At 58.7% G+C, this 68,804-nt stretch overlaps 2 protein-coding genes across 2 annotated transcripts; one reads left to right on the plus strand and one right to left on the minus strand.

Moving 5' to 3' along the window:
* Positions 1-9,156: 9,156 nt before the first annotated feature.
* On the minus strand, positions 9,157-25,830 carry CAPNS1 (calpain small subunit 1). Its single transcript, XM_065420703.1, has 11 exons — positions 25,757-25,830; positions 20,090-20,329; positions 15,969-16,002; positions 14,890-14,979; positions 13,893-13,950; positions 13,297-13,361; positions 12,572-12,640; positions 11,805-11,883; positions 11,572-11,688; positions 10,545-10,603; positions 9,157-10,096 (listed from the first exon to the last, which is right to left on the minus strand). Exons 2-11 carry the CDS (start codon positions 20,284-20,286, stop codon positions 10,070-10,072), a joined length of 795 nt encoding a protein of 264 aa, XP_065276775.1. The 5' UTR covers positions 20,287-20,329; positions 25,757-25,830; the 3' UTR covers positions 9,157-10,069.
* Positions 25,831-28,605: 2,775 nt separating this feature from the next.
* Positions 28,606-51,416, plus strand: LOC135893188 (transmembrane protein 87A-like). The gene is made up of 20 exons (XM_065420987.1): positions 28,606-28,737; positions 30,732-30,798; positions 34,246-34,334; positions 35,656-35,775; positions 36,103-36,159; positions 38,394-38,606; positions 39,147-39,252; positions 40,165-40,229; positions 41,152-41,335; positions 42,364-42,463; positions 42,958-43,051; positions 43,519-43,590; positions 45,199-45,307; positions 45,571-45,629; positions 46,167-46,270; positions 47,818-47,897; positions 49,259-49,320; positions 49,875-49,927; positions 50,720-50,750; positions 51,268-51,416. The coding sequence occupies exons 1-20, from the start codon at positions 28,606-28,608 to the stop codon at positions 51,307-51,309; spliced, it is 1,839 nt and encodes a 612-aa protein (XP_065277059.1). The 3' UTR covers positions 51,310-51,416.
* The last annotated feature ends 17,388 nt before the right edge of the window (positions 51,417-68,804 follow it).

Genomic DNA, 68,804 nt, shown 5'->3' on the forward strand with positions numbered 1-68,804 from the left:
GGGGGGGGAAACATATGAAGAGAGACTGAAATGACTGGGAGTGTTACATTAGAGAGGCGTGACTAGGAGGGGACATGAGAAATATTGTGCCCAGGAGAGAGAAGGGAGCTTGGGCAGGGACCTCCCGTCTTATTACTCGGCGACAGGTGATGGAACTAATGTGGAGATTCAAACCCAACACCAGGAAATGCTTTTCCACACGAGGCATCCGCCTGCGGAACTCACTGCCTCCGGATGACGCTGAGGATGGGAACTTAATGCAACCAACACCGCCTCTGGGTGGCGCTCGGTCGCCCTCTAGTGGTGGCCACATGCAGGCGATTGAGCCTGCTAGAGCCTTACTTAAGTGAGCAGGGACTTTTCGCTCAGACAGGAGACGGAGCGGCTCACGCATTAAGATCCAGAAGTCGCAGGTCCCAGCCCCGCTGCCGACAACCCGGGCAAGAGTCAAAAAGGGGTCGGACTTTGATATGGAGAACAAGAATCTGCCGGGGCAGGAGAGTTGAGGCCTCATATAGGGTGACCAGACAGCAAGTGTGAAAAATCGGGACAGGGGGTGGGGGGGGGTAATAGGAGCCTATATAAGAAAAAGACCCAAAATCGGGACTGTCCCTATAAAATGGCGTAGGCGTCTGCTAATTGAAAACGTGCTGAAATGCAAGTACAGAGCAGGCCTTTGGGCTCCATATTATTAAAGCTAAGTGTGAACAAGAGGGATTAATAGAAGCGAGGCAAGACGTGACCTGTGGGGGGGCGTTTCTGGCCGGTGTTGTAGGGGAATTCGGGGGTGTCTCGGAATAGTAGCGACTGCAGCGTTTGCCTCGACACAAACGAGAATTCAAACGATGTTGGACGACAGCCAATAAAGAAGTAGGCAATATTTGGGGGCCCGGCTTAAATACGGCAGCCAAAATACAGACTGGGTCAAAGGCAGGTTTAATTCATTAAGGGGTGTTGTTATAATTGGCTAGGGAAAGGCAGTACCCTGGTTTTCGAGCAGGGCACTCATCTGCATCGGGGTGCTGTTAGCAAGAGGATTTTCGGTCCATTCTTCACGGCCCGGGACTGATGACGGTGAGTATCCACGCAGGGGCTGGTTCGATTGTAAGGGCTGTTTGCTTTCACTCGTGATTTTTATTTTAAATCAACTCTTTAATTCTCTCTCACACGGTGTCCTTCACAGCTCTCCCCGGAATTCAATGGAAGGCTCCAACCATAAAGAGTTGAATTTGAGTTTGGTTCTGTTCCTTATCTGGAAACGATTCATTGGGAAGGGGTAAATCCAGACAGGGAGATAAACCTCCCGCTTCAGGATTTCTGCTGATCTCTGTGAGAGGTCGGGGTGAGGGGCAGACTGTCCCACGTCTGCTACTGCTGGGTTCTGACACTTTCCTCTGTTGCAGCCAGTGCTGGGAGTTGTCGGAGACGGGAGACTAGGCTAGATGGGTTTTGACTCTGTTCAGCTAGCATCTAGATGCCCTGATCAGGGATCAAGACCCATTGTGCCAGGCGCTGCACAGACCCCGACCGAGATCAGGGCCCCTGTTGTGCCAGGCGCTGCACAGACCCCGACCGAGATCACGGCCCCTGTTGTGCCGGGCGCTGCACAGACCCCGACCGAGAACAGGGTCCCATTGAGCCGGGCCCTGCACAGACAGAGCGAGAGACAGTCCCTGCCCCAAAGAGCTAAACAGACAAAGGAAGGGCTGTTTTCCTCATTTTACAGATGAGTAAACCGAGGCACAGAGCACCGCAGTGACTGGTCCGTGGTCACCGAGGGAGTCTGCGGTAGAGCCAGGAATCGCCTCCAGATCTCCCGCGTCCCATCGTTCCTCAGAGCGCCTTTCACACTCCCTCTGTATTTGTCTTTCGTTGTCCCTGATCAGATTTTCGCCCCTGTCTGTTTCATTCAGTTTCAACCCACCCACCCCCCATCTGAAGCAGACCCCGGCACTGCTAGGGCCAAACCCACAACACTGACATGGGTCAGAACCAGGCCAGAACCCCAGCCCCCTGCCTCCTCGCTGCTAGATCTAAATCAGCTCCCCTACGGCCTCATGTTATGACAAGATGCTCAGCTGTTACTTCGCCTCCGCTAATGTATGGAGAGAGATTTGCCACTCACAGCCACAACACGCCCCCTTTCCTGGGTGGCAGGGGGAACCAGTGACAGGCTATTTTTAACATGTCTCGCTGGGGAGGTGGGGGGGCCGACCAGCGCCACAGGAGCTGTTTGCACACCTCGCAGCGCACAACAAGCGAACAGCTGCAATCCGCTGCCTCCTAATGAGGGCTCTGTGGCTGGTGCCGGGAGAGGAGGTGGGGCAGGATGACAGGGGGTGTCAGTCCAGGGGCTGTGCCTCCCAGGCGGGATTACTACAGGCCAGGGAATATGGAGCGGAGGCAGCGCCTGGAGAAAGGCATCCTCAGATCTGCCCGGGAAGCCCCTTGCTGCAAACAGTGACGCGGGTGTATCAAGAGGGGGCGCTCTTCCTTCCCAGTACTGAGCCCAATGGGGCACTAGGGGGCGCTGTGCCGCAGGGAGCAGGGATGGGAGCTCAGTAGGAGGTGCTCTCTCCTCACATGCATCTGACGAAGTGGGTATTCACCCACGAAAGCTTATGCTCCAATACGTCTGTTAGTCTATAAGGTGCCACTGGACTCTCTGTTGCTTTTTACAGATCCAGACTAACACGGCTACCCCTCTGATACGTCTCTCCTCACAGTCAGTGCTGACCACAATGTGACGCTAGGGAGCGCTGTGCTGCGGGAAGCAGGGGGGGGCTCAGTAGGGGGCGCTATCCCCTCTCAGTGCCAGCCCCTGTGCGGTGCTAGGAGGCGCTGTGCCACAGGGAACAGGGTGGGGGAGCTCAGCAGGGACTCCCGGGTTCTGTTCCCCATTTGGACAGGGAGTTTTGCCTAATGGTTCAAGCAGGTGGGAGCAAGACATAGGCCGCAGAGTGGCGCCTAGTGGTTAGAGCTGTGAGGACGGGGTGGACACGGACTCACGGTGACTGCTCTCAGTTCCTGGCTCTGCCACTGACGTGCTGTGTGACCTTTCAGGCAAATCCCAGCCTTTCCTTGTGCCTCGGTTTCCCCATCTGTAAAACAGGGCTCCTACCGCCCTCCTGAGAGGAAGGGCAGGGGAGGCTGAAGTGCTGAGAGAGATCCTTACGGTGACGGGACAAGAGCATCGGTCTTAGTGTTTTATGCCGCTGCTGCCCATCCCCATAGCATCTGGGCGCTTTCCGCCGTCACAGCAATAGCAACAGACTCAGCCGCAGCCCCGAGGTGCGAGGGCCAGGCCTCAGCTTCCGGCCATGACTCAGCCACTTGATGCGCTGTCTGCTCTCTGGGGACCTGAGCCGGAGCACCAGCCAAGCGTCCCTCCACTGGCTGATTCCCAGGAAAATAATAAACACGCCAGGTCTGCATGAGGCGGGGACGGACCGGCCTGCAGCCCGGGGTCGATTAACCCTTGATGAGACCCCGCCTCCATCCCATCCCCGGATCAATCCCCCCTAACAGGCAGACCTCCCTCGCTCCCTACTACGAGCCAGGATCTACCTCTCCGCGGCAGCAGGACCCTCAGATGGGACCCCCCCACCCTGTCACCGGTGATGGGACAGGACCATGTCCCTTCTTCCCCTCCCCCCCCAGCATGTGGGTGTCTCCTGAGTTATAAAGGGAGTCCACGGAATCTCGGGGTGTAAATAGGGGACCCCAAAGGGGCATTTTTAGGGTGGCTTGGAGCTCAATTTCGCTCCTTCCACAATCCAACGGAGCTGCTTCAAATAACACCTAATTAGAGGCAGCGAACCTTATGCAAAAGCTCTCCCAGCAGGGGGCGCTGTGGGGAGCAGGGCAGGAGCTGGCTGTAGGGGGAGCTCCTGGCTACTCTAGTCCCAGCCTCTCCCAGCAGGGGGCGCTGTGGGGAGCAGGGCAGGAGCACTACATGTGGGGAGAGCTCATAATTATAGATGAGCAAGTGTGGGAGGGAGAGGGGCTTAGAGTCAGTACTCCCAGGAGTCCCGGATTCTCCTTCCAGCTCCCACACAGATTCACTGGGTGACCTTGGGCAAGTCCCTGCCATGCTCTGTGCCTCAGTTTCCCCATCTGTAACATGGGGAGTATAGCACTGGGAGGAGCTCAGCGCTCCTTGGATGAGCAGCGCCAGAGAAGGGCACTGACTCGCTGTGGTTCTAAGCTCCCCTGCATTGTAACTTCCGCTGAACACATTATCCGTCGTGCGGCGACTTAGCGACCATCATCCAGGGATCTCAGAACGCTTTAGAGATGTTTCTGAATCTCCTGTGAAGGATCATTATCCCCATTTTACAGGGAGGGAAACTGAGGCACAGAGCAGCGGGGAAGGTCACAGCCAGCCAGTGGCAGTGCTGAGGAATAGAACTGAGGATCATGAGTCCCAGTCCCCCCTGCTCTAACTCACAGACCACCCCTCCCCTCCCAGAGCTGAGGAAAGAACCCAGGAGTCCTGGCTCCCAGTCTCCTGTTCTAACCAGTAGACACCACTCCCCTCCCAGAGTTGGGGGTAGATCCTAGGAGTCCTGACTCCCAGTCCCACCCCCCCTGCTCTAACCACTAGGCCAGACCATTCTTACTCAGATCTGCAAACTAAGGAAACCACCCTTGTAAACCCCAGACCTGAAATTTAGCTGGGCCGCCCTGTGCTTTGGCCAGACCGCACCTATGATCCCCATACAACATTAGGACCCAGGAAGGACCAGGGCAAAGGGCCTGGTTCCAGCTCTGCCACTGATTCATTGCGTAACCTTGGGCAAGTTACTCCCTCTCTCTGGGGTCCATCTCCCAGCCCCACAGACCGGCTCCCAGCCGGCGACACAGGTCCATTTCACGCGTAGCCAGATGGAAAGCCGGCTCCTTTGTAGGCGGCCACATTTAGGGTTTGATCCTGTTGCGTGCCAAGTCCCCCCTGCTCTAACTAGTTCCAACTGCCTCCTGGGTGGCGCTGAGAGCCCCTCCGCTCCTGCTGAAATCAGCGAGCCTCAGGCTGAGTGAGTGGGGGGTGCTGGGCCCACAGCAGGATCAGGAGCTGGGGAAGCCGGAGTTACCATCTCACACAGCACATGGGACTGCCCTGCCCACAGGAAATCCGGGCTGTGTCCCCAAAACCGAACATTCGAAACTGTTCACGGAATAACAATTCCAAACACGTCCATTCGGGAACTTCAAAATGACCCTCTGGGACAGATTTGTCCCGTCCAGACATGACAGTGCAAATGGGAATCGTCAATAGGAAAGCTCTACATGATAGTATTTATGTTGGGATCATCTTTTTGTTCTGGGTCTGTACAGCGTCTGGCATAAGGGGGGCCTGATCCAATACTGGGATGCCAAGGTGCTACCATAATACACCTAATAGCAACACAAATGTACAGGGTCTGAAAAGGAGGAATGATCCAGATGGGAGTGTGAGGCTGGGAGGGGGGTGGAGAGATAGGTTGACCAGCACCCCTCCCTCCTGCCAGCCACAGACTGCCCCACCCTTCAGACCCCCGCCCCCTCTGTCTGGAATCTTCATGGACCCCATCTGCCCAGGCCCCCCGAAGCCTCCCCCAGAGTCCCCTACAGTCCCCCATCTCCCCTTTCTAGACACCCCAATTCTCTCCAGACCACACTCTCCTTTCTCCATCCTCCTATCCAGACCCTCCTCCCGAGACCCTCCACCCCTTGCCCAGATCCCCTCCCACTGCCCCATCCACCCTCCCCTCTACAGAGCCGCCCCCACCCCTAGGGCCGGGGGATCCCCATCCCCCTGCAGCCCCCGCCCCAGAGGAGGGGCTCCCTCCCCTCTTACCTGTTGCTAGTTCAGTTCCTGGATCCCTGTTCTGCGGCTAGTCGCAGCAGCTCAGAGCTTCTGCTCCTCTGGGAGAGGGGTGGGGGGTTTGGCACCACCTCTAGGAGGGCCCCATTGGACAGTTGGCCTGATTGGCAGCTCAGGATGCTTTCCCATTGGCTGCCAGCAAAAGGGGGTCGGGACAGGGTGGGTTAAGAGCCTGAGGCTGGTACCCACCCACCCACCTGAGGATGCTGTTACCAGGGGCAACCTCCAGCCTCTGACGTTAGCTGGGGAGCAGGGAGGCTGGAGATGGCGACTTGGCATGGTAACCCGGGCAACGTGCCCAGCAACTTGCATGGTAACCTGGGCAGCTTGGTACTGCAACCCGGGCAATTTGACATGGTAACCTGAACCACCGGGCCTGGCACCAGGCAACCTGGGCACCTTGGTGACCTAGCCTGGTAACGTGGGCCTCTTTGTAACCCAGGCAACCTGGCCTGCCGGCAATCTAGGCCGCGCTCATGGGAGCCCACTGGGCAGCCTGGCAGGGACGTGGCATCCGGACTCGCTCGTGCCCTTTCAATCCAACGCCCATGAGGAGGAGAAGGGTCGTGGCTTGGCCTGGTCCTTGGCGGGGAGCGGCCTGACTGAGGATAATCCAGCAGGGGGCGATGGAGTCCGCCAGGGGCCAGGGCGGGGCTGAGTTGACGGGCCAGGCTGTTGGGATGGCTGGCAGAGCCCTGTACCTTTTTGCTCTCACCCATGATTCTGCACCAGACACAGCATGACAGGGCCCTTTGTAATAGGGCCTCAGGCCGGGCTATGTACACAGCATGGCTGTCTTAAGCAGGCAGTGAGTCAGGACTCCTGGGTTCGTCTCCCAGCTTTGGGAGGGCAGTGGGGTCGTGTGGCTAGACCAGGGGGCGGGGGCTGGGCATAGACGCAGGAAGTAGGAGTGCGGGGGGTTGCTGCAGCACCCCCAGGTTTTACGCGGGGCTCCTGCTGCCGGCCCCGCACCTGGGGCTCCACCCCTGCCCCCAGCGGTGTCCCCGGTCTCTGCCCCCTTGCCCCTGTCTGTGTTCCCCCCTCCCGGAGCCACTGCTCTGCTCCTGGTCCCAGCTCCAAGGGCTAGGGGGGAGGTAAAAATGGAGCTTTGCAGTTTCATTGGCTTTCAGCACCCCCACTGTAAAAAGTGTTCCAGCACCCCTGGGGCCGGGAGTCAGGCCTCCTGGGTTCTACTCTCAGCTGTGGGCGTGGGGTCTAGTGGTTAGGCAGGTGGGCTGGGAGTCAGGACTCCTGGGTTCCATGCCCAGCTCCTGGAAGGGCGGGTGGGCCTAGTGATTAGAGCAGGGGGGAATTGGGAGCCAGGACTTCTGGGTTCTGCCCTGAGCTGGGGAATGGGGTCTAGTGGTTAGAGTAGGGAGGCTGGGAGCCAGGACTCCATGGTGCTAACAGCTAGGGGCTCTGGGCCGGCATCAGGTGGGGTGAGGGGCTGTGGTAAGCCCACAGGAGAGAAGGTAACAGGCGGTGGATACAATAAGCCAAGCACTTTCCTCCCCCAAGGTCTAACAGTCTCACGGGGACGCCTGCTGAACTGCGAACAACAACTGTTATGCAGCAGGTGTGACCCAGGCAGCCCCACATGTCCCAGCCTGCCCACTGAACTGTGGCCGGGCTGCTCGGGGCCCCGACCGAACCGGTTCCTCTACGCGCTGGGTGTGCCGAGGTCATTCAGTTCACAGATCACCGGAGAGTTGCTTTATGCCTTAAGCCCTGCACCTGCCCCAGAGAATGGGGCAAGAGGAGGGGCGGGGACACGGGCAACTGCTCGGGAGATCCTGGGTTCAGCTGCTATTGAATAACAGTTTGAAGTGGGTTGTAGCTTCACATTTAGGATCATGCGATGTGCAATGCACTGTATACACTAATTCAGTCTCACCCCACCCCTGGGAGAGGAATGCTATTCCGTGCACCATGGTAGCTGGCAGGCTGAGGCGTGGACCAGCGCCCCATGGGGCTAGGCACTGGACTTTCTGTATTGCTATTACATGTACTGCGGTAGCATCAAGGTGCCCCAGTCCAGAGCCAGCCCCCCCCCCCTTGTGCCAGGTGCTGTACAAAAGATGGACACTGCCCCACACAGCTGACAAATAAATGTGATCCCCATTTTACAGATGGGGAAATTGAGGCAGGCAAGCAATCACTGCGTGTCGCAATAGTACCTCAAGCCCAGGTTCCAGTGTGCTAGGCCCAGCACAAACCCCTAGAGAGAGACAGCTCCGGTCCTGAAGGGCTTCCAGCCTCAATCCACAGACGGTGGGAGAGGAAACAGATGCAGAGAGAAGTGATTTGAAGTCAGTCCCCCAGCAGGGGGACAGCAGAGACAGAAACGGACCCCACGTCTCCTGGGCCCTAGTCTGCCACCCTAGCCACTAGGCCATGCTGCATCTGGGGAGAGACAGGACCATCTCCCCCTCCCTAACCCTTACCTGTAGCACTATACCTGCTTGTTACCGAATACCTTCCCTCCACCTCCAATGAGGAATGTGTTTTCCAGACCTCCCTCCCCAGGGCCTCACTCACCAATGAAATGCTGCCATCTCTGGGGTGGAACCTGACGGCCGTTCTGCACCAGATATCCCACACCAAATAGTCCATCCCCCGTTCAGGCCGGGATGCCGACAAGGGCAGAGACATAACGAGTGAGTTGGGAACCAGAGTAAGAGCTCAGGGCAATTCTGATCTCAGTTAACACCAGCTGAAACCTGGTGCAAGCCCTTTGATGTCAAGAGGTGGATTTACAGATGGGGGGTGTTTACATTTGGGCCCATTTATTTTTCCATTGACCCTTCTGCGACTAAACATCCCACTGGTTAAATCCCAGTTTGGATAATTCTGCATCCCTAAAGTTTTCCCCTTTGGACACCAACCTGGGACTCAGCAAAACCCGGGTGGAATTCCCTGCTCCTTCTGAGTAAGCTTGGGCAAGTCACTGCAGTCCCTGCCTCGATTTCCCCATCTGTGCATGGGGAGAGTAGCACTGGCCTACCTCGTGAGGCTAAACACATTAAAGAATGCGAGGTGCTCAGATAAGGGGGCCCACACAAGCACCACAGTAAGGCCGGTTAAGCTGTTGTGTGCTGTTAAAAACAGCCACTGCATTCCACCCCAGAGGCAGCTGCATTGCAGTGACCTAAACTGCCAGTGCTTCAGGGGAGAGGGGGGAAGGCCCGAAGTATGAAAACAGCGACAGCTCCTAGACGGGGGTTGGCAGGGAGCATACGTTTAGCTGGAACGCAGCGCAGGGGCGGAAAAGAGACGCATCCGAGCTCTGGTGACATGTTATTATAGAACTTTATTATCATTTCTATTGAGCTTTAGAAAACACGGTGGGCGTCAATGATAGAGACAGCTGGTATGTTCCATGGCAAACCCCCAACAGCCTGGGCATCCCTCCTGCCTTCGAAAATGCCACGACCGAACGGGGCAGTCCCGGATTTGCATATGCCCCAGCTAGGCAGCGGCCTCACCTGATGCCCTTGGGGGCGGGGGGCACTTGATGCCCATCCGATGCCTCCCTGGCTTGGGTGGTCTGCGGGGATCAAACCCAGCACCTCCGGACCTAAAAAAGCACAAGTCTCTACCGCAGCAGCCTGAAAAAATCGCTATACATGACCTAGTCACTAAAGGAAGACAGAGAGCCAGGTGTGTCTGCCCCCGCCCCGGCCCATGCCCAGCCTCTCTAGGGCCTGGGCGGAGAAACTGCATGCAGGGAAGGAACTGGCCTGGTTGGCTCCCACTCAGCCGAGGAAATTCCAGCCAGGGAGGGAGCCGGAACCCGAGCCGATGAGAAATTAAAATCCGCCGGCGCGTGGGGAAGGGTAAATGGTTCCATTGATTGCTGCGTTTGGCTTCGTTTCTGCCCCCTCCCGCCGGAGCTGGGAGATCCTTGGGGCCCGAAGAGGGATCAATGAAGCGTGGATCATATGCCAGCAAACATACCTCGAAATCAGAAGCCGTTTTATGCCCCCTCCCCTCCCCCCCCCGAGCGACCCGGAGGAGAGCTGGCGAGGGTGGGGGATGGAGAGCAGGGGACATCTGGTCTTCCAGGGAGCGGGGAGGGTTGGAAATCAAAAAGCAAAGAGAAGGGCGGGTCGCAGCTGGCGTGGAGAGGCCCAGGTCGCAGCATGGAGCCCGGAGAGGCCAGGGCGTGCTCCGGGCCGTCGGTCCAGGCTGGCGCGCCGGCTCTTAGGAGTACATGGTGAGCTGCAGCCACTGCGGGGCAGAGCGGAAGAGCGGTCAGGAGAGAGCGAGCTGGGCCGGTCAATACGAAATACAGACTGCCCCGGCGGCAGGCGGGCTCGCAGAACCCAGCGGCGGGACAGGATTGGCCCCTGTTTTTAAGGTGGGGTGGGGAGGGGCCATTCCCCATGGACCTCAATGGGGTGGGGTGCGGGGCTGGGGGAGGGGCCATTCCCCATGGACCCCAATAGGATTCTCCAGCTTTGCTGGGGCTGCGGCTGCTCCTCACACTGCTGGGAAGGTCCCTGGCCCCTGCTCCGCCTCCCCCGCGGAAGCCGGGCTGGACCCGCTAACCCCGGAGTTCCTGGCCAGCCCTGAGGGGTGGGGCGGGGGAAGAGGGAGGCAGGAACCACATCGGGGTCCCTTGCTAGACAGCAGGAAAGAAAAGGCCGTGGGGCAGCCAGCCTCCCGCCTCACTCACCTCCTGGATGTTCACCCGGATCTGCCCGTCCCCGTCCTTATCCAGAGACTTGAAGGCACCTGTAGGAGGAGAGGGGGAAGGGCGGCCTCATGGTTAACACACTGGGCTGGGACTCAGGAGATCTCGGTTATCTGTGAGCGACCTGTGAGCCCTGGGGGGTGGGGTGATAATCCTGCCTCTCTCCCCCTCCCCACTTGTCTATCTAGGCTGTCTAAATCTGGGGCAGGGACCATCTCTCAGCACGTGTCTGCAGCACCCGGCACAACAGGAGCCACCCCAATCTTTATCCTCTGCTCATGGAGATAGAACCCAGGAGTCCTGGCTCCCAGCCACCCTCCCCCACAGTCATTCTAACCAGTACATCCCACTCCCCTCCTAGCGCTGGGGATAGAACCCAGGAGTCCTGGCTCCCAGCCCGCCCCCTCCCCACTCTAACCATTAGCCCCCACTCCCCTCCTAGCGTTGGGGATAGAACCCAGGAGTCCTGACCTCCATCCCTGTGCTCAGATCACTAACGAGCCACCCTCTCTCCAAGGCAAACGCCCCCCCTTCCAGACAAATGCCCGTGACCCACCCCCCTGAAGTCACAGCCCACAGGTCCAGAACCAGGAGGTTCCCCTGAATTGGTTAGGATTAACCCCTCGGTTTCCGGCAGGAGCGCCTAGTCACTGACAGAAAGAGGCCAGGGCAGAGGGGTCGAGATGAGAGAGAAACCAGCTCAGGTAGCATCATCCACCATTGCTGTTATTTTTTTGTATTATTTCTTGTATTAGCAGAATGGGCCAGGCGATGTATATTTTAGTGCTATTAAGTGTATTACGGTAGCACCTAGGAGCCCGCGTCATGGACCAGGCCCCCATTGTGCCAGGCGCTGTACACACATGGAGCAAAACCCAGATGGGAGGGGCCCAGGTCACACTAGAGGCAGGGGTGGGAGGGGCGGATGGAGGGGAGGGGGGGGCAGAGGACCCCAGAACCCGCCCGCCCCCCCCCCCCCATCCCCAGGACCGACCCGCAGGCCACTTACGAAACATGGCGTCCAGGCGAACCAGGCAGCTGATGAAGTTGTCGAAGTCCATGTGGCCGTTCTCGTCTGAGTACCTGCGCACGATCATCTGGTATAGCTGGGCGTTCAGCTGGAAGCCTGGGGGGGGGGAGGGGGAGAGAGAGAGACAGTCACTCCCCATCCACCTGAGACAGCCCTTGTGGGTCCCCGTCCCCCCACCCCCCCGCCAATCCCACCCCTCAGCGGCTCCTTACCCGCCGCCTCGAAGGCGCCTGGCAGCTCGCTGCTCCCGATGGTGCCGGATCGGTCCGTGTCGTACTGTTTGTAGACACACTGGGGGGAAGAGGGGGACAAGTTGGTTATGGGATAAGAGAGTACCCCCCCAGCACAAACACACAGCCGCAGATTGAGGCTGGGCAGGGAGGGGGACCACAGGCAGAGAGATGGCGGACACGGGCGAGGGGGGAAGGGAACAGAAGCCAAGATTCCTCCCCCCGCCCCCGAGAACGGCAGAGCGGGGGAGAGAAATAAGAAACCACCACCCCACTGCTCAAGTGGCACATGGGGGGCAGGAGGGACACGAGAGAGACACCCCCCACACACACACTAAAATGGCAGCCCCTCCCTAGAACGCTGGGTGATGGAGGGATCGGGAGGAACATCACAGGCAACGCAGCCCCTTAACTCTGCCCCAAGGAGGGGACTGTTTGGATCCCAGCTACCCCCCTGCCGGACACCCCCGTTACCTCTGGCAGGTAGGCAGGGGAGCGGCGCTGGGAATTCTGGGTACCCAGAAGGCAATGCAGCAGCAAAGCCCCCATACACACAGGGCTGAACGTGACGCACGTCAATTCCAGCCGGGAAGGCTCCTTGGAGTCCAGCGCTCTTAAAAAGCCCTCCCCCCCCCCAGACCGGGATACCCAAGGTCTCTCGTTCCCTCTCCTGTCCCTACGCCCGGAGGGGGGGTACGGTCGGGTCTCAGCCACACGTGATAGCCGCCCCCCTCCCCCCACCTCTCTACCTGCCACTTCTTGACGTTCCCCCACAAATACTTGAACTCCTCGAAGCCCAGCTTCCCGGTCGTGTCGCTCTGAAGCGCTCGAGGTCAAGGAACAAAGACGTCGGCCAAAGCCACCCAGGGCCCCGCCAAACTGCAGGGAGGGGATCCGGCAGCACGGGGGCCTTCAACATGGGTGGAAACGGCCCCCCGAGACTCTCACCTGTGCAGGGGATCTCCCCAGCCAGCGAGGAGCTGGGCATACGGGGCCCAGCACAGGGGGCGGATCGGGGGTGTGGCCAGAGCGCACTGCCCTGTGGCTATTCCCTGCCCCCCAGAGCCCATAGGGGGCGGATCGGGGGCGTGGCCAGAGCGCACTGCCCTGTGGCTATTCCCTGCCCGGCAGGGCCCATAGGGGGCGGATCGGGGGCGTGGCCAGAGCGCACTGCCCTGTGGCTATTCCCTGCCCGGCAGGGCCCATAGGGGGCGGATCGGGGGCGTGGCCAGAGCGCACTGCCCTGTGGCTATTCCCTGCCCCCCAGAGCCCATAGGGGGTGAAGTGTGAGTTAGGGCAGCCCGGAGACTGATAGCAGGGGCTGGGCTGGGCCTAGAATATAGGGAGAGCAAAGGGGGCTTAAAGCCCCCACCGCCCATCCCTGCCCCAGGCACAGGGGGCGCGGGAGCTGTGAATCAGGCCCTGGTATCTTTAAAGGCTCCTGGGCTCGGACGTCAGTTTAGGAGGAGGATACATCCATGACGGCCACCATGCTGCGACAGGTGTCAATCCCGAACCCGTCCGTCTTCAGGTCGGGATCTGGAAGGCAAGAGAGCAGGTTCGGGCAATGACGCGGGAGGCGTAAATACGACAGGGCTCCAGGCCCCGGAACTCTGCACGGCATCGACGCTACTGCCTCTGGGGTGTGGAGTCCAGCGCTAGGCAGCTCAGTGACATGGAGATACCAGAAGTTCAGCATCGTCCCCCATTGCTCAGAGAGGGCGGCCGGCTACCTCAGCCACCACAGATGGGCTGGAGGCAGGAAGCTCTGGCCCGCGTTATACAGGGCAGGCGAGATGATCACAAAAGTCCCTTAAAACCGATGAATCTAGGAAACCAAAGCATGGACAGCAGCTCGCCTGAGGTCACACCCCGAGCCAGCCAGGAATGGAACCCAGGAGTCCTGGCATTCCCTAGGTCCCCTGTAGCATCAGGACGGACAGTTACCAAGCACCACAGGACAGCAGTGCTCTGGGAGGCAGGGTCCAGCCAGCCCGGACCTTTTAACCATTTCGTAAATGAATCAACCGACGCGGGGTTTGATTTAAACGGACCGCGGGCCCCACTTACGTCTGGTCACCACCTTGTTGAGAATGTTCATCAGCTCAGTGGCGCTCACTTCCATATCCTGTCGCAAAGCACAGAGACAAGGGAGACGTCACAGCGGGCTGGAGTAACGCTCGCCCTGCCTGGTCTCTCTGGAGCACGTCGACCCGCAGGGAGCCACCTCCCGGCTGCTCCTGGATGGAGGCGGCCGCCTCCTTGGACCCATTCCTCACCCCATAACTAGGGCCCTACCAAATTCACGGTCCATTTTGGTCAATTTCACGGTCATAGGATTTTAAAAATTGTAAATTTCATTATTTCAATCTGAAATTTCACGGTGCTGTAATTGTAGGAGTCCTGACCCAAAAAGGAGTTGTGTGTGTGTGTGTGTGTGGGGGGGGGGTCACGAGGTTATTGTAGGGGGGGTTGCGATACTGCTACCCTTACTTCTATGCTGCTGCTGCTGGGGGGGCGCTGCCTTCAGAGCTGGGCGCCCGGCCAGCAGCCGCCGATCTCCAGCTGCCCAGCTCTGAAGGGCACAGAAGTAAGGGTGACAACCCCACACACTCCAAAAATAACCTTGTGACCCCCCTGCAACTCCCTTTTGGGTCAGGAGCCCCAATTTGAGAAACGCTGGTCTCCCCCGTGACATCTGTCTAGTATAGGGTAAAAGCACACAAAAGACCAGATGTCACGGGGGGAGACCAGATTTCACGGCCCGTGACACGTTTTTCATGGCCGTGAATTTGGTAGGGGCCTACCCATAACTCAACTAGAGTCCCATGCTGCAAAGGATTCTGGGCAGGGCTATCTACAGAGAGGAAGTCGGAGGAGAGGAAAGGTCACAGGGCAACCAGAGGCCTTTGCTTCTGGGGCCTGACTTGCAAAGCAGTTGTGAATTGGCTGAGAATCAGTCCCGAGGAGGGCCTCGGTGAAAGTTTTGGCCCAGGGAGATGCCCTCAGGACTGGGCCAGGGCCCCTTTCTGATGGATGCAAAGAGAGAGGACGACAAAATACTTACATCTCCAGCCAGCTGCGTGAAGAGGCGCCGAAACTGGCGTACTTCCTCGCTCTCGTTAGCTTCCACGTTGGAGAAGTGGCTGCGAGGGGGCTGGGGGGGGGGGGGGGGGGGGGCAGAAAGAAACGGAAAGTTACAAAATATAAATAGCCAGGGTGGGTTAAACATATATCCATGTCTCTCCACTGACCCAAAGGGTCACCCACCGGCAGGTGCAGATTCCTTAGCAAAAAACGTTTAAGCATCTGAAACGGAGACCTAGTCCAAGAGGAGGGGATACCTGGGAACCCCCTGCTCTTGTTTGGATAGACAAGGAAAGCAGGAGACATTCAGCTCGTTGCAAGGCGGGTTTGGATATTTTATAAGCAGGTTGGGGGGGGGATCGTTAGCAGAAAGCGTTTTCTCCCAAGAGTGCCCTGAGCTAAAGAGGGCTGGACAGTGACAACCCCCAAAGGGCCAGATACTCAGATGGTGTAAATCAGGAACGAGACAGGCTTCCCGATAAATGGGCGTCACTCCACTGGTGTCAGATCCCCAGCTGGTGTAAACGGGTGTCACTCCATTGGAGTCAATGGGGCCAGATCCCCAGCCAGGGCACACCAGCATTACTCCATTGACTTCAAGAGAACCAGTTTACACCACCAGAGGAGAATCTGGCTCAAGGAGAGACAATCCGAATTAATAAAAGCCACTTTCCCCTCCCTTTCCAGTCAGCGAGATTTTCTTCCACAGCGTCCTCCAGGACAAACAGGGAAAAGGAGACCTGAATGTCTAATGTACGACATGCCACCTTGGGCTGTCTTTGTGCTCCATAAGCAAGCAGCCAAGGACGTGAGGCCCATTTACTTCTCTTTGCAAATCACTTTAAAAAACAAAACAAACCGCAGAACACTTACTGGTGGGCAGACGCCTGCATTCACGCGGCTTACCCCCACCAAGGCAATGGGGCTCCGTGCCAGAGAACCCTCCCCCACACGCCTGGCTACAAACTCAGCATGTCCAGGGCCCATGTTAGTATCTGACAGGAGTCGTTAGAACCAGCACAGGCAGGGTATAATAGGAGAGCTGTAATCAGGACTTACCGGTGGCTCCGGATTATACTGAGCAGCTGCTTCGCTGTGACACAGAGGGGGAAAGAAAGAGGAAACAATTATGAAGGGTCTTTTATAAACACACAAGTTATTATATATTTGCATTATGGCAGCATCAGCAAAGATCAGGACCCCGTCGCGCCGGGCGCTGCACAGACCCCGACCGAGACCAGGGCCCCGTCGCGCCGGGCGCTGCCCAGACCCCAACCGAGACCAGGGCCCCGTCGCGCCGGGCGCTGCCCAGACCCCAACCGAGACCAGGGCCCCGTCGCGCCGGGCGCTGCCCAGACCCCAACCGAGACCAGGGCCCCGTCGCGCCGGGCGCTGCACAGACCCCGACTGAGACAGTACCTGCTCCCAAGAGCTTCCAATTTGCATAGACAAGGGAATAGTTATTATTCCCGTTTTACAGCTGGGGATACGGAGGCCCAGAGAGATGCAGTGATTTGCCCAAGATCACACAGGGAGCCCAGTGGTGGAGCCAGGCATTGAATCCAGATCCCCCGAGTCCCAGTCCAGGTCCTTAATATTTAATGTATTTAATATTTCGAGTGCTATAGAAGAGAGGTGGCGGAGGCAAAAGCATCCCGGAAGTGAAGATACGGCTGTTGTCAAGTGAAACAATGCACCTGAAAGATGTAACAGGAATCACCTTTTAGTTGTGTGTCTGGACAGTGCCTGGCACCATGGGGTCTTGGCCCACTCCTGGGGTTCCTAGGGTGCCACCATAATACATGTAAGAGCACCTCCCTGCTATACAGAGGGGGAAACTGAGGCACAAAGCCACATCCAGGCTCTCACAGAGACAACAGCAGAGCTGGGAACAGAACTTAGGGCTCCTATCTCCCAGTCCAGTGTTCTAGCCACTAGACCACACTGCCTCCCCTACACACAATACATGGCATGATAAACTGCAGAACCACTTTCTAATTTAGAGGTAGATCCCTGTATAAACAGCTGCCATACCCCACCCCCAGAGGTGGCTGCATTTCAGTGCTAGGTGAGGGATCCCTGTATACACAGCTGCCACCCCCCACCCCCAGAGGCGGCTGCATTTCAGTGCTGGGTGAGGGATCCCTGCATATATGGTTTGCCAGGCGCTTGGGGATCCTATGCATGGAAAGCGCTGGGAGAATATCAGTGATGAGAGAAGAGGCCAGCATCAGGGGAAGAACCGAGGCGGGGACAGAGAAAACGGGGACTCTCCCCTGCGCTCGTCTAGGGGCATGGGCAGGGTTTTCCTGGGGCCTGTGCCTTGAGCTAGTTCCCCCTATGTGGACAAACCAGTCTGACGGAAAACCGAAGCAAGGTGGAGCCGCCCAGCCAGCCCCCCCCCCCCCCCCCCCCCCCCGCAATCAATAGGCCAGGGCTCCGCATTCAAAGCAACACCTCCTAGCCAAGGAGAATCCACTTCCCCCAAGAGGCCACGGGATTCTGGGGTTCAAGCCCGACCAGTAAGGGGATGGGTCACTGCCTGCCCTGTGCCTTCAATGCCCTGGCTTTACCCAGCCTGCAGGCTGAAACCAGGACCCCTCCAACCCCGAAATCGCCCTGGAGGGACCAGCCCCTCTCACTGGGCCCCCACCGAGAAAGCAACAGGTCCTCTGCCTCTCCTCAATCCCATCAAGCGACACTCCACAGAGCTCGATCAGCGGCTGGTGATTTAGAGATGAAAGCCAAGCGAGTTGATTCACAAAGGCCTGTGGGTCAAGTGATGCCAAGTAGCAGGGAGAAAGCCCGAGACGGGAATTAAAGGGGAAACAAGCATCTCAGAGACTCGGACGTGAACGAGCAAGACACAGTCTTTGTTCAAGACGCCTCTACTCTCCCAGTCTCCCGTCCAGCTTTTCCGGGCCAGGCTCTGTGACAGAGATCCAAGTGCTCAGATCCGTTGTCTCGGCCTGCCAGCACCTCGCCCTGCCTGGGTGAACCCCAAAACACCACACGCTCCTCTGGTGCCCCGGCGCCAACAGATCCCAGAAGGATCTGGGATACGTTCCCAGAGAGTAGTGACCAGTGATTCGCAGTCATGCTGGAAGGGCATAACGAGTGGGGTCCCGCAGGGATCAGTCCTGGGTCCCGTTCTGTTCAATATCTTCATCAGTGATTTAGATAATGGCATAGAGAGGACACTTATCAAGTTTGCGGACGACACCAAACTGGGAGGGGTTGCAAGTGCTTTGGAGGAGAGGATTATAATCCAGAAACTGGAGAAATGGTCTGAAGTAAATAGGATGAAATTCAACAAGGACAAATGCAAAGTACTCCACTTAGAAAGGAACAATCAGTTGCACGCATACACAATGGGACATGACTGCCTAGGAAGGAGTACTGCGGAAAGGGCTCTGGGGCTCAGAGTGGACCACAAGCTAAATATGAGAGAACAGTGTCACACTGTTGCAAAAAAGAAAGTGAACATCATTCTGGGCTGTATTAGCAGGCGTGTTGTAAGCAAGACACGAGAAGTCATTCTTCCACTCCACTCCGCGCTGAGTAGGTCTCAGCTGGAGTATTGTGTCCCGTTCTGGGCGCCGCATTTCGGGAAAAATGTGGAGAAACTGGAGCAAGTCCAGAGGAGAGCGTGAACACGGACGCAATAAACGGGCCCCTACAGCAAAGAACAATATCGGCAGGGACACAGGCAGCCTCTTTAGGAGCTGGCTAGGGAGCCTTTCACCCACAGGTTCACCGGTTCGAATCTGGCCTGGCTGAAAATTGTTACACTCCCCACCCCGGATGACTATGGCGGCCTCTGCCTGTAATGAATTCGGGAGGTCTCAGTCCAGTTCCTAGCGAGATCTATGCCCCTGGCACACAATCCACTACCCTACCCGGCCACTCAGCAGCCACCGGGGCTGACCTCTCCTCTCCTCTCACCCTCTAAAGCGGGTCCCTCCGGGTCGGGGCAGGGCGCAGCAGCTGGGAATGAGAGACCGACCCAGCCACTGCCCTGCTGGGTGACTTCGGGCACGTCACCTACTGGGCCTCAGTTTCCCCATCTGTAAAATGGGGATCATGACATGTAAAAGGTTGTTATAAAGAGGACAGTGATTCTTCACATCCATTGGAGGCAACGACAAGAAGGGATTGGCTTAACTGGCAGGAAGGGAGATTTAGGTGAGGTATTAGGAAAAACTTTCTAACTCTCGGGGGAGTTCGGCTCTGGAACAGGCGATCAAGGGAGGTTGTGGGATCCCCACTGTTGGAGGTTTTTAAGAGCAGGCTGGAAAAACCCCTCTCAGGCATGGTCTAGGTTTACTTGGCCCTGCCTCAGTGCTGGGGGGGAAGAGGTGTGGACTAGGTGATCTCTCGAGGTCCCTTCCAGTCTGACATCTCTGTGATTCTGCCCTCCTTAATACAGCGCTTTGAGAGCTACAGATGAAAAATGCTAGACAAGAGCGAAGTATTAGAATTACCGCCCTGCAGATCCAGCCATTCAAGCCAGCACCTTCGGCCAGCAAACAGGACAACATCAATTAAGGAGCCTGTCTGGGGTTTCTTCTCCCACTATTGGAGACTGGCACAATCAAACTCATCCCGCTGTCCTTGATCCAAAGGCACTCCCCCCTGCCTCCCCCGCAATTCGATCCGAGAAAAGAACCCAGGAGTCCTAGTGCCCAGACCCCCGCTCTCGAGTTGTCCAAAGTCTACAAGGAGGAAAAGATGCACATTGATCTCTCTGGGCCTCAGTTCCTCCATCTAGAAAATGGGGTAATGAGCCTTCCTTCTTTGGTCTTATCTATTGAAATGGCAAAGGCTGTCTCATAAAGTGTGTCTGGGCAGCGCCCGGCGCAACGGGGCCCCAATCTCGGTCACTGTGAGTCTGGGCAGCGCCTGGTGCGTCGGGGCCCTGATCTCGGTCAGTGTGTGTCTGGGCAGCGCCCGGCCTGACGGGGCCCTGATCTCGGTCGCTGTGTGTCTGGGCAGCGCCCGGTGCGACGGGGCCCTGATCTCGGTCACTGTGTGTCTGGGCAGCGCCCGGCCTGACGGGGCCCTGATCTCGGTCGCTGTGTGTCTGGGCGGCGCCCGGTGTGACGGGGCCCCGATCTCGGTCATGGAGCCCTGGCGTTAGCGCAATACCAATAACAACAACGACGAGGCTACGTACGAACCTGATGGCATTGATCACTCCTCCAATGATGCCCATGGCTCCGCCGGCACCTCCCCCACCTCCAGCCCGTCCTCCTCCACCACCGCCACTCAGGAATCCTCCGATCACATTCCCGATGTTCCCTCCGAAGCCGCCACCTCCGCCTCCGCCTCCTCCTCCCCCTCCTCCTCCTCCTAGGAAGTTCTTGACCAGGAACATCGGGGCGGTTTCCTAGCTGGAGGAAGACCTGCGAAAAGATGGGCTGGAAAGAAAACAGACAAAGGGCTGGTCAGTTTCCCTCTCCCTCAACCCACTGGTGGTCCTGCAATGACCTTGGTCTACAAAGCGCTGCCCCCCCTTTCCCCTTGGGGAGACGACGTCTCTCTCAGGCAGGTTTTCAGCACAGACCCTTTGCTCAGGAGTAACTGCCCCCTCCGCCCCACACACAGTGTTTGCTCAGTGTACCTCGCAGTAGAAGCTGCTCATAGGTGGGGAAGCAGGATGCTGTGGGAAGCGGCTGGCACAAGCGCCTGGTTAGTTAGGCACACTCCCGGACAATGTCAGGGCCCAAACCTGCAGGGGACCGGTGCCCTCTAGCTCCTGGAGGGGTAGGGCCCCAGCACCTGGCAGGATCTGGATCGGGTGTTGCCAAAACAGGGAATCAAACTGGAGATTAACCACTGGAATCTGGTGCCATGCTTTTGCAGATAGACAGTGCGCTGGGAGGGGAGCAGGGTCTAGTAGTTAGAGTGGGGGGGAGGGGACTCCTGGGTTCTAATCTCAGCTCTGGAAGGGAGCAGGGGGGGCTGGTGGCCAGGACTCCTGGGTTCTAATCTCAGCTCTGGAAGGGAGCAGGGGGGGCTGGTGGCCAGGCTTCTCACATTCTATTCCAAGTTGTGGGCGGGGAGCAGGGACTAGTGGTTAGAGCGGGGAGGACAGGGGCTAGGAGCCAGGACTCCTGGGTTCTAACCCCAGCTCTGGAAGGGGAGCACGGGGGCTGGGAAGCCAGAACTCTCACGGGGGAGCGGTAGCTAGTGGTAAGAGCAGCAGAGCTGGGAGCCAGGACTCCTGGGTTCTAGCCCCAGCTCTGAAAACACTTCAAAGTTCCCAACTTTGAGAAAAACCTTTCCACCGTCAGGCTGAGACAGACAACGCCTGCGACCCAACGAACCCCAGCCAACCGACCGCACAGAAACAAAACAAGCAAGAAAGAGGCGAAATTAATGAAAAACAGCAAAACAAAACCCCAAATCCCTACCCCAGGCAGGATTTTTTCCCCCAAAAAGGGAGACACGGCAGAGACTCTATGAAATCCACAGGGGATTTTGCTAGTGGAAAAAGCCCGGATACAACGGTGATGGGCAACAATACAAATGACAGAACTCTGGAATCTCTCTCTCTGTACATCTGTTCTGAGCTCTGGGAGAGGAACGCAGTCAGCTCAGAGAGGACTGATGGGCGGTTTGGGGGGAGGGGTCAGGACTCCTGGGTTCTATCCCCAGTTCTGGCAGTGGGATGTAGTCTAGCACAGAGCCCTGACCCGAACCCGACAGGACCAACTACAAGTGTTGGGTCTGTGTCAGGTGGGAAAACTGTGCCCCTCACTCCACAGGACGCAGCAGCGGGCAGTAGACGGCCGGGGCAGGACACGCAGCCGCCGCTGTGCCAACCCCATGGGCAGGAGGTGCCAGTGGCACGGCCACCGGTTTGGGGAGAAGGGTTGGGTCAGAAAATGACTCCATCGGCTCAGGTTTGGGTCTGGGGCGGACCTAAAAATTAAGCACAAGCAGCCCCTAGTCTAGAAGTTGGATTGGGAGAGACTGGAAGTCAGGCCTCCCAGCTCTGCCACTAACTTCCCGTGTGATCTCGGGCCAGTCACGCCCTCGTTCCGTGCCTCAGTTTCCCCTGCTGTGAAACGGGGAAAGCACCCGCCATAAACACCTAGCGGGACCGCCAGGGTTCATTTAACAACTGGCCGGTGCTGCCGAGGGACACAAAAGAACTTGGTTTCGTTAGCGACTGTTTTCCCTCGTCTCTTTTCGGCAGGCGAAATCGCCAGCCAGTTTCAGCCGAGCGGGTAGATCTTTGGACGATTTAATGCCCAGATGATGCAAATCAGAGAACACTGGGGCATTGTCTACGCCTACGGGGCATTTATAAGCGGGGCGGGGGTGGGGAAGAAAGGTGACTGGGCTAAGCTGGCCCCATGTCAGCTGCCCACAAAACGCATCTGCTGACTTGCCCCGGGGCAGTCGGGGAGAACAAGCCGGATGCTATCGCGCTTTATGCCCGAGATTCAGGACCCCCAGCAAAGCCCCAGCTGATTCCCGTGACTTGATTTGCAGGCCAACCCGATCTGACTGGGCCTCAGTAGGGTCTCCGCCAAGCCAGCTTTAGCACGCGATACCCCGAGGCCAGTCTCGCTCACAGGACAAGCGGGGTACGACCGTCAAAGCCATATGGACTCAGCTACCCACCTTTCTCTCCGTTTAATCGAGTGCGGTGGGGGAATGAAACAGGAGTCCTGGCTGCTCTAACCACCAGACCCCACTCCCCTCCCAGAGTTGGGAACAGAACCCAGGAGTCCTGGCTCCCAGCCTTGCTGTTCTAACCACTAAACCCCACTCCCCTTCCACCTGTAAAGAGAACCCGGGAGTCCTGGCTCCCAGCCCCCCTGCTCTAACCACTAAACCCCACTCCCCTCCCAGAGTTGGGAACAGAACCCAGGAGTCCTGGCTCCCAGCCTTGCTGTTCTAACCACTAAACCCCACTCCCCTTCCACCTGTAAAGAGAACCCGGGAGTCCTGGCTCCCAGCCCCCCTGCTCTAACCACTAAACCCCACTCCCCTCCCAGAGTTGGGAACAGAACCCAGGAGTCCTGGCTCCCAGCCTTGCTGTTCTAACCACTAAACCCCACTCCCCTTCCACCTGTAAAGAGAACCCGGGAGTCCTGGCTCCCAGCCCCCCTGCTCTAACCACCAGACCCCACTGCCTGCACTCTGCGCCTGAAACCCCTGAACGGAACCCAGAAGCTATGAGGCCTCAACCCGTCCTCCAGGCCACACAAAAGCGAGCAGAGCGCCCCAGAACCGGAACTGCAGCAGCCCGGGGGCAGGAAAGCTGGGTGCAGGCGTCAGCTGGGGAAAGGAGCAGATGCTAGAGCCGCGAGCGGCCTCTGGGCACCAGGCCAGAAGCCTGGGGGGAAGAGAGAGACAATGGGGCGTTGTCTCCACAGGAGCAGCCGGGGGGGGGGGGGTTAATGGGGGGACATGAGCTGGGTCAGAGGAGACACACAAACACACATGGTCCCCGTGGGGGAGAGGTATCCGTGTTCCCCATGGGTGAGAGGAATCCAGTGTAAAGGGGAAGAAAGACCCCCAGCATAAAGGGGGTCAAGAGATCCCTGTGGGGAAAGGAATCCAGTGTAAGCAGGAAGCAGGCGATTCCCTGAAATCCAGGTGGAGGAGAAGAAATCCAGTGTAAAGGCTGGCAAGAAATCTCCCCCGGAGAAGGATCCCAGGAGGAGGGATGGTGGTACGGTGATCCAGCGTAAAGAGGTGGAAGTTGTTCCTGGGGGGGAGGAATCCAGTGGGTGGCGGGAGAAGGGGAAGAGAGAATCTAGTCCTAAGAGGATCCTCTAAAGCAGGGGTTCTCAACCAGGCGTACGCATACCCCCGGGGTCCATCAACTCCGCCTCGTTTTACAACAGGCTGCATAAAAAGCACTAGCAAGGCCAGGACAAACTAAAATTTCAGACAGCCAATGACTCGTGTAGACGACCCACCGAAACGGAAGTACAATATTGATATTCCAATGGATTTCTTTTAGAAGACTGTGGTCAAAATGAGAACGTCAGCCACTCGTCAGGGCTAGCGCGCTGGGACACTTTGGTCTTTTGAGGTCTGGTTTGGCAAGCAAGTCGGTCTTAAGCGAGGTGCAATTTGGGGGTGCGCGAAAGTCGCGAAAGGGGGACAGTCGTCTGGACAGGTTGAGAGCCGCTGCCCTAGAGATCATAGGGGAGGAATCCAAAGAGAGCAGAAAGTTGGAGGGGCAAAGGGATGGAGTGGGAGGGGAGAAAGGGCCCCAGCGTAGGAGTGGAGGGTAGATTTCAAGGGATCTAATGGGGCAAAGGGGTTACCAGATAGGGATTTAGAATCTTGCTATAGAGGGAGGAACCCAGAGGGACATGTCTCCAGGGAAGGGAGAAGGATAGAGAGGATGGAGGAGGGAAGGAATTTGAGCCCCACGGGGATCCAATGTGTGAAGAGCTGAAATCTCCAGGGAAGAAAAGAGGGGATCCAGAGGGAGGGGATCAGAGACCCCCCCCAGGGGGAAGAGCAGGGATCCAGTGTGGGGGGATTCAAAAGGGAATCCCAGGGAAGAAAAGGGAGGGGATCCAGTGTGCATGGGGGCAGGAGGGGATCCCCCAGGGGAAGGGAGGGGATCCCATGTACACAGGGAATCCCCAGGGAAGAAGAAGGGATCCAATGCACATGGGGGACCAGAAGGGGATCCCAGGGGGAAGGGGAGGGGATCCAGTGTGCAGAAGGGAATCCCAGGGAAGGGAGGGAATCCAGTGCATGGGGATCAGAAGGGGGATCCCCATAGGAAGGGAGGCGATCCAGTGCTCAGGGAGCAGGAGGCGATCCCGGGGGGAATGGGAGGCGATCCAGTGCTCAGGGAGCAGAAGGGGATCCTGGGGGAAGGGAAAGAATCCAGTGCATGGTGATCAGGAGGGGATCCCAGGGAAGGGGGATCCAGTGTGCAGGGGGATCCCAGGGGGAAGGGGAGGGGATCCAGTGCTCAGAGGGCAGAAGGGATCCTGGGGGGAAGGGAGGGGATCCCGGGGGGAAGGGGAGGGGATCCAGTGTGCAGGGTGGATCCCAGGGAAGGGAGAAGATCCAGTGCATGGGGATCAGAAGGGGATCCCAGGGAAGGGGGATCCAGTGTGCAGGGGGATCCCAGGGGAAAGGGAGGGGATCAGAAGGCGATTCCCAGAGGAAAGGGAGGGAATCCAGGGGGCAAGAGGGGATTCCCCAGGGAAAGGGAGGGGATCCAGTGCATGGTGATCAGGAGGGGATCCCAGGTAAGAGAGGGGATCCAGTGTGCAGGGGGATCCCAGGGGGAAGGGAGGGGATCCAGTGCATGGGGATCAGAAGGGGATCCCAGGGGAAAGGGAGGGGATCCAGGGGGCCAGAGGGGATCCTGGGGAATGGAGAGAATCCCCAGGGGGAAGGGAGGGGACCCAGTGCATGGAGATCAGAAGGCAATTCCCAGAGGAAAGGGAGGGAATCCCGGGGGCAGGAGGGGATCCAGTGCTCAGAGGGCAGAAGGGATCCTGGGGGGGAAGGGAGGGGATCCCCAGGGGGAAGGGAGGGGATCCAGTGTGCAGGGGGATCCCAGGGGAAAAGGAGGGAATCCGGGGGGCCGGAGGGGATCCCCAGGGGAAAGGGAGGGAATCCGGGGGGCCGGAGGGGATCCCCAGGGAAAGGGAGGGAATCCAGTGCATGGGGATCAGAAGGGGAGGGGATCCAGTGGGCACGAGCGGCCCACAGCCCCAGGGATCTGGGGCAGCGGAAGCCAGGGAGAGGAGGGCAGGACGGGGGCCAGCAGTGGAGGGATCCGCTGGGGGAAGGAGCCGGGGACCCAGCGGGAGACGGGGTGGCGCCCCGGGTGCCCCCAGCCCTACCTGCGGGAGGCGATGCGGGGCGCGGGGCTCCGGGCTCTGCCTGCAGCGGGCCTGTGTCAGCGGCCGGGACGGGACTGCGGGACCCACCACGCCCGAGCGAGTCACTGCGGCGGGGCGGGCCCTAGAGCCGCAGCCAGAGGCGCCTCCCTGATCCACCGGGGCCCTAGTGCCGCCCTCATGGCGGAGATAGAACCCAGGAGTCCTGGCTCCCAGCCCCCCCTGCTCTAACCACTAGATCCCATTCTCCCCCCCCCCCCCCCAGCTGGGGAAAGAACCCAGGAGTCCTGGCTCCCAGCCCCCTGCTCTAACCACTAGACCCCACTCCCCTCCCAGAGCTGGGGAAAGAACCCAGGAGTCCTGGCTCCCAGCCCCCTGCCCCCTGCTCTAACCACTAGATCCCACTCCCCTCCCAGAGCTGGGGAAAGAACCCAGGAGTCCTGGCTTAATTCAGTGTAACCATTGTTAGGGTGGATAGATGCCCAAAGCTAAACGTACTCCATGCGGGGCTCCAACCCACAACCCCAGAGAAAGACCCATCTGCCGCCATAGCTGAATTAGCCACTCTGGATGGGGTAACTCCCCACAGGCAGCTCTCCCATTAGCCTGAGTAGGATCTGAGAGACGCCAGCCAACACAAGTCTGCCCCAGGGACTCCTTAGATGGGGGGCTTAGTGGTTAGTGTTGGGGGAGTGGGGATTCAGGACTTCGGGGTTCTATTCCCATGGACAGTGGGATGGAGTTCCAGGGGTCAGGATGCCTGGGTTCTCCTCCCCGCCTGGGCTCTCCTGGTTAGAGCAGGGTGGAGCTGGGAAGCAAGATTACTGGGGCCCAGTTCTCAGCTCAGGGAGGGGAGTGAAGTCTAATGGTTAGATTATTACTGGTATTAGGGTAGCACCTACGAGCCCCAGTTCTGGACAAGGACGTCACCCCCCCCCCGTGAGGTGCTCTACAGCAGTGCCCAGGGGGGGTCAGGACTTAGGGCTGAGTTCCCTGCAAGCTGATCCACAGGTAAGCCAATGAGGCTCTGCATGGGCATAGGCCTGCATAGGATCGAGGCCCTTGGGCGGGGGGGGGGGGAGACGAGACACATGGACATTATCACCCATGCTCAGCGCTTATGTGCCCCGCTGCTAGCACCGGGGACAGATTCTGATCCTGGAGTGACTCTGGATTGGCCCAGATGTAAACACCAATCAGAATCCAGCACCCAGACTCAACAGGTTGTGGGTGCATGGGCGGATTTAGCTACATCCTGTTTCTTTAAGGGAGTTGGATCTCCGGCCCTTACTCTCTCCCCCCCCCCCCCCCCCATCTCTAGTTCAACTATGAGGCAGAGTGGGGAAAAAACTCATTGTGGTTTCCCCAGGAAAAGGGGCGTGGGGAGGGAAGCTCCCTGCTCTGAATCAGGTCCCTGGAATGTGAGCCTACAGGGTCCCAGCACACCCCTTCCAGGAAGGGTTGGTTCAGCCTCTGAAAACAATCGAGGATGGCTGAGGAGAGTTGGTTACAATGGGCTGGGTGCCAAATGGTGTAAATCACCGGTTTACACCCGCAGGGGAATCTGGCCCCATTGACTCCAATACAGTTAGGTTAATTTCCACCTCTGGGAATTTGGCTCATCGACGCCAATAGACTGATGCCGATTTACTCCGGCTGGAGATCTGGCTTCAGAGCCTTTTCCGGCAGCACAAGTGACCCATTTGCTCCTGGACAGGGCAGTTTCCGTCACCTCAGGCCCCCGCATGGTCATTGACACCATGGAGAGTGAGTGGGAAATGCTATGGTGTTAGGTGCAAGGTATTGGAGAACCAGGCCCTACTGAGGATTGTCCAATGATGATATTATGCTCTTAGACACCAGATCTCAAGGCACTTTGCAAAGGAGGGCACCAGTATCATTATCCTCATTGTACAGCTGGGGAAACTGAGGCAGAGGCCGGGGAAGCGACTTGCCCACCATCACCTGGAGCCCAGCCCAAGTCGGCTGAGTCTCAGTACCATGCCTTGTCCACTAGACCACGTTGCCTAAGGCCCAAGAGGCAAAATTAGCAAAGGCTTAGGTAGCAGATGCGGCTTTGGGCGGGGGGGGTTAATACAGCATCATGCAGTCTGCAGGTGGGGAGAGGGGAGAGACCTGGAGTGCCCAGCCCGGGCCTGGGGGCAGTGGCTGTAGGGACCAGTTTATTGGCAATATGGTGAGGTGGCTAAGTAGGGGGCGCTCTCCCCTGGCAGTCAGGGGTGGCTCCAAAGTTTCAAGGTGGGACTCTATTCCCTGGCCCCTGGATTGGGAGGAGCTCATTTTTCACCCTTCCTCACCCTCCCAGCCCCTATTATCACAAAGGGGAGGAATTATTTTTTCGCCCCTCCGCCGGGTTGGCACTTTCCCCCCGGTCCCTGCTTCCCGGATGGGGGGGGGGGGCGGGGACGTTTCGCCCCTCCCCGGGATTGGCACTTCCCCCCCCCGGGCCCCTGCTTCCCTGATTAGCAAGGGGAGGTGTTTCGCCCCTCCACCGGGTTGGCACTTTCCCCCCGGCCCCTGATTCCCGGATGGGGGGGGGGACGGGACGTTTCGCCCCTCCCCGGGGTTGGCACTCCCCCCCCGACCCCCCTGATTCCCGGATTGGCGGGGGGGGTGTTTCGCTCCTCCCCAGGGTTGGCACTTTCCCCCCGGACCCTGCTTCCCGGATTGGCGGGGGGGGGTGTTTCGCTCCTCCCCGGGGTTGGCACTTTCCCCCCGGACCCTGCTTCCCGGATTGGCGGCGGCGGGGGGGGGTGTTTCGCCCCTCCCCGGGGTTGGCACTTTCCCCCGGCCCCTGCCTGCAGGTCACGTGGTGCCGGGCCCGGAAGAGGATGGCGGCGGCCGCGCGGCGGGGCGGTGGGGGGACGCGGCCTCTCTCCCTCCTGCTGCTCCTGGCGCTCGGGCCCGCGGCGGCCGGCGGGGCGGGGTCCGAGCCGGGGCGCTGGACCGTGAGCCCCCGTAGCGTGAGTCTGCAGCGGCGCGATAGGGGCGGGGCCTGTCGCGACAGAGGCTCCTCCCCCTGCGGGGGGCTCGCTCCCCCCTTCCCCCCCATTAGCGGCTGCGCCTCGGGGCAATCGCCCCCCCCCCCACAGGTCGGGGGTCAGATTCTTCTGGGCCCCTATAGAGGGGAGGGACCGATCCCTATGTAGAGGGGAGCACGCAAGGGGGGGCGCCCTGCTCTGGGCCCCTATACAATGGGGGTGGGGGCGCCCGGCCCCTATAGAGTGGGAGAGGGGTTGCCCAGCTATGGGCCCCTATAGAATGGGATGGGGGCACCCTGTTCTGGGTCCCTATAGACCAATCCCTATATCCCACCTCTATAGGGACCCAGAACAGGGTGCCCCCACCCCACTCTATAGGGGCCCAGAGCTGGGCACCTCCTCCTTCCTTCACCCAGATAGACCAATCCCTATATCCCACCTCTATCTGGGTGAAGGAAGGAGGAGGTGCCCTGCTTGGGGCCCCTATAGAGTGGGGGGCGGGGGCGCCCTGCTCTGAGCCTCTATGTTCTTCCATACTAGGGGCAGGGCTGGTGTCCCGAGCAGGGCCTGGGCTGTCCCACCTGTTCCTTGTTTGCCTTGTTCTTCATAACAGATGAGCCCTTATATGAGCCTTTAGGTCTGGTCTGTTCCTGGGGCACGTCCGGAAGGGCGGTGGGCTTCCTCGCTTCACCTGCAGCTGCTTAGAGTAGTGGGGCTGGGAGTTGGAGCATCTGGGTTCTAGGCCTCCAGCGGGATGGGGCTGGGATCTCGCTGTTGGAGCAAGGCGGCTGGGAGTGGGGACACCTGGGTTCTATTCACAAAGTAGGATGGGGGCGGGGGGGAGTTGAACAATGGGAGTCAGGACTCCTGGGTCCTCTGCCCAGTTCTGGGCCCGAGTGAGGTCGTGGTTGTTCGAGCAGAGGAACTGGGAGTCAGGACTCCTGGGTTCTCATTGTGGCTTCTCTGTTGTGTCTGTGTGTAACATGTCGCCTTGCTTCCCTGTCTGTGGATTTGGGTGCACCTGCTTTGGCATGGGAAGGCTGAGACTCAATTTTAGTTCATAAAGTCCTTTGAGATCCTCCACTGAGAGTGGCCGGGCGTGCTCAGGCTTGACTGGTTTTCCCTAGCCGACTTCCCCTTGTCGGAACCACGTTCATGCTGTTAAAAACGGTGCAAGCTTCTCAGCCCATGTGATCGACTTCCTACCCGAGACCTTCCACCAACCCTGCCCTGGCCGGGCCACCTGTGCGAGTGAGCCAGGAATTTGGCTTGCGTGGGTCACTTGATCTCCAGCCAATAGCACATTTTGGTGGCTGCGCTTGTTGCTTTCACTAATCACCCCTGGTCCCTGTGGGCCGTCTCCCAAGGGACGTTCTACCATCCCCCCCACCTCAAACAGTCCAATTCCATTTATTTTTACTCACTAGCAGCAGGCTGGATTTGAACTCGTGACCTCAGTCCTTTGAGCCCTCTGATCTCCTCTCTGCCCCACTGCTCAGAAGTTGCTGGTACTCTTTCCTTTTATTAGAGGTGCCAGCCAAGCCCCTCTGTAGTGCTAGGCGCTGTACAAATCCCTAGTAAGAGAGTTTATCCAAATATACATGATACAGGGTGGGAAGGGAAACTGAAGCGGAAGAGCTGGGAATGGGACGCAGATCTCCTTAGTACCAAACCAGTGCTCTAACCCCTGCATCATGCTGCCTCCTAACACAGCCCTTTCTCGTTGTCTCTTCTGAGGACAAGCCGGGGGATAAAACTCTGCTTCTTCCTTAACCCTTCTGCCCTTCCCCAGAAGCAGCCATGCAAAACTTTGCTATATGCAAAGCAGTTTGCCCCGAGTGGCTCATTTATGATGATTCACTAGTGCACATTTCCAGAGTCCTTGCATCGGTTTGTTTAGGAGATCAAAAAACCCCTCCCCGTGTGTTTGCTTACCTTGTGACCGAAACGCATCTTCCCCACCCCTGCCTTTTCAGAACAGCACCAAGAACCTGTTTGTGTTCTCCAAGACGATGTTCAACGGCTCCTCGATCTCTCTCCAGGGTGAGTCGCTTCAGATGCGTTGAAACGCTGGGCTCCGTAAGCTATACGGAGTCCAAACAGCATTTGGGGGATGTTTGGCCGTTTTCGAAACAGTTTCCCAATGTTTTGCACAAAGCTTCGTCTCGGTTGATATAGTTCCTTGAAAAACATTGGAATTTTCCAACGGGAAACTGTTTCAAAGAAGATCTTCCAACAAACTGTGATAAGTACGTGCCTCAGTCTTTGCATGATCGGCCCTTAATTAGGAGCCTAAATATGGAGTTTAAGGGGCCTAGTTTTAGGCACCTAGATTTGAAAGCTTTGATCACAGCTTTCCTGAGAGGGAAATACTAAATCTAGAGAAATAGAGCTCTCCAGTAAATGGAAAGGATTGTCTTCACGGCTGAGGATGAGAGGGAGATTCCCAAACCTGAGCCATTCTTTTTAGGTGACAGATCTGAGGAACTGTCCCAGATTGAGGTATCATTAGAGGAGGTTTTGGAACAAATTGATAAATTAAACAGCAGTAAGTCACCAGGATTAGATGGGATTCACCCAAGAGTTCTGAAGGAACTCAAATGTGAAATTGCAGAACTACTAACTGTAGCTTGTAACCTATTATTTAAATCCGCTTCTGTACCAGATGACTGGAGGATAGCTAATGTGACGCCAGTTTTCAAAAAGGGCTCCAGAGGTGATCCTGGCAATTACAGCCTGTAAGCCTGACTTCAGTACCGGGCAAACTGGTTGAAACTATAATAAAGAACAATATTGTCAGACATATAGATGAACATAATTTGTTGAGGAAGAGTCAACATGGTTTTAGTAAAGGGAAATCATGCCTCACCAATCTACTAGAATTCTTTGAGGCGGTCAACAAACATGTGGACCAAGGGGGATCCAGTGGATATAGTGTACTTAGATTTTCAGAAAGCCTTTGACAAGGTCCCTCATCAAAGGCTCTTACGCAAAGTAAGCTGCCATGGGATAAGAGGGAAGGTTCTCGCATGGATTGGTAACTGGTTAAAAGATAGGAAACAAAGGATCGGAATAAATGGTCAGTTTTCAGAATGGAGAGAGGTAAACAGTGGTGTCCCCCAGGGGTCTGTTCTGGGACCAGTCCTAGTCAACCTATTCATAAATGATCTGGAAAAAGGGGTAAACAGTGAGGTGGCAAAATTTGCAGATGATACAAAATTACTAAAGTTAGTTAAGACCCAGGCAGACTGCAAAGCGCTACAAAAGGATCTCACAAAACTGGTTGACTGGGCAACCAAATGTCAGATGAAATTTAATGTTGATAAATGCAGAGTAATGCACATTGGAAAACATAATCCCAACTATACATAGCTAATTTAGACCCCATCATTTTATGTTACCACTCAAGAAAGAGACCTTGGAGTCATTGTGGATAGTTCTCTGAAAACATCCACTCAATGTTCAGCGGCAGTCAAAAAAGGTAACAGAATGCTGGGAATAATTAAGAAAGGGATATATAATAGGACAGAAAATATCATGTTGCCTCTATATAAATCCATGGTACGCCCACATCTTGAATACTGTGTGCAGATGTGGTCGCCCCATCTCAAAAGAGATATATTGGAATTGGAAAAGATTCAGAAAAGGGCAACAAAAATGATTAAGGGTATAGAACGGCTTCCGTATGAGGAGAGATTAATAAGACTGGGACTTTTCAGCTTGGAAAAGAGACAGCTAAGGGGAGATATGATTGAGGTCTATAAAATCATGACTGGTGTAGAGAAAGTAGATAAGGAAGTGTTCTTTACTACTTCTCGTAACACAAGAACTAGGCGTCACCAAATGAAATTAATAGGCAGCAGGTTTAAAACAAATAAAAGGAAGTATTTCTTCACACAACGCACAGTCAACCTGTGGAACTCCTTGCCAGAGGATGTTGTGAAAGCAAGACCATAACAGAGTTCAAAAAAGAACTAGATAAGTTCATGGAGGAAAGGTCCATCAATGGCTATTAGCCAGGATGGGCAGGGATGGTGTCCCTAGCCTCTGTTTGCCAGAAGCTGGGAATGAGCGACAGGGGATGGATACATGATGATTCCCTGTTCTGATCATTCCCTCTGGGGCACTTGGCACTGGCCACTGTCGGAAGACTGGATACCGGGCTAGATGGACCTTTGGTCTGACCCAGTAGGGCCGTTCTTATGTTTTCTGTAACCCACTGAGCTGGGGCATCTAAAAATACCATGTTATTTTGAAAAGCCCTTTGGATCATATCAAAACACTACTTTTTTTATTTGTCATTTAAGCAGCTACTGTGCTAGACACACAGCCCTCCAGGGAGAGAGAGAGATTACATTTCAAACAAACCCAGAATTTAGTGAAGGTCACACATTGACAGTTGCATAATATATATATCATCTTGTTCTAAGGACCCAGTGAAAATGTTCCAAAGCATCACAAAATGTGTCCTTTTTTTTAAAAAAAAAAAAAGCAATTTTGATTGCAAAAGAATACGAAACATAGGCCCTGAGTTAGCAGGGTACCTAAGCTTTGAGCATGGAATCCGTTCTGCTGAAGCTAGTGAGATGCTGCGTTGCTGAGCTCAGGGGTTCAAAAAATGCAAGTTGGGTCCCCCAACATTACGAGATGGGCTGGCAAAGCATGAGAGTTCAAAAAATAATGAATGAAAACACACCTCGTGTTTTGATTTCTAGTATTAGACTCTCGGGGGTGGGGGGGGTGTCCCATTTCCCAGTTTGTCTTGATTCTCACCTAATCACGTGAATCCGGTAGCTGGGGCTTTAAGCATCAGATATCAGCAGCACCTGCTTATGTATTTTCAAGTTAGGCATGTGCTCAGGTACTTTGCTGACGTGGGACTGTGACAGCAACATGTTGGGGGTTGACGTTCTCGGGCAGCCGAACGCAGCTTGGTTTTGCTTCGTGCCTGTATGTTGGAGAGGAAGCGAGAGAAACCCAAAGGAAAACTGCCCAGTCCTGGGTTGGCCGTTCAAACTGAGCAAGGTCCCGGGGCCTGCAGAGTCCCGAAGATTCAGCCTCTGCTGATGGGACCCAAGCAAATCAGGCTCTCTCCGAAAAAGCCACCATGTGGCTAGAGCTCTGGACTGAGACTTGGGAGAACTGGTTTCTGTTCCTGGCTCAGCTGCTGGTCTGCTGGGTGAACAGGTCAAGTCCCGCCCCTGCCTCAGTTTCTCCATCTGTAAAATGGGGCTAATGATACTGCCTCATCTATCTAATCCTGTCTAGTCTCCCTCTCCCACCCCCATCAGATCAGCCCAGGCTCTGGCGGTGGGGGAAGGGGTCCGCGTTCTGTCTCCATACTTCTCCTGCCAGGGATGATGTCGTCCCAGCTTTTCCTGCTGAGGATGCAAGCGACCTGCCTTGACCCTTGCCGGTCATGACTCCGGCTCCGTTGCTGGGCTCTCGGGTGCCTGTTGGCTGGGCGCTGATGGTGCCTCTGCTTTGCAGTGCTGTCGAAGGAGTGCTCCCCGGGGGTTACCCTGAACGTGACTTGGTACCTGCGAAGCTCCCATTGTCACAACGAAGTCTACATAGACGTAAGCACCTCCGTGTCCTTGCGGCCTGGGCTCTGATTGCAGGGAGGGGCTGGGAGGTGTGGGGAGAAGAGGAGGCCTGGGAAAGGCCGAGGAAGTGGGGACAACTGGATGGAGGAGGCATTCAAAGCAGGCTGGTTGGACTGAGAGCTCTGAGCATAGAGGCCTTTGACGCCCACACTCCCAGAGGGAGCACAGTCCAGTGGTTAGAGCAGGGGGCTGGGAGTCAGGACTCTGAGGTTCTATTCCTGACTCTGGGAGTCCGATGGGTTGGTGCGTGAGACTGGGGGCATGGAGGGGGGTCAGGATTCCTGGCTTCTATTTCCAGCTGTACCAGTGACTCCCTATAAGCCCGGGCAAATTCTTTTCCGTCTCCATGCCTCAGTTTCTCCCTCTGGGAAACGAGGATGATGCTGACCTTGCAGGGAATGGTGGGAGCTGGGGTTGTGAGGCATCATTAATTGTGTGTAAATCGCTTTGGGGCCGTTGGATGGGAGACTAAAAGAGACTAAGGGGGGTATGATTGAGGTCTATAAAATCATGACTGGTGCGGAGAAAGTAAATAAGGAAGTGTTATTTACTGCTTCTCATAACACAAGAACTAGGGGTCACCCAATGAAATGAATAGGCAGCAGGTTTAAAACGAACAAAAGGAAGTATTTCTTCACACAACGCACAGTCAACCTGTGGAACTCCTTGCCAGAGGATGTTGTGAAGGCCAAGACCATAACAGGGTTAAAAAAAGAACTAAATTAATGGAGGATAGGTCCATCAATGGCTATTAGCCAGGATGGGCAGGGATGGTGTCCCTAGCCTCTGTTTGCCAGAAGCTGGAAATGAGCGACAGGGGATGGATCACTTGATGGTCACCTGTTCTGTTCATTCCCTCTGGGGCACCTGGCATTGGCCACTGTCGGAAGACAGGATACTGGGCTAGATGGACCCTTGGTCTGACCCAATATGGCCGTTCTTATATTAATCTGGTTTAACTAATCTGGGTTAATTCACAGTAATTTTCCCTAGTGTCCACATGTAGACTAAACTTTGGGGGGAACTGAAGGGGTGGGTGGGGGGGAGAGGTGTTGATCTCTTTCCTCGGCCTCATCTGCTGGGAATGTGACCCCTCCCTGGTGGGCTCATTGATCCACAACTTCATGGCTATCCCTGGGGTGGGGGGGAATCAGGGAGGCGTCTGCCCCCCATCTAGGGTGTTGGCCGGAGCGTACCGAGCAGGTGATGGGCTATTGGGATCAACCATGTGATCGGTGTCCCCTGGGCGGGGAGATCTTTGGGCCTCGGTCCTAGTCTCTTCCCACCCCTGCAGGAGAAGAGAGCAGAGACTTACCTGGCCAATTACAGGGCCGAGCTGGAGCCGAAGAGCTCCGGCCAGTACATCCTACACTCCTATAAACCCTTCAACTGCAGTCACGCGGTCCCCCTCGAGGTGAGTTCCCTCTGGGGCCGAGGACTGGGAACCTTAGGAAGAGAATGGAGCTCAGAACAGAGCTCTTAGGAACAGGGGTGGCTCTGATGACTGGGGGAGGGGGGGGGCAGGGTGGGCTGATTGGGTGGGAGGCTAGGGGGGCTTGTGGTCGGGGGGGAGGGGGTGGTTTCTAATTCTGCTGATTGAAACAGGAGGGGGCCGTGGTAGCTGGGGGCTCTTGGGCCATTTTAGGGGGGCTGGGGTCCCCGTTGTCTGTGGGGTTCCCTGGGGCGCCACCCTGCTTTGCGCCAGCTGCTCTAGGTGACTCTCTTCTCCCTCCTCCCTTAGCTGAATGTGGAGAGTTTCGAGCTTCCCACCCGGCTGGATCGCCTCACGGACTTGCAGGTGGGTAACCCCAGTGTTGGGCTCCCCTCTTCTCCCCCACAGCCCTGGCTTCAGGCCGATCATCGAGGCCAGCTGGCTGAGAGAGGGGTGCTCCTGTTGAGTCCCCCTGGAGCTTGGGTGGGGGAGGGGGAGAGAGAGCACAGGCGTTCTCTGGGCTTCCTGCGTGGCGTTGCCTGGCCCTCTGATGCGGGGTACGTAGGGGACGTCCCCTCCTTCCCTGGCCCTGGGGTAAGAGCTCTGATCACCCCACCTTTCATGGCTTGAGCCTTTGCTCTGATCTAGGGGCTTGCAGAGCTCCCCTGGCTCTGGGTTTGAGGAGTAGGTTATGCCGTGAGTGTGACCATGCCGTCTGTCATTGGTTCCGTCCTGCAGCTGCGCTGCTGGGATCCTGTCAGGTCTTGCAAGCTAAACAGGATCGGCCCTGGTTGAGGCTTGGATGGGGAACCCAGGGTGCTTTGGGAACCGGGCTTTGATTCCTTATTGTGTGGTGACTTCAGAACAGCGCTAAGGGGGCGTTGCGCTGCAGGGAGCAGGATGGGTGACTTGGTAGAGGGCGCTCTCCCCACAGTCAGTGCTGGCGATAAGGGGTGCAGTGCTATTGGTGGGGGGCTCGGTAGAGAGCCCTCTGAATCGGTGCTGACCCCAGCGCAGCACCGTGTCCCTAGAGGGACAATCTTTCAGGTAAGGGGAGGGATAGCTCAGTGGTTTGAGCATTGGCCTGAGCATTGGCCTGCTAAACCCAGGGTTGTGAGTTCAATCCTTGAGGGGGCAAAATCTGGAGGCAAAAATCTGTCTGGGGATTGGTCCTGCTTTGAGCAGGGGGTTGGACTAGATGACCTCCTGAGGTCCCTTCCAACCCTGATATTCTATGACAAGAGGTCTTGACCGCTTGTGCTGATTGTAGGTCCAATAGCATTTTCCCTAAGCATCGGTGTGCTAGCCCTGGTACCCCATCTGAATTCTATTATTGGCAGTTCCTTCTGCCTCCCTATCCTTCCCCCCTTGCAATTTCAACGGGGCAGCGATTCTTCCTCACTCGCCATCCTAAATGCATGAGCTGATATTTATTTCTTGTTTGCAACGGAATAATATTTTGTGACTCTTATTACAAGCGGGATGTGATGCCGAGAGAGAAATTCCGTTGCCCACTACCTAGAACTGAATAATAACGGCACCATCCGTTCTGTCCGTATTTTTTAATTGCAAGAAGCTGCTTTGAAACAAGTCCTGTACAACGGCTAGAAAGGTGGTTCTGATTTTACTCTCTGAACGGTGTCCAGTCAAGTAAAAAAGTCAGCTGGTTCTAGGTTCAAATCCCAATCAGAACATTTCCATCGAAAGTGTTTTCTGTTGGAAAATGCCATTTTGATTAAATTGGCATTTTTGGCAAAATCTTACAGATTTCGACAACGTTTCCTCTCAGGAGGTAAAAATTGGGATATTGATATTTTTCTAAAATGTTCTGTTTCAAAATGAAAGATCAAAACTTTGGGGTTTAGAAACGTCCTGTATTTTATGTATAAAAGGGTTTTTATCGAAATGTTTTGAGTTTCTTGAAACAAAACATTTTGATTGACCCAAAACATTTTATTTCCAGAATTTTATTTGGCAAAAAATTAGAAAATTTGGCTTTTTGCCCCGATTTGGGATGAATTATTTTCTGATGTGTTTATTTTTCACAGGACAGACCATCTGTTTTCCAACCAGCACACTTCATGCCTTTTCTTGCTTCTTAATGAGAGGTAAAAGGGCTTGGAGCGTGTCTTCAATTTAAATAATAATAGTGTGTGTGTCTACCCTAAAAATAGCAGTTATGCCTTAACTAGCTAGAGGTCTCCTTGGAAGTCCTGGAGATCTGGACTGGGAGCTGTCCTAGCAATGAATGGTGTATTTAACAAAGACTTGCTCTCCCAGTTGTTCAATCTGTTTGAGTTTAAATGTGAAACCACACTTGAAACAGTCCGAATAAACCTGCTTTCTTTCTCAGTTGAGTGTCCTAACCCTACCGATCTCCAGTTGTCCTTAGTCTCCCAAGAGAAAAAATTGAGTTAAAGAAGACCTGGATTTCTAATATAGAAGAAATGTCCGCAGCAGAATAAAAGCTGTTTTGGTGGCCTTTATCCATCAGAAAGATGCCCTGAAAAGAGCGTAACCCTCCACCACTACCATTTTTTTTGCCCATAGAATCTTCTAAAAGACATACATTCTTGCCTCTCAATTTCTGCACTCTGCAGCAGACAACCGGGGTCCAGCGGCGCGGGACTGTGGGTGCACAGCCCAAGGATGCCGCAGGGAAGCAGAAGTCGTCGTCTGCTGAATTGGCCGGTCCACCTGGCAAAAATCCAGAAGCGGCAGGGAAGCCGAGCGAGACCCAGGGAGAGAAACTGGACCCGGGAAAGACTGATGGAACCAAGAAATTAAAAGCAGGGAGGCAGGACAAATCAGAGGTTGGTGACCGCGACAGCTGGCCGATCCCATGGAGTGCTTGTTGGCATGGGTAGGGTTGCTTTCAAGGAGCTGCTTGTGTCTGTAGGACTGGATGGATCCAGTCTCGGGTAGCTCTTCTCTGTCCCTGCCGTGCAGCCTGGCAAATACCGCCCTAGCTAGGCTTCCTCCGTACACTCTGCTGCCCCCTACTGGGTAGAATCAGCACTGCTCGAGTATGTCATTGGCTGATCCAAAATTGTATTTAGAATCCCAGGTTTGTCCACCCACCCCTCGGGTTTTGCCTCCAACATAGAAATCAACAGAGAGTAGTCTGCAGGTTAGATTTTCTCCCCAGGTTGCAACTAGGGCTCCTCTCTCTGCGCTGCTCAGCCTACACCCTAGGTCCTCTTCCTCCCTCTTGCTGTTGCTGGGTGGGTTAACGAGTGCCCCATCCCAGGGAGTGAGAACCCCTGATTGTGTCTGCTGCTCTGCCAGCGTGGGGGTCGGGGGAGGGTGGAAGGTTTGCCTCCTGTGGGTCACTTGGGCTTGTCTGTTTGCAGCTGTATGCCTTAGCCGAGACCTGGGAGGACGGGCCCTACATGTTCATCCTGAAGATTGAGGGGCAGAGCAAGGACCCAAAGGCTGCCCCGAACTGGGAGCTCACAAGTAAGCGCAGCCCGAGCCAGGTGGCTGCAGCGGCCCCACTCCGCTGCCACGGCCCGGGTTCGAATCACTGAGGAAGCAGCGGTCTTGGTGCCCCTTGAACTGGACAGCTGTGTGGGGGAAGGGGTGACTCTCCCTGAGGGAGTTATGAGAGAGGGGGAGCTGTCCCGGGGGAAGTGGATGTGTGGGGTGGATATGGTGGGGGAGGGGTGTGGCAGGGTGGCTGTCCCAGGTGAACAGGGTGTGGGCTGGAGACGGGTAGCTGCTGCAGGGCAAGTAGGGGTGTCTGTGGGTAGGAGGGGGGAGTGTCAGGGGGAGTGAGGGTGGGGGTAGAGAGGCCAGGGGAAGGGGACATGGAGGAAGAGCGGGGGTGGGGGTGGATGTCCTGAGGCAGTGAGGGTGTGTGTGTGTGTGTGGGGGGGGTGAGCTGTCCCAGGGGGAGAGGGTGTAGCCGCGGGTGGGGTGGCTGTCCCAGTGAAGTGGATGAGTGGCAGCTGTCCCATGGGTTTGGGAGGGGGGCTGTTGCCAGGGGAGCAATTGGGGGGGGGGGGAGGGCAGCCATCTCAGCGTGAGTGGGGGGAGGAGGAGTGTGGGGCAGGGTGGGTAGCAGCTGTCCCAGGGGATGGAGGGGGCTGTCCCAGGGGAGTGATGTGGGGGAGGGGCAGCTGTCCCAGGGTGAGTGGGGGGTTCAGTGGGAGGCTGTCCCAGGGAGAGCGGGGGCGGGGGGAGCTGAGCAGGGAGAGGGGTTGGGGGGAACGGGACGGATCCCTGCAGAAGGAAGGGGGCAGAGAAGGGGGGGGGGCAGCTGGTGGCGGGAGGGGGCGGCGAACGCAGCTGGAGAACAGCTGTTGTGGCGGGCGGGCCCCTGGCCTCTGGCTGCTTCTCGGCGCCCAGCTCCGTTGTCTCCCTCCCCAGTTGATGTCCGGATGAAACACCCTCACTACCAGTACATCTCCGCCTCCGAGTGGCCCCTCATGGCGGTGAGTGAGCAGGAGCGGGGTCAAGGCTCAGGGGAGGGATCCGACCCCCAGGGCTGGCACGGTTTGGGGAGCGCAGCCCGGGGGTCTCCATGGCTGTGCTAACACCCCCTACCCAGGAACGCCGGGGTGGGGGGGTTAAGTGGCGATCAGCAGCTGCTTTGGCTGGACTCCCTGCAGGAGCTTTCCTGGGGCTGCTGCCAGCTCTCGCTGCTAGCTGGTTTGTGGCCTCCTGGCGAGCGGGTTTGCCAACCTCTCTCCCCCGCGGTGCTGTGCATTGTGGGTAACCACCCAGCTCTGCCTGACCCCCCCGAGCGCATTCTCATTTAGCACCATGAGCCGGGATGCTGGCTGGTTTTGCAAGCTAAGCAGGGTTTGGTCAGGTTGGTACCGGGAAGGGAGACCGCTGGGGCATATCCCACTACTGCAGGAAGGGACATAGGGGGTATCCTCTGTGGGCCGGTTCTGAGCCCAGCATGGTGTTGGGCGGCGCTGCACAGTGGGGTGGGGTGCTCAGAAGGGGGCGCTCCCCCGTCAGTGCTGCATCATGGCACTGGAGGGGGTTTTGTGCTGCAAAATGGACTCGGTAGGGGGCACTCTCAGGACTGACCCCCATGCCCCATTATGGCACTAGGGGGTGCTTTCCTTTTTCAGTCGTCGCTTCCCCTGCAGCCCCGGTGTGGTGCTAGGGGGCGCTGTGCTGCAAGTGGCTGTTTCAATAGGGGGCGCTCTCCCCTCACAGCCATTGCAGGCCCCAATGCAGCGCTAGGGGGCGCCGGCCCCTCAGATCAGGGCTAATCTCAAGGCCGCAGGGCAGGGTTGGGGGGGGGGAGGGGGAAGGTGTTGGGCAGCCAGGAGGGCCCCCTCCCCCCCGCCCTGCCCCTGTGATCAGGCCCGTCAGCTGCGCCGCTCTCCCGCCCCGCAGTTCTACATGGCCATGTGCATCGTCTACGTGTTCTACGGGGTGTTGTGGTTGGGGCTGCTGGCCTGCTACTGGCGGGACATCCTGCGCATCCAGTTCTGGATCGGGGGCGTCATCCTGCTGGGCATGCTGGAGAAGGCCGTCTTCTACGCCGAGTTCCAGAGCCTCCAAAGCCAGGGGGTGTCTGGTAAGTGCTCGGGGCCCCGGCGCAGCTCCCGCCCAGCAGCGTTCACCCTCGCTGGGACGTGGGTGGAAGACCTGGGGGTGAGTCAGTAGGGGGCGCCCTTCCCTCTCGGCACTGACCCCAGCGAGGCGTTAGGGGGCGCTGGGGGAGCAGGTGGGAGCTCAGTAGAGGGCGCTTTCCCCTTGCAGTCAGTTGTAACAATGCTTTTAGGGGAGTAAAGGGGGGGTCAATAGGGGGCGCTCTCCCCTCTCAGCGCCGACCCCAGACCTTTTTGCTGCCCTCAGGCCCAGCGGCTCCCGCCCTGGGTTGCGTAGAGACCGACAGGAGAACACTGCCGATGCATAATCCTTACGCCGCGCTTGATGCGCTGTTGCTTTGTCCTGCTGGGCATCAAATGCTGGGAAAATCTGCTCCCCTTTCGCGGAGGGTGCTCCCCCTTTGCCACCCTCCTCCTTCCCCTCGTCTCCTCTCTTCTCCCCTCTGCGTTTCCTTGCGGCTCCCAGTTCACGCCTCCGAAGCGTCGTCATCTGGCCTTAGCGCCGCTCCTCCAGCGAGCGAGTCACGGTCGCTTTTCCCCTCCGACGCTGTCACCAGACACCCCGGGTTCAGTTGCGCTCGGTTCCCATTTGGAAGCTTCCTTGAGGGTCGTGCCAGCCACATACATACAGCCCGTGGGCTGGATCCTGGCCGGACCCCAGCCGGACCCCTGTTCCTCGCACGGAACGAGGCCAGATTGCCCCAGGTCTGTTTCCGTCTCTGCGTCTTCTGTCCGGCTCCCACTAGGGGGTGGCATGGGACCGATGTAACGGGCCTGAAATGGCTCCTGGCTCTGGTTTCTGATCCCCTTTCTTCCCAGTTCTCAGCAGCTAAGTTGGTAGGCAGGCAGGCAGGAGGGGCTGGGAGGTGGCTGTGCCTGGCGGGGCTGGCCAGGGGGCATCTGTGCACGGCAGGGAGAGGTGGGGGTGATGATTTGTGCCCCATCCTTCCCGTTCCCCGCCCCGTGGTGACGTTGCTTTTCTCTCCCGTTCCAGTCCAAGGGGCCGTGATCTTCGCCGAAGTGCTGTGCGCCGTGAAGCGCATGCTGGCCCGAGTGCTGGTCATCATCGCCAGCCTGGGGTACGGCATTGTCAAGTGAGTACCTGGGGCTGGGGCCAGGGAGAGTGCGTGAGACAATACCAATGGAAGAGACTTAAGAGTGATGCTTGGCAGATTAGCCCATGAACCCTGGTGGATGATCCCTGAGTAATGCTGCTTCCAGGAACAAGCAGTTCAATTCCTTCCTGACCCCTGCCAATGACCAGTTTACGCCCTGAAGCCTGAGAGCTCACCTTCCCCTCCCTGCAGGAAGGGTAGCGTGCGTTTCATATGGGTTGTGGGGAGCGGCTCCGTGCCTTGCCACTCCGATCGGGGGGCGGGGGCCCTGGTTGGAGATGGGTCAGCCCATGTGTGTGGAGGATGGGGTGACCGTTCCAAGCGTTGGGAGGTGGGGGGGGGTTGCGTGAAGCTGAGGGGGGAGGGGGAAGCTGGAGGAGGGCGGCTCATCTCACGGAAGAGGCCCCTCCTTTCTCCCCTGGCCTGCCCGCCCCGTGGGTGACCCTGACCCTGCTGTCTGTGCTTCTCTGCAGGCCGCGGCTGGGCGCCCTGCTGAACCGGGTGGTGGGCGTGGGGCTGATGTACCTGCTCTTCTCCATCATTGAGGGCGTCCTGCGGGTGAAATCGGTAAGTGGGGACCTTGTGGGGGGAGGGGGGGGGCGCCATCAGCCATGGGCGGCCTGGAGTCACGGCCCCAGTCACAGCGATGGGGGCGCTTCATTGGAGCCCCCGGCTGCCCCGCGGCGGGTGGGAGATGGTGCCTCTGAACAGTTTCTGGGGGCGGCAGGAGCAGGAGGGATGCAGCGGAGGGGCAGGGGGGCATCCTCAGGGCACTGCCCTGCTGGGGACAGCTGTCTCTGCTGGGCACGGCTCTCTCTCCTGGCAGCCCCAGAGGGATTCGCCCCCGGCCCTGGGGGTGTTGAGCGGGGAGGCGTGTGGATAGGGGCTGGCTGCTGGTACTGCAGCTGGGGGTGGGGCTAAACTGGGGAGAGGGCGGGGCTTAGTTGGGGGATGGCCTGGGCCGGTGTGGGGTGGGTTGGCTGGCCCTGCTCCATGATCCCTCAGCGTCTGGCTCTTCCCTCCCCGCTGCCCAGGACCAGGGTAGCACGGCCACCCTGGTGTGCAACATTGCGCTGGCCTTTGTCGATTCCTGCATCGTCTGGTGGATATCCTTTACCCTACGCTCCCGGGGCCGCCTTCCTCCTGCCCCGGCCCCCACCCCACAGCAGGCTCGCTTGGGGGAGGGGGGAGGCAGCCAGGGGTGGTCCCGGCCACCGGGTGCCTGGAATGGGGCTGGCCTTGCAAGGGACAGCCTGTGGGGGTCCCCCTGGGGCTCCCTGTGAGAGGCAGGGCGGGGCCAGGTGGGGATTGCCCCACAGTGGGCGGGGCCTAGCTGTGGCAGGACTTGCCTTGGGGGCGGGGCCTAGCAGGGGGAGGTTTGCCCTGGGGCTCCCTGTGGGAGGGAGGGGCGGGGCTAGCTGGGGGATTGTCCTAGGGGGTGGGGCTAGTGTTCTGATTGACCTTTGTAGGTGGGGGACTCCTGTCCTCTAACCGGCTGTTCCATAGGGGGGTGGTTGGCGGGGGGGGGGGCATCCCTCCTTGATCCCGAACTAACCGTGCCCAGCTGCCCCCATCACAAAGAAGCCCCCCCGCTGTACGAACATGGGTTGGATTGTAGCCGTCTGTGCTGTCCCCCTGCACCCCCTCCTTAGCCTCCTCCCCTCCCTCCCCCGCTCACCTGTCTCTGCTTCTCTTCTTCCCCTCTCCAGGCTCAGGATGACCTGGTGCTGCTGGCTGCCATCCCTTTGGCTATGCTTGACTCTGCCCTCTGCTGGTGGATATCCTGGGCCGCCGTGGGTCTGCCCGAGCTCGGCCGCACGGCTCCCCTCCCCTCCCCTCCCCTCGCGCTCACTAGCCTGCTACGATCCTCCTCTGTCCGGGTCCCCAGCGCCGCCGGGGTCCGCGTCCGACTGCTCCGGCCAGTGGGAGGTTGAGGACTGATTGGGCAGTGGGGGCTGGGCGTCAGGACTCCTGGGTTCCGTTCCCCATTCTGGGAGGGGAGGGAGGTCTAGTGGTTAGAGCGGTCAGGTGAGGGCTGGATGTCAAGATTCCTGGGTTCTATTCCCAGCTCTGGGAGGAGTGTGAGGTCCAATGGTTAGAGCAAGGGGACGTGGGGTCAGGACTCCTGGGTTGTATCCCCAATGCTGGGTGGGCCTGGGCTATGGTGGTTGGAGCAGGAGGGGGCTGCAAGGCAGGACTCCTGGGTTCTATCCCCAGCTGTGCAGTGGGGGGGGGAAGTGGTCAGAACTCCTGGGTCGTATTCCTAGGGTTTGCTGTGTACTATTGGGGGCAGCCTGTCTGTGCCTCAGTTTCCCTGTCTCTAAAATGGAGGTTATGACCCACACCTCCCCTTAGGCCTCTTGGGGTGGGAGGGGCTGCAGGAGGCAGAGGATGCTTATTAACCATTTCCTGGCCTTCGGGGAGTGGGGCAGGGGGGACGTGTGTTGTATGCTACCGAGTGCCTGAGACAGGTAATTCTCTCGGCCTCCTTGTGCGCTGACACCCCCCCCCCCGCCCCCATCTGAGGTGTCCCAGAATGCTTTGCAGTAGTCCCCATTGGTTTATGGGGCATGCCTGGGGGAGGGGCCCAGGTCAGACACCATAGAATGGACGGGGGAGGGTCGCGTGGGCTGTAGCGAGTTCGAGGAGATGAAGCCACCCTCCGCCCCATATCCTCCCGGCGTACCCCGTTTTTTTCCCTTAACGGGCCGCACATCCTCATCAGCCTGGTGCAGACCATGAAGCTCTTGAAGCTACGGCGCAACACGGTGAAACTGTCCCTGTACCGCCACTTCACCAACACCCTCATCTTCGCCGTGATCGGTGAGCCGGGGGCGCTGGGGGGGAGTGAACTGAGAGCTGGGCCCCCTCTCCCGGTGCGCAGGACCCCGCGGGGCAGGGCTCTGAGGCCACCAGGATCCCTTCCCCGGCTCTTGAGCGGCCGTGCCCCTGGATCAGTCTGTGCCCGGGCGGGGATGATTGGCACTGAATGCCCCCACCCCCAGTAGCGATGGTAAAGCTGAACGAGGGGTCGGGGGGACCCACCTGGCAGCCGTCGCCCTGGTAACAGCCTGTCTCCTCCCCAGCCTCCGTCATCTTCATCATCTGGACCACCAAGACCTTCCGGCTCACCAAGTGCCAGTCGGTGAGTAGCCAGGCGCTGCTCTGATTCAGGGCAGCCCCGGCCTGGCTTGTGGGTGCCACGGGCAGTCGGGCCGGCACAGTAACCCGGTGAACAAGAGCCGAGCCTGGGGGAGGTCGGGTCCCTTGGGGAGGAACTGGGCCCAGGCTGGCTGTGGAGGCCACACGGGGCTGCAGATCCGCGCTGCAGCGTCTAACCACCCAGCCCCGGTGGCTGGCTGGCTGCGACCTCCTGGGGTGCTACCGGCCGCAGTCTGCAGCAGCTACTGTTGGGACGCTGAGTCCCACATGGGGCTGGGAATCAGGACTCCTGGGTTCTGTTCCCTGCTCTGCCACTGATTCACTGGGTGCCCTTGGGCAAGGCACTCCCGCCCCGTGCCTCAGTTTCCCCGTTGCTCCATAACTCTCCTGCCTCCAACGGGAGGCTGTGTGGCTGAATGTCAGGGGCGCGGTAGGACGACCCGGGGAGGAGGGGGCTTCCATGTCTGTCCTGCCTCCCCCGGCTCACTCCCTTTCCCGCTGCTCCCTTGCCCCTTCCCAGGACTGGCGGGAGCTATGGATCGACGACGCCTTCTGGAGGTTCCTCTTCTCCATCATCCTGCTGGTGATCATGTTCCTGTGGAGGCCTTCGGCCAACAACCAAAGGTGCCTGGACCCCTCCCCCTTTTTCCCCCCCGGGCTATGCTCTGCCAGGTGCTCGGGACTGGGACTGAGAATGGAAGGATCCAACCCAGGTGTCGTCTGTAACGTCAGTGCCGATCACCCGGGCGGAGGGGGCAGTGAAAGCATCTAGACTGGGGCTTGGCTGAGAGCTGCGCTCGGCCCGTTTTCCAGGGATGAGCCACCTCCTCGGATCCAGCCTCAGTTAGAAAGGCTGGTCCCCGGCAGCAGGGAAGGTGCTTGTTGCCAGGGAAGGGCAGCTGGGATGGGAGGGATCAGTTGGGGGAAGGGTGTTTCAAGATGGGAGCTGTGATGGGGGAGTGGGACGAAGGATCCTGTTTCCCACTGAGTCACTGCTGACCCCAGTACCCCGGCGTGGCGCTAAGGGGGCCATTGTTTGGTTCCCCTCATGCACACACACTATCCCGTAGGACCATTGTCAGCATCTGGTCTAACCGCCTGTATAACCCGCCCAGCCGTTCCTGCAGCCAGTCCAGATCTGGTGGCTAAGATGGAGCCACATCTCCACCCAGTCGCTGGCTGCATCCCCTGCCCTGCTCCATGGGGTATTAAACCCCCAGGTGATGCCCCCCCCTTAAAAAAATATCCCTGCAACTGGCATGGTCTTCTGAAAGGTCTGCCCTAGTTCAAACAGGAGTTATTTTAAGGAAGTCCCTGTAAGGATTTGGTTTTGATCGGTAAATGTCAGTAAACTTTGATTTCGCCGCAAATACGCAAACCAGCGAGAGAAATGTTTCCCTCTGTGAGAACTGAAAGATACAGCTGGGCAAAGGAAGCCGAATGCTGCTTCAGAACGTATCAGCGTTTGATTTCAAGCTATTTACTCATGGTTTGACGTGTGATATTGACAGTTGGTGTTTTAACAGTTACAAAAAAAGTCACTTTTTTAAACCTTAGCATCTGTCGTTAAATAATTGTCTGTCCCCGCTCCCCCATAATTTCCCACAACAGTGAACATTTAAATAAAAAAAATGCTTAAAACCCAGAATTTTGCACACCTGTGAAAATTTAAATACAGTGGAACCTCAGCGTTACAGACACTTGGGGAACGGAGGTTGTTCATAACTCTGAAATGTTCGTAATTGTGATCCAAACATTCTGGTGTTTCTGTCAAAAGTTTACAACTGAATGTTGACTTTAACACAGCTTTGAAACTTTACGATGCAGAAGGAAAATGCTGCGTTCCCTTTATTTTTGCAGTAGTTTGTTTCACACAGCACTGTGCCGTATTTGCTTTTTGTGTGTCTGTCTGCTGCTGCCAGATTGTGTACTTCCGGTTCCAAAGGAGGTGTGTGGTTGACCGGTCAGTTCGTAACTCTGGTGTTCATAAGTCTGAGGTTCTACTGTAGCTGATGATGGGGGGGAAGGTGCTTAAACGTACATCGATACCCTTTGAAATTTTTTTTAAAAGAATCAAATTCTGCCTAGACTTGTAATCCAGGAGGATGATCACAGTGGTCCTCCTGGCTATGGGATCTGTGCATTTGTGAGCCATTGTGCTATCTCGGCAGATACGCGTTTGTGCCGCTGGTTGATGAAGGGAGCGAGGAAGAGGACGAGGAAGAGGAACATATGGTGAATGAGGCCTTTGGTAAGTCGGATCTAACAGGATTCTCCCCCCCCCAGACCCTGGACTCCGGTGTCCGTTGCTTGGGGCAGGGTAGGAAAAAACTGGCCTGAACTCAAGTGACTCCCTTTGCTCCTTACCTTTCACCCTGCTCTCTCGGTGTGTGGCTGGCTTGTGCTCATACACCAATAATACCAATTTGGTTATTGGCGTATACCAACGTGGGGTGTGCAGGAAAGGGTGAGCGAAGCCCTTCCTGACCCCTGCTCCCTGAAGCATGAGCTTGATTTCCCCTTAACTTAGCAGGGCTCTAAATTATCGCAACCAGGAAATGATCCAGCCACAGGGTTGGACTTCTGGCACTGCTACCTGCATAGCTTCTGCACTGTGTATGTATGTGCCTAGGGCAATATATAGGGGGCAAGGTTATTTTTGCCCTGTACACAAAGAGCTGGATTACTGTCCGACATCCTTATATGTAAGCATGAGGTAGGCAGTGCTGTATAAGGGTCAGAGGAGTGGTGACAGAACTGGGAGTCATGACTCCTGGGTTCTTCTCTTCCTGGAGCTGGTTGGGAAGTGGGGTCTAGTGGTTGGAACAAGGGAGGCCGGGGGTCAGGACTCCTGGGTTCTCTTCCTGGAGCTGGTGGGAGAGTGGGGTCTAGTGGTTGGAACAAGGGAGGCCGGGGGTCAGGACTCCTGGGTTCTCTTCCTGGAGCTGGTGGGAGAGTGGGGTCTAGTGGTTGGAACAAGGGAGGCCGGGGGTCAGGACTCCTGGGTTCTCTTCCTGGAGCTGGTGGGGGAGTGGGGTCTAGTGGTTGGAACAAGGGAGGCCGGGGGTCAGGACTCCTGGGTTCTCTTCCTGGAGCTGGTGGGGGAGTGGGGTCTAGTGGTTGGAACAAGGGAGGCCGGGGGTCAGGACTCCTGGGTTCTCTTCCTGGAGCTGGTGGGGGAGTGGGGTCTAGTGGTTGGAACAAGGGAGGCTGGCTCTGTCACTGATCTGCTGTGTGACCGTGGGAAAGTCACGTCCCCTGCTGTGAGGTAGAGGTAACACTGGGGAGGGGTTGTGAGGCTAAGTGGCGTGTCTTTGATCGCAGGGATCTTGACACAAGAGTGCGGTGCAGCGGTGGGGTTGGGTCAGCCCCGTTCGATGGGCACTGGTGGCTTCCAACCAAAACCTCTGTTGCTAGTGGCTCCTTTGTACCCTGCCAGCCAGGGAGGGGAGGGATCAAACCGAGCAGCAGCTGTGGCTCTGAAATGACTTTGCCGACCCACTAGACCGTGGATGAAATGCGAGAATCCCGGGCAACTGCAGCAGGAGGTGGGTGGGGGTCTGCTCCTAGTTGCTCCCTCATTGACCCGCTGGTTTGGGGTCTGTTTTGCAGAAGGGATGAAGATGAGGGGTGCAAAAAATGAAGCCAATGGGATCCTCAAAGGCAGCCGAGTGGTAAGGAATGGGGTCAGGGGGTGCTGATCCGGCTCGTGGCTCCCCAAAGGGGCCTCCACCTCTCCAGCGTCAGGCTCTGAATCGGGTGCCGCCCCTGGCCCCGAATCGGAGCCCTTTCGGCCCCTAACAGCCCTGCCGAAGTTGCTCGTGGCTGCAGACGGGGGCGTCAGGGTGAACAGCTTCCGCCAGCGCGCAACTGGACAGGGTTTGCAGCTGTGGCGTCGCAGGCTGCGTTCCTCTTGGAGCTGCGAAGCTAAGCAGGGTCAGACCCGCTTACTATGTGGGTGGGAGATCCAAGACACTGCAGGGATCGACCTTGGTGACTCTCAGTGGCCAGGGGTGAGCTAACCCCAATACGCCCGTGTGGCGCTAGGGGGCGCTGTGCTGTGGGGTGCTGCCACTCACCACCCAGTGGCTCTAGGGGGCGCTGTCCCCTCCCAGTCAGTGGATTCTTCGTGGTATTGCAAACTTCAGGCCGATGTGCCCAATCTGGGGGATGCTCCCCAGGACTCCAGCACTCACTAGCTGTTCCCCCCCACCCCCTTTCTTTGCAGGATGAAGATTTGAAATGGGTGGAGGAAAACATCCCCTCGTCTATGGCTGACGTGTAGGTTTGAGTGCAATCCCTGAGGTCGCCTGGCCCTTCTGTCCATCGGCCAGGGCAATCTAAGATCTTCTCGCGCGACCCTCGGGAGCTCCCCCGTGGGGGGATGCTGTGAGGAGGACAGTCTGTTCGTACGCAGGGCCTTTGCCTGGCATGCTCTTATAGCCGTGCGGGGCTGCTGGCCTGTTAGCTGTCATGGTAATCACGTTTGGAGCTGGACCCTGCATGGGAGACCGCCGAGGGAAATGCCCAGTGCTGGAGAAATGGTATCGGCAGGGGCTGCTCACCTCTGAGGCTGTACTGGCCCCAGTCTGGCACAAGGGGGCGCTGTGCTGCAGGGGGCGAGGCGGGTGGCTCAGTAGGGGGCACTCTCCCCTGGGAGTCAGTGCTGACCCCATTGCCCTAGGATGGCGCTATGGGGCGTTGTGGAGCAGGGTGGGGGGTGCTCGCCCCTTGGAGTCCATAATGACCCAGTACGGCACCAGGGGGCGCTGTGGAGCAGGAGGTGCGAATACCTGGATATGAGATGACCCCCCAAACCCTCTCCAGCAATATCCCCTGGTCCGTGCTGTGGGATTTGGGATATTTGGCTCCAGCGTCCTGGCTGAATTTCCTCTCGGACAATGTCCAGATTCTCCTCCCCCTCCCCAAGGGGTAAGATCCCTTTCACGCCCTCGCTTGGGACACCCATACGCCTTGGGCTTGAGGCAGATCCGTCTGTCCCTCAGAGGGCCTGCGTCGGTCTGTGCATTAATCCCGTGGACTAACCTTTCCTGCCTCTCTTCCCTCTTGCAGGGTGCTACCCCCTCTGCTGGACTCCGATGAGGTAACCCTGCTTTTCCTATTCAGAGCCCCAGAGAGTCTCCTCCCTGTACCTGCCTGTTAGCTTGCCCGCTCCAAAGGGCACCTATGTATACAGAGGGCAAGGCAGTGAGTCCCCTCCCCTCGGAGCCAGTGTAGCACTAGGGGGCGCTGTTCTCTTGTGTCTCTGACCTGCTAGGAAACAGAGGCACTGACCGCTCATGATCACCCAAGATCCCATCAACCCCTTCACAAGAACCAGGAGCTTACCTAGCTCTGGGTTCTCCGAGTGACTCCGTTCTGCCTCTGTGTCCCCTTCCCGTTTTAGTCGGGCGCAGGGTTTTCCTTCGCCCTCTGCCGTTGTGTAGCTCGGTCCCCGTTCATCAGCTGCCGCACCCCACCCCAGAGATGGCCGACACGCAGCGATCTCTTTGGTGTCCGCGTTTAGCTTGGAAGCAGCGAGGAGTCGTCCTAGGCATGGGGGGTGACTCTTCTCCTCCCCGTGGGACCTAACAAGGGCCCTTTTCTCTCTCCGGCTCCAGGAAATAGTGACCACGAAATTTGAAATGTCCAAGATGGAGTGAGAAAGGAATCCGCCCCGTTGCGCTGCAGGATACGCCCAGCTTCCCTCCGTGGCCCGTCGGGGAAGGAGAGTTGCTGGTGGTTTTTCTTTTAATATATATATTTGTATATGGTTAAAAGATTATTTTATTACCTTTAAGTTTCTAATTCTCGGGCTTTAACGGACTGGGGAGCTCTCCCCTGCTAGCGGCCCCAGGAGAGCGCCCCCGTCTGGGGAGGAAGACCAGAATGCACCTCGACCAGGATCAGCTTCTTTCTCGGACTGGATTAGGAAGGAAACTGCTTTAGGCTGCTCTGGGCCTCTGTCCCGCTGGGGAGCGGCGCTGGCTGGACACGTGCAAGTGGTTTTCTAACGGGTCGGGGGGGGGGGGGGGGGGAGTGACAGGCAGACACGTATTGGGCGCACCTGTTATGGGGTTCTTGTGGGGGTGCCCGTCTTTCAGGGGTGGTGTCTAAAGGCTGGGGGTGTCTGGAGGAGGCGAGGGGGGTCGATCTAAGTGGGATGGGGTGCTTTTATATGGGAAGGCAGGCCGGGAGCTTTGTGTGGGGGCTGGGTGTGTAAGGGAAGGCGGGAGGCATTCTGGGTGCAGGTGGCAGTGATGGGTGGCTGGCAGTGACAGGGGCAGGAATGGGGTAGGGAGAACGTCTGGCTCTTCTGGGGCCCCTCGCATTCTGCTGCCAAGACCGGGACACTTCCTCTTTCCAGCCCAGAGAGCCTGAGGGAACCCATGTGCATCCGCCACCGGGCGCTGGGCAGGGGACACCGCCACACTGCGGTGCATGCTGGGATCCCGCTCGGCGGCAACTCTGGACGTGGGATTCTCCGGGTGGCTGCACCGGGCATCGCAGCTGCTGCCAGGGGCAGTGCCTGGCACAGCGCATCCTCCCTGAGCCTCTTCGACTCCAGCGGGGGCCACTCAGGGTTTTCTCCCCCAGCTGGGCACCCGCTGAGGCGGATGGAGTGCCAGGGCTTGCCCGCCCCGGAGCCGGTGCCCTCTTCTCCGACGTCGCTCCCGGCTGGCACAGCGGTCGCACCAAGAGACCTATCCAAGATCCGCCGATGCCCCTGCGGCCAGAGAGGAGAGACGCCTGGTCCGTGCCGGGGCCCCCCATTCTGGAACTGACAAGGGTCACTAGTCGGTGCCCGTTGCCAGGGCGAACGCGTGCCTGGTGCTTGCTTCAGGCTGTGCCCGGCTGCAAACTGGACCTGGCTCGGACTGGGAGGAGGAGGAAGAGCACCAGTAATGACCAGGGACCCGGAGCCCCCGCCCGGCCCTGCCTGCAGAGCCCACCCGGTCCCTGGCATCGCTGGGCCGCCTGCTTCTCTCGCCCGGCTACGCAGCTGTTTGGTGACTGTCGTGCTGACGAGCCAGCGAGCTGGAAAATCGATCGCCTGCTGCTTCGCCCTCCGCCGGCAGGAGCAGGGCTGTGATTGGCCGTGTCTGATCTTGCGGACAGACCCCCACCCCCCATCTCCCTCTCCTCACGCCTGAGCCAACAGGATATTAACTACGCTACACAGCTCGGCCCTGGAGCCCAACCAAACCTGCCCTGTCCCTGTGCCCCTAGAGGGCCCCCGCAGAACTGAGGGCAGCCCATGGACCCACGTGAGTGGCAGCCAGCCGGGGGCTGCCCGCCGGACTTCTGGGCACCGTTGAGCAGCCCCCTCTTGCAGGTGTGACTCCCCGATCCCTCCCACAGGCGCTGCCCCATTCTGGCTTCCCCCAGCAAAGGGCGGGAGTGGTGGAGCCAGGTCCCTCCCCGGTCTGTCGGGATGGGGTGACTCCTCTGTGAGCCTTTAGAAATGGACACTGATGGCCTGGCGCATCCTCTCCTATAACCCCCCCACACACACTCCATTAGCCTGGCATGTCCTCTCCCTATAGCTCCACCATCTCCTCGCCCTATAACTCCAGAACCCTTCCCTATTGAAATTCAATAAGCCTCTGCATCCCACATGCCAGCCTGTGCCCCCTCCGGACCACAGCTTGACCTACTTTAAGGGCTGCCTGTCCCCCTCCGCCTCCCCTACCCGTTCCCCACATGCTTGACATCTTCCGCAGCGGCGCCTTCTCCGCCGCTTTGTGTTTACGTTGATTTCACCTGCCTGGAGCCAGATCTGTCCCCAGTCTCCCGTCTCTCCGGGAGATCTTCCTTTTCCTGTCTCCCCGTTTCCTTCCAGCTCTGGCTGCGCCAGGAGGGTCCCACTCCCGCTGACTTTAATTTTAAACTGTGAAATGCTTTACAGGCTGTCGGGCGGGGTGAATTCTGCCCCCATCACTAGCCATTTTTTTGGAGGGGGAGCTCGATTTCGGGGAGCGCGGTGTATTGCTTTGCTTTGCCGGGGGGGGGGGGGGGGGGGACACTTTGTTTGTGTTACATCCACTAATGGTAAAAAGAAGTCACGATTCGAAACCGTCTTTGTGTGCTTTCAATTTCGGCAGTGAAATTTCGTCCCCACCACTTCCCGTTGGGAGCCCAGGGGTCTCCGCAGCTGGCTGAGAGACACTGCCCGAGGGCTGGTAGCCTACATACGTAGCGCTGACAGAGAGCGGGGCCTGTGGGGCCAGCTACTGCATAGACCCAGGCCTTCCCCCAGCCAAGGTAGGGGCCCCATTGGGCCAGGTGCTGCACGGACCCAGGCCATATCCTCACAGAACTCCACTTAGACCTGGCTTACTTTGTGGGCCAGCTCGGTCGGGCGGGGCCTGCGTCGGGCTGGTTTGTACAGCGCCTGGCGCGGCGGGGCCGACTCGGAGGATGGGCATGGAGTTATTACACAAGGGGAAGGATTACAGCAGGGGAGCTGAGCTGTGGGGAGTGGAAGGAGAGAATCCGGGCGGGGGGCGGCAACGGGCCCCAGCCAGGCCTCAACTCCTCACCTTTCTTAGCCTCTTGAGCTGTGCCCAGCCAAACCTGCCCTACCCCAGCGCCCCGTGAGAGGCCCAGCTAACTGGGGGGGGGGGGGGCAGAGCTGGCTTGGGCCCCGATCCCCAGGGCGATTTAGGTGCCTAATTCCCACTGATGCAGAGGAGCGTTGGGTGCCAGTGTCCCGTTGAGGCGCTTGAGGGTGTTGCTTAGAGGCTGGTTCGTTCCCTGGCACACGAGCGTTTCTCTCTCAAAGTCTCGGTTATTTCTCAGGCATTGCACTAGCTGTGGCTGTTCTAATTATCCATATAGGAGGCCAGTCCTCTTTGGGCCTCGGTGGCAAGGAGTTCCACCGGCTAATCGCGGGATCCATGCTGGGAGGCAGGGCTGGTTCTCGCGTCCAGGGCTGGTGTCTCTGTGAGCCCCAGAAAGCAGCAGCTGGAGGAAGATTTGAATGAAATCCATCTCTCAGCTGAGCCGCTGCAGCCCAGCCTGCGTCTCTCCTGTGAGTCAAGCTCCCTACGCGATGATCGCTGGGTTTGATTTGTTCGCTGGGAATGGCCCCGGGTTCATTAGCTGGGTGGCGTTTGAGTCAGTCAGGCCGTGTCCTGAGGGTGAAGAGAGAGGCACCGAGCTGTTGGAGGGCAAGCAGGCGGGCAGTGCCAAGGAGGGTGCCCCATGGAGGAACAGAACAAAGATTTCGCTCCCCGTGACCCTGCTCACCAGCTGAGACTTTTTTTCCCCACCCAACATGGGTTTCTGGGCTGATCGCTACTAGAACAGGGGAGCTTAGCAATAGGAGAAACAGCTGGGTGCTGGGTTCTGTTCCCACCTCTGGAAGGCAAAGCAGGGTTGGGAGCCAGGACTCCTGGGTTTTATCCCCAACTCTGGGAGGGGAGTGGTGTCTAGTGGTTAGAGCAGGATTAGGCTGAGGCAGGAGTCCTGGGTTCTGTTCCTAGCTGGGAAGTTATCGAGTGCACGGCTCGATCCCTGCTCTGCCACTGCCTTCCTGCATGACCCGGGGCAAGTCAAAGTCCCGCCCTGTGCCTCAGTTTCCTCATCTGTAATAATATTGACTCCAGCCCGTGACCAAGGTCCAGTCCCGACTCCAAAGGATGTTGACTGGGCCTGGCTTGGGAGGTCGGCCCCTAGAGCTGCCCCTGCTGCAAGGACACACCAGAGCTCCTGCAGGAGGAAGGCGTTTTTATTAGCAGTAATTAGTACAGAAATTCAACCACCAGACACCAAAGGGCGAGAGAGGGTGGGGGACACAGTGGGGGGTGGGGGGGACACACTGGCCTGGCCAAGCCACCATCCTTCATGAGCACTGGAGCCCTTCCGTGTCCGCCGGGCTCCCTTCGCTGCCCGCCCAGTCGGTCACTCGCTGCTTCCTCGCCACCTGCCTGCCCGCGGCGTCTATGGCGGCTGCCACGATCTCGGCCGCTGCGGCATACAGCAGCCGCTTCTCCTGCTCCTCCTGGTCCCCAGCACTGCCCCCCGGGCCGGCTTGCAACCTGGCAGCAGGGGAGCACAGACGAGCCCCCTCGCTTGGCTGGCACATGCCACTTCCTCCCGCAGCCTCTGCCTGGTCCATGGTGCCCGCCTGGGTGGGAGCCAGTGCCAAGGAGGTGGGTGGGGCAGGCCGATCCTGCGCCCCGTGGCACCGCGCTGAGCCGGCAGGCGCCAGTCCTGCTGCAGGCTGCTCCAGAGGATAGGCCTGCAGCGCACACGGGGCGTCACTTCCACCTAGGGCGTCGCGATTCCTGGCGCCCAGGGGTGCCAGCGGGTCGTGCCTGGGCTGTCCAGCTGGGGGCGGGTGTGGGGCAGGGGTCCCATCTCTGCCGGAGCTGGATTCTCCCCCGGCCGGAGCAGGGGGCTGGCCCCTGTTTCCACTGAGCTCCCCCTGAGTCGGGGTCACGGGGGGCTCGGCAGTGTCGGTGCTGGACCCTGCACTGGCCAACGTGCCAGGGGCGAGCGGCGTGGCCCCTTGCTCTAGCTGCTGCTCGGGGGCGTTCCTGTCCACACAAGCAGCTGGCCTCCCGCCCACGTCCTGCCTGCCTGGGCTGGACCCCCCGTCCCCCACTCCCTCATGGCTCCCCCAACCCGGATTCCCTGCAGCCGACTCCCTCTGCCCCTCCTCTCCCTGGTTGGGAGCAGGCAATGGGCCTGGCCCTTCCCCTCCCTGGGCCCCCAGCCCTCCATGCAGTACCCCCCAGCCTCCCGTCTCCCCCCGGGCTCCGGCGTTTCTCTCCCCCTCTGTGCCCAGTGAGGCCGCGCTGCAGCCTCCTGCCTCTGGGATAGGGGCGTCGCACGCTGGGACCACGAGCTCCCCCGGGTCCTCTTGTGTCTCAGCATCTCCTCCGTCCCTCTCTGCCTCGGGCGCTGGCAGCTGGCCCCCGCCTGGCCCTGCTCCTCTCTTTGTCCTGATCAGGCCGCGGAGAGCCCGCCAGGGTCTGGCAGCCCAGGAGCCCCAGGGGCTGGAGCCTGTCCCGCCTGGGCTCGGGGAGGCAGCCCTTTGCCGCCATCTCAGCGGAGACTCGCCAAAGGGCTCCACGCTTCTGCTAAGGGTAGCGAGGGGCCTGTGCCCGGTGCCCTCCCCAGGCCCCTGGCAGGGTGGCACCTCCCACCCCTTCTTCCCTGGGGATGCTGCCTTGAAGCAGAGCAGTTTTCTGAGCGGGGAGGAGCCTGCACTGCCCGGCACCGAGTCCTGGCGGGAGCCCAGGGCCCCGGCCCGGCCCGCTGGATGCCTCACAGCCTGGATGGGGCTCTCGTGGTTGGCTTCCAGGCAGAGACGGCTGCGGGCGGTGCCAGGCTCCCAGCCCGACGCCCCCTTCCCCTTCCGCAGCATCCGGATCTTCTGCCTGCGGAAGGCCTGTTCGGGGGTGACGCTGCCTCCATCGCAGGCTGGGCTGCGCTGGGCCGCCGTCCCCCCTCCCTGGCGCGCCACGTCCATTTCAGCCCCCTCGCCCCTCGGGCTCTAGAGGGCACGTCGGCGTTTGCGTGCACATTCCGGCCGGGGTCCTGGTGCGAGGGGCTTCCAATCCAGCAGAGGTGAAGGGCTCGCTCCCCACCGGGCCAGCTGCAGGCCACGGGGGGCGGCGTCCTCGTCTGGGCGAGCAGCAGGGCTCTGGCTGGTGGGGGGCCGAGCTGCGTGGGATGGGGTGACGCCTCCAGCAGCTGGGGAAACCAGAACCCGAGTGAGTTAGACCAGTAGCACTTGGCATCTGTGAATCTATTCAGGGCTAAGGCCAGAAGGAACCAGCCTGGAGCTCAGTCTTGATTTAAACCCATCTCCCCTTTAACCCTGGGCACGATCCCCCGTCCCTGCCAAGCGGTGAACCAGCGACACCGCGTTGGATAGAGAACCCAGGCGTCCTGGCCTAGCCAGGCCTTCCCCCTGCTGTAACCACTAGACCCTACGCTCACCCGGAGCTGGGGATAAAACCCAGGAGTCCTGGCTCCCGGCCAGCCCCGCGCTAAGCCCTAGCCCCCTGATGCCCCGGCCAGAGCTAGAAAGATCCCAGGTGCTCCCAGCTCCTGCTCTCCTCACCGCTGGGCAGTAGCTTCCCATGGGGCCGGGCCCATCTTAGTACAGTGCCCATCCCCCACCACGCTAACCCCAGTTACGCCAAGCGGGGGCCTGAGTCAGGGACATGGGACCCCCACCCTGCAGCCTGTCCCCGTAAATCACTGAGCTGCCAACTGGGTGCAAAGCCCCCCCCCCCTGCACCAGGGAGCCCCGCAGCCCGTCTACGGCTGCAAAACAGGGGGCCCAGCCCCCCCAGGGTGGGGATCAGGACCAGCCCAGATTGGCCCATGTGGGAGAGGGGGGGGTGACCCGGGGCTGGGGATCCATCCGGACCTGCCTCCATTTCCCCAGCCAATTCAGCGCCAGTCGGCCCCCTAAGCCAAACCGGAGTGTGCCAGCCTGGCGCGCTGGCAACCACCGACTGCCCCCCTCACCCAGCCGCTCCCCGCTGCTCCTGTCCCCCCCTCACCCGGCCGCTCCCCCCCTGCTCCTGCCCCCCCCACAGCTGCCCCCCCCTCACCCGGCCGCTCCCCGCTGCTCCTGTCCCCCCCATCCTACAGCTGCCCCCCCTCACCCGGCCGCTCCCCCCCTGCTCCTGTCCCCCCCTCACCCGGCCGCTCCCCCCTGCTCCTGCCCCCCCCATCCTACAGCTGCCCCCCCTCACCCGGCCGCTCCCCCCCTGCTCCTGTCCCCCCCTCACCCGGCCGGCTGTCCCCGCTCCTGCCCCCCCACCCTATAGCTGCCCCCCCCCTCACCCGGCCGCTCCCCGCTGCTCCTTCCCCCCCCATCCTACAGCTGCCCCCCCACACCCGGCCGCTCCCCCCCTGCTCCTGCCCCCCCTACAGCTGCCCCCCCCTCACCCGGCCGCTCCCCCCTGCTCCTGCCCCCCCTACAGCTGCCCCCCCACCCTCACCCGGCCGCTCCCCCCCCAACCCTACAGCTGCCCCCCCTGCCCCTGCCCCCCCTCACCCGGCCGCTCCCCCCTGCTCCTGCCCCCCCCCCGCACTGACCTGCCCCCGCCCCGGCTGTAGGGCCGCAGCAGCGGCTGCGCTGGGCTGCGCTGGGCGCGGGGCTCCCGGCTCCCGCGCTTCGCTCCGGCCCCGCCCCCCCCCCCCCGCTTTGCCAAGGCCCAGCCCCCCCCCCCCAGCGTTCCCATGGCAACCTGCCTGCGGGGGCGGGGGGGGGCAGTTGGGGCCTCGCTACGTGGCAGGGGTTGGGGGATGCTCCCAGCCCGCCTCGGGGACCAACACCAGGTGCTTGGGGCAGGCTGGGGCAGTGGTTAGAGCTGGGGGGGGGGCGGCTCAGGACCCCTGGGCGCTATGGTCTAATAGAGTAGAAGAGTGAGAGCCAGGACGCCTGGGTTCTCGCCCCAGCGCTGGGAGGGGAGTGGGGTCCAGTGGTTAAAGCGGGGGGGGGGGTGCTGGGCACCAGGACTCCTGGGTTCTCGCCCCAGCGCTGGGAGGGGAGTGGGGTCCAGTGGTTAAAGCAGGGGGGGGTGCTGGGCGCCAGGACTCCTGGGTTCTCGCCCCAGCGCTGGGAGGGGAGTGGGGTCCAGTGGTTAAAGCGGGGGGGGGGGTGCTGGGCGCCAGGACTCCTGGGTTCTCTCCCCAGTGCTGGGAAGGGAGTGGGGTCCAGTGGTTAAAGCAGGGGGGAGGGGTGCTGGGCGCCAGGACTCCTGGGTTCTCGCCCCAGCGCTGGGAGGGGAGTGGGGTCCAGTGGTTAAAGCAGGGGGGGGGTCTGGGCACCAGGACTCCTGGGTTCTCTCCCCAGCGCTGGGAAGGGAGTGCTTAGAACTGGGCCGGCTGGGATTTTAGTCTAACCCCTGGACTCCGCTCCCAGCACTCAAAATAGAACCCAGGAGTCCTGACTCCCACCTCTGCCCCTCCCCTGACTCGAGTCTCCTGGATGCTGATATTATCTGTCCAGAAGCTGAGACGGCTCAAACTCACAAGAACAAAAGTAGCCTCAGTGCTATCTCCCTGGGCCCTCCCGCCCCGCCACACTGGGGCAGGAGATGACCCCCCGCTTTCTCTCAGATGAAGACCCCACTCTGGGTTTGACACTCACCCCTTCGCCTCTGCCTGTCGCCATCCACACAGAGAGCTCCCACCTCAGTGGATTAAACGCCGTGGCCTCCCTTAGGTCAATCACATCACCTCCCCACAATCTTACACATGGGGAAACTGAGGCGCCATTTGCCCACCTGGCAAATCAGTGGCAGAGCCAGCCCGGGAAGGAACCCAGGCGTCCTGACTCCCAGCACTCCCCCCTGCCTCCTCTCCTAACTGGGGTCATGATGAGAAGAAGCTGCTGGCGAGGGGAAAGTGAGTGGCACCGTGACCCGCACGGTCACCTCAGGCCCAGTGATGGGTTAGGCCGGCCCTGTACGCAGCCCATCAAGGAGGCAACGGGGACCCAGACCCAGCTCTCCGGAAACCACCTTCCCCTGGCAGGAGCTGACAAAACCCCCAGAAACCAGGACTTTCCCCTGGCACCCAGCTTCCCATCTCCAGTGGCAGAGGGCATCTGCTGTGTCGGAGGATGGCAGGACGCCCCCAGGGCGGCAGTAATGGAATAAGCAGCCCCCAGCGCAGGTTTGCTCCTGCTCCAGCTCAGTGAGAGGTTGATTCACGCCCTGATGCAGGAGGGTTTGTTTCCCAGGTGTGTATTTTTATTGTGGAGGCTCGTTAGCCACATAAATGTCAGGTATGGCCCAGCTCAATTCCCTTCTGTCAGACACAGCTCCCTCTCTGTGTGCCACCCTGGCAGGGCAAAGGGGCCTTAAACAAGGTGGAAAGGACCCCCGGAGACTCCCCACCATCTCCCAGACCCCACACATAGGTGGCGCAGTGGCTATGCTCTACGCCCCAGGGCCCATAGGGGGTGGAGCAGGAGCATGGCCTGAGCTAGACACAAGGGGCTGGCCAGGTCCAGCATGCGGGGAGCAGACGGAAAGAGACCCACGGCCAGGCAGGGGAGAAGCTGCACCAACCCAGGGAAGCGTGAGTATTGCCCGAAGGCACAAGGCCTGTGTTAATGGAACTCCCCCAGGCTCGCGGGAATAAGTGCTGTCCCTCCAAAGGACGCGCACAGCCCCCCCCCCCCCCCCCCACGGCAATATCTGAACACCTCACAACCACTACTGCATTTAGCCTCACAACTGCACAGAGGGGAAACCGAGGCAGGGAGAGGCTAAATGACTCACCCACATGCCACTGTCTGCAAAGTCCACGAATGGCACCCTCACCCCTGGGCCATCCTTTCTACCAGCACCTGCCCCGCTGTGGAAGGATCAGAACCCCATAAGGACATGGGCATGGCTTGACTGGCAACTCTGTGGCAGGGTGGGCTTTTTGTTCTGTGTCATAGCTAGGCATGGAAATTTAGGTGGGCCCCAATTGATGGTGGACAGGCAACGACCAAAGGTCTGAGGTCCCAGCAAACCATTTCCATGGCACATGAATAAATTCACTTCAAAACACATTTACTTAAACTTGGCATTCACACAGACTCAGGTTTGGATGGGCCTGGGTGCTCCAGGGACCACCCCGTGCTATGGATTCCCCACCCCCACCCCACCCTACCCTACCCTCGCATACGGTTCCAGTGGTACCAGTTACTAGATCCATCTTCAAGGCTGCAGCGGCATCAGTTCCAGTCCCCTAGGGGACTAAGGCAGTACCCAGTCCATGCTGTCCAGGTGTCTTATGGGAGCTGTAGTTCAGGTCTCGCATGTCCCCATCCTCATCTATGGGCTAGGCTCCCTGGCCAGACTACATCTCCCATCATGCTCCATGGTCTTGCCTCTTGGAGATGGGTGTCGGTGCATCATGGGAGTCCCACAGCTGCAACCCATCATGGGAGATGTAGGCTGGCTGGGGAGCCCAACCCATAATAAAGAATGGGGCTAAGAATCACCCAAACTACAACTCCCATGAGGCACCTGGGTAGCATTTCTGAACTGAGATATTCTGAGTTTTGGGTATTCTTTGATTCTGAACAAAAAGTCAAAATTTTGCACAAGAAGCAGCCACTTCTCACAGGACGTTTTGTTGGGTCGAGTCCTGATTTGCTGTCGAAGAACAGCTGCGATGAATTTTCCAACTCGCCCCATTCCCTGGGGAGCGGTGGACCTGCCAAGGGGCTGGGCTGGCAGAGCAAGGACAACGACCACAAGGAGTCGTTGATCGGTGCAGTGGTGGGACCAGCTGATTTCTTGAGGTTCCTTTCAGCCGTAAGCTTCTGGGTTCGTGTGGGTCAGCTCTGGGGGTCTCTGAAAGTACTGATGAGCTTCTTCCAAAGTCCCCGGAAGGATCCAAAAGTGCTTCCTTCACGGACAGGCTCCTTGCATATCTGGGCATGCTGGGAGGTTGGTGTCTTCCTCAGAAGCGGGTGGCTTGGCAGATGCCCAAGGAAAATCCACCCGAGGGCGGCACTGAATGGTGGGAAATGGCCCCCCTACCCCTTGGAGCTGCCCCCGGCATTGGGGAAACCGTGGGCTCTCGTTGGCATTTTCCCAGCACGCCTACGTAGGAGGTGGCCCATTGACGTACTTCAGCATGAAATGGAAGGACCGGACGTAGCAGGGCGTTTCAGCGCGGGAGAGAAGGGAGGTGCCGGCCAGGAGGAGCAGGAGCAGACCAGCCACAGAGAGCAGCAGCCTCTTCATTCTGACCAGGATCCTGGAGCCCGCTCGAGGTTGATCTGAGAAAGCCAAGGGCTGTGACATAGACCTGGAGGCACGAGAGATGCCAGGATTGGAGTTGGCATGTGGGGGGCGGCGGAGGGGGAACAGAACAAGAGTCATAGGAGAGGCCCGCTGCAGCTCAACCCCCCTCCCTGCGAGCCCCAGGGAAAAGGGGAGCATGGACTGTGGAACTCCCAGCCACTGGAAACTGGAATGGGCTCCAATGGGATTCGTCCCTCCCAGCGTCCCTTTCTCTGCACTGCTCTGTCCCCTGGCTGGGGGACCAAAGCCCCCCCCCTAGGGGTGAACCCCAAAGTCAGTGGAGTGGGGAGGGAGCCTGGCAGCTGTTTCAGACAGAAATGCGTCTGGAGACCTTCGCTCCAGGGTGTGGGAGAGGGGCAGGTCTGGCGGGGGCTGGAAAGGAGGGTGGTTAGCTAGATACAAGGAGAGGGGGCACTAGAAAGTCTGGGCTGGCTTCATAGATGGCCCGCTGAGAGGTCCACACCCTGCACCACCTCTGCCCCTCACGTCTCAGCCTCATTTGCCCAGGCCCACCGGGCAACCCAGCCACCACCGGGCTGCGCTCAGACTGCTCCAGACACCCCTTGGGAACATCTGCTCTTGCTCTCCGTAACCCTTTGCAGGTGGGCAAGGACCCACGGGGTGGTGACCTGGAACAGACGGCTGGAGGCACTGGTGCAACGGGCTAACCCACCCCACTCCCAGGAAAGCAGGCGTGGGGGAGGCAGGGCTGGGAGGTGGGGAGATGCCAGGCCTGGGGTTGGGGAGGGGGTCGGGGCAAAGGACATCTGTCATTCCTGCCCCTCTGGCTCAAAGCAGCAGCCCCCTACCCCTTCTCAATGATGACTGCCACGTCCTCAGAGCCGGGACCGGCCTGACTTCTCTTGCAGGGCTGCAGAAGGAAGGACGGAGAAGGGGGCCGTTAGTTAGGGCTGGATGGGGCCCCAACACCCCCCCTCGAGCTATGGGCTCTGCATGGCCAGCGCATCCGAGGTACCAGCCTCGAGCCCACCACACGTGGGGCCTGCTTCCTTAACTCACGCGGGGGAAGGAAACTTTACAGCGGGAGAGGTGCTGTCTAGTGGTTAGAGTGGGGGGCTGGGAGCCAGGACTCGGGGGCTCTATCCCCAGCTCTGTGGAGGGAGGGGATCTAGTGGGCTCAAGCAGCGGGGGGTTGGGAGTCAGGACTCCTGAGTCCTACCCCAGCGCCAGGGAGGGGAGTTATGTCTAGCCCCATGCTTGGCTCATGAGCTGGGTGGGCATAGCTCTTTCTAATTATCGGCAGTACAAGGGGGCCTCCCCTCCTGGGAGTGGCCAGGCATGTCCCTGCTTAGCTTGGGGACTCTGACGGCATCCCAGCTGAGCCCTACTGCTTGGGCTGGACGCTGGGACCGGCAGGGCCAGCCAGGTCCTTGTCTTTCTCAGCCGCTGCTGCAACCACCCACGCTCGGCCCTGCTGCTTGGGGAGGGGAAACTGGGGGGCGGCCCCATCGCTCCGAGCCCTGCGGGTGAGGGTGGATAGAAAGGGGCAGGGGCGAGACCAGAGGGGAGGACACCCACCCCCAGCCCAAATCCCACTTGCATCAGCTCCCCCTAGGGTGCCCCATCCCTGCAGAGGTCATGGGGATGACCCCCCAGACCACCTGATCAGCACCGTCATCCCCAGCAGGGGAGGGAAAGCCGCATGGAGCTTGGGGCCGGGAGAGATCTAAGCCCCGCAGACACTGGGGATGTGGGGGTGCCAGTAGGTTGGGGTGCCTGGCCCGAGACCCCCCTGCCCCCTCCAGGGTGCAACAGCGCTCACCTGCATCACTTCCAGCTTGCCCTGCTCCACGCAGGTCTGGCCCAGCCAGCTCTCAATCCGCTCGGGGTCAAAGCCCACCGTCTCTGTCTGGCGGCAGGCCTCGTTCCCCAGTGCCAGGCCCTGGGGATGCCGGCTGCCCCGCCGAGGGGCATTCCCTAAGGGGAGAGGATGGCGGAGGCGTGACTGCCAGGGGCAGGGCTACAAGAGAGAGATCAGCCCAGGGGAGGGGAGGGGAGGAAGGATGACCCGGTTATTAGGATACCAACCTGGGAGACGGCAGGGTTGGGTTCAAATCCTTGCTTTGCTACAAGCTCCTTGGGCAAATCACTTAGCCACTCCACGCCTCAGTTTCCCCTTCTTTGCAATGGGGATACCAGCCTTACAGGAGAGTTGAGAGGATACATACGCTACAGGTTGTGAGGCCCTCGGCTAAGTAATGTGTGGGGCATCGGCAGGTGGCTCAAAGGAGTTAATAATGGGGGGCTACAGAGCCGGTGGCATGGACTATGAAGCCCTTTGTCTTCGGGGTGCTGGTTTGATACCATCCCACCTCAGTACGTGCTAGCAGCTCATGGCTGTTGGGTGGCTTCCCTACTGTGAAATGAGTTTGTCAGGTCTCAGTCCAGTTCCCCCCCCCCCAGCAGAGGGGCCCAGAACTCAAGGGCCCTGGAGACCGAGCTCACCCCCAGAAGCGATGTCTTTCCAGAGCAGCGTCTGAGAAAGATCTCGGGGGCTGGCCAGGCAGGAGCTTTCACCAGTCCTGAGCCTGGATGTTTTATGCGGCAGAAAACCGTCCCGCGCTGAAATGCACTGAGCCCTCACAGCTCATTTCACGCCAGCCACAATGCCAGGGCTACGGACAACCAAAGGCCAGATTCAAGCCCATAAAGGACCAAAGCCCTGACCTGGTGCATAAAGTACCTTTCACCGTAAGTACCTACGCGGGAAGGAGAGATCGGATAGCAGAAGACTCGTTTATAGGAGCACAGACAGGCAGAGTGAGATCAAGGTGCTGGGAGGGGAAGCTGGATAAACTAAGAATTAACCATTGGAGCAGCCCCTTAGGAGACACGGTGGATTCTCCATCGCTCTCCACCGAGATCAGATGCTCTACCTCAACCACCAGATCTGGGCTGGCTGATCGGAATGGTCCCTTCTGGCCTCAGAATCTATGAATCACCCGGCTCCCGCCGGTCTGTTTCCAGCCGGACTGGGGGAGTCTATTCAGGCGGATTAGGACTAGAGCTGGGAGAAGTGTTTCAGTTTTCGGTGACAAATGCAGATTCGGCACATTTTGCAAACCAGTGACGGTTTGGCCGACTCGTTCGTGTCGCAAAAACGAAACCACAACCAGACCCCGGCAGCAAACACACAACTCTGAAAAAGCCCAAACGGTTTCGAAACAAAAAAGTGTCTTGGTTTCTTTCGCTCCAAACGACTTGGGGTTTTAAAAATCCCTTCGATTTCACTTTAAAAAAAAAAATCCCAAACAATTTAAACAAGGCTCGGACACGAAACACATCATTCAACCCGAAGCAAGATTTTTTTCCATGTTTTGATTTGCCCAAAATTCTGATTTTTTCCCCATAGATTCAGAGATCACAAGGCCGGAGGGGCCCACTGCCCTGAATTAGTCTAGTCTGGCCTGTGGAACGCGGACCAGAGAACAGCCCTGAATTCATTCCTGTTTGAACTAGATTGCCTGTTATTTATACAGCTTTAGAACATAAGAACGGCCATACTGGGTCAGACCAAAGTGGCCGGTGCCAGGTGCTTCAGAGGGAATGAACAGAACAGGGCAATTATTGAGTGATCCATCCCCTGTCGTCCAGTCCCAGCATCTTTTCTTATGACCCCACAAGTCTCCCCTCATTAGCTAGTGGGAGCTACCTAGGGGCTTTCTTGGTAGTGGATAGGCAGTGGTCAGCTGGACTGGACTGTGACGGGCCAGGAACCAAGTCACTTACCGGAACTGTCCCAGACAATTTCCACCTTCCTTCTGGTCGCCAGGGAGAGACAAGGCCCGTCCTGGGAGCCCAGCTGCGCCTGTGTTTCCCCTCGAAAGGGAACGGCCTGTTAATGATAGCCACGCTCAGCCCCCACTGGCCAAAGCTGCCTCCATCAACCCTGACAGCTCCTCCCCAGGAGACAGGGTGTCTCATGCTTGGGTTACAGGGAATGGAGGGACACCCTCCCAGCACCTACCCTCCCCCTGCACCTTCCCCGCTCAGAGCTGGGGATAGAACCCAGGAGTCCTGAGCTCCATTGCCTCCTACTCTGACCACTTGACCCCACTTCCCTCCCAGAGCTGGGGATAGAACCCAGGTGTCCTGGCTCCCAGCCAACTCTGCTCTAACCACTAGACCCCACTCCCTCTTACAAATAGGGAATCACCTTGTCGCTGGTTCCCAGTGAAGCCCGTTAGCAGCAGAGGGTCGTGTTAGGCGAGGGAAGCTCACCCTGCTACTGACCGGGCTATGGCTGGTTTAGGGCTAGACAAAGGCTGCAGCAGCTTTGCGGTTAAGGTGCTAGGCTGGGACTCAGGAAACCTGCATTCAAGTCCCAGCTGTGTGAGACCCTGCGCCAGTCACTGCCTCTCGCTGGGCCTCAGTTTCCCCACCTCTCAAACAGAGATAATCCCACTCTGTCTGAGAGTTCTCGGAGGTACGGCTGGTCTGGTGCCCCGATCTTAGCTACTGTGTCTGGGCAGCACCTGGCGCCGTGGGGCCCCGATCTCAGTTACCGCGCAGGGCCCGGAATTTCACTACGGGGTGCTGCTGCTGTAAAGCAGAGAACAATGAAATGCAGAGAGGGGGAACGTGACATGGACGGATCCTACGTGGGGAGGGAGGAAACACAAGGCTAAGGGCTGAGAATTGGTCCTGGGAATTAATCAGACCCCCGGGCTTCCACAGAGGTACCAGCGATTGGGGGGACCAAAGGGGATTGTCCCCCACATACACTGTTTAAACATAGGGGTCCATGCCTCCCTTGCCCTTTTGAGAACCTGAACTCAGCAGAGGAGCTGTGGGGGAGGGGGGGGGAAGCATTCCCCCCTCCCCCACTGGCCCCGTCCGGAGCTGGGCGGGGTGGCCCTGCGACCTGGGACTGGGCCCCCCCACTTCTGCTGTCCATCCCTCACCCCTGGGCCATTGCTGCGTAAAACCCCTTCCAGGACTTTGTTTCCATGCTCCCCGATGGGGTCGGTTTCATCACACCCGAAACCCCCCCCCCCCCCGGCCGTTTACAGAGGGGTCCCAGGAAGCCCCTGCTCGTACTTTCACAGGGTTTAAGGCCAGCAGACCCCTGGTACATGTCACGCAGTGACCCCTGTATCGAGCCCAGCCCCCCTGGGATGGACTCCAGTAGCTACCTACGTTCAGGTCCTCGTGGCCGGTGCCTCTCCCGCATCCAGCCGGCCAGCTGCTGGGCGTGACCAGCTGGCAGCTGCACCTCCGGCCCGGCTCCTCCCACTGGCCCACACCTGGAGAGAGGGAACAGCGGCTGGTGGTATCTGCCCCTTTAAAAGATCCCCCGTGGCCCCCAGGAGCTGCTGCAGCAATGTTGGGCTGGCCCAGCTCGGCTGCCCCCCTTTAAGAGACTGCCCCTTTAAGGCAAGGGGGGTGGGGGGGGGGGTCTGTGCACCCCCAACCCATCTCCAGGGCCAGGAGCTGCTGCCCTTACAGCTCTGCCCCGGCTGGCATGGGAGGGAGGTGGCAGCTGGGTCATTGTTGGGGGTGAGGGGGCCAGTCCCTTTCAGGGTGGCCCACCCCTGCCATATGGGAAGGAATCTTTATGGACAGAGGTGTTGTCTAGTGGGTTAGAGCGGGGGGGGGGGGCAGTCAGGACTCCTGGGTTCCATCCCCAACTCTGGGAGGGGAGGGGAGTCTAGTGGTTAGAGGATTGGGGGGCTGGGAGTCAGGACTCCTGGGTTCAATCCCCAGCTCTGGGAGGGGGTGAGAAGCCACCTCCTACCCATCATCTGGGGCAGTTTGGGGGGGCTCTGCCCCTTTAAGGACTCCTCTCCCCACCACTGCAATTCGGGGCAGCCAGGGTCCGCGACCCATGGAAGCCCATACCCGTGATGGCGCTGCAGTACGATGAATCCTCTTCGTCATGAGACGTGGACCCGCCCACGTCCACTGAGGGGTCCCACTCCAGGTCCAGGCTGTCCCCCCAGGCAGCCCCGAACGGATGGCGGCGCCGGCAGCAGAGAGCCTTGTGCGGGGTGGACTGGTAGATCCAAGCAGCGGGCGGGGGCCCCCTGGCTTCTCCCTCAACCTCAGGCTCCGGGGACGCGTCTGCGAAGCAGTCAGACTCCATGTCAGTGTCTCGGTCTGACAGCCACTCGTTCTCAAAGACCTGGTGGGTGGGTGAGCAGGAAGGGTCAGCAGGAAAGAGACAGCAGCTCGCTAGGCCTTCAGTAGCCTTTAACTAACCCTCCTGCAATGGATTCTGCAAGGGGCAACTCCAATACACCTGAGCTATAGGAGAATCCCCAGTCACTGTTGGCAGTATAGGGGCTATGACACACATTCAAATAATTTTTATTCTACCAGCAGAGGGCAGAGAAGCACACACGAACTTG

The sequence above is a fragment of the Emys orbicularis genome, chromosome 21 (genome assembly GCF_028017835.1).
Source record: "Emys orbicularis isolate rEmyOrb1 chromosome 21, rEmyOrb1.hap1, whole genome shotgun sequence".
NCBI lineage: Eukaryota > Metazoa > Chordata > Testudines > Emydidae > Emys > Emys orbicularis.

Coding starts and splice junctions, on each gene's coding strand:
- CAPNS1 (XM_065420703.1), bottom strand. CDS start 20,286: ATGTTCCTGGTCAAGAACTTCCTAGGAGGAGGAGGAGGGGGAGGAGGA. Junction 12,641..13,296: donor GCATGGTGGCCGTCATGGAT/GTATCCTCCTCC, acceptor CGAGCGCTTCAG/AGCGACACGACCGGGAAGCT. Junction 11,884..12,571: donor GGAACGTCAAGAAGTGGCAG/GTAGAGAGGTGG, acceptor TCTTCCCCCCAG/TGTGTCTACAAACAGTACGA.
- LOC135893188 (XM_065420987.1), top strand. CDS start 28,606: ATGGCGGCGGCCGCGCGGCGGGGCGGTGGGGGGACGCGGCCTCTCTCC. Junction 35,776..36,102: donor GTCACGCGGTCCCCCTCGAG/GTGAGTTCCCTC, acceptor CTCCTCCCTTAG/CTGAATGTGGAGAGTTTCGA. Junction 49,321..49,874: donor TCCTCAAAGGCAGCCGAGTG/GTAAGGAATGGG, acceptor CTTTCTTTGCAG/GATGAAGATTTGAAATGGGT.